The sequence below is a fragment of the Lupinus angustifolius genome, chromosome LG17, assembly GCF_001865875.1.
Source record: "Lupinus angustifolius cultivar Tanjil chromosome LG17, LupAngTanjil_v1.0, whole genome shotgun sequence".
Taxonomy (NCBI): domain Eukaryota; kingdom Viridiplantae; phylum Streptophyta; class Magnoliopsida; order Fabales; family Fabaceae; genus Lupinus; species Lupinus angustifolius.
Genome location: NC_032025.1, coordinates 11,588,090 through 11,655,914, shown reverse-complemented (window position 1 = coordinate 11,655,914; position 67,825 = coordinate 11,588,090). Strand labels below are relative to the sequence as shown.

Sequence of the window (67,825 nt, the reverse complement as noted above, 5' to 3'; positions counted from 1 at the left end):
GCATGGGTTTGGTCCATTGATCAAGTAGCTTAGTCACCTCCTTATGCTTGACTCATCAAAGCTAGTTGTGGGCTATGAAACCAGCTATTATGAGCTACTTCTAAAAAATCCTATGGTGGGCTACTTGAAGTGACGTCATGGGTGACTTCATGTTTTTTCCTGTTGGTTAAGTCAAGTCTGGGTGCACACCGCTCAGCGCCCCTGTTTCACCACTAAGCTGCTTCTTCAGCAGCTTTGACCGTGTTGACTGGGACGTGGCCTGGTGCTTGCTGATCTGGTCAAGAGTTTGGTTCTCCGCTAAGCTGCTTGGTTTGACCGCTAAGATGCTTATTCAGCAGCTTGGGCATGTGTCAAGCTTGTGTCTGGCCGTTTCAATTGGAGGTCTGACCGAGCCCGGACTAGGCTGGTCCTAGGCTGAGTGGCCAAGCAGGTCCACTCAGCTGCTTGCTTGAGCAGCTTGATCCAGGTCAAGCTGGTGTCCAGGTTAGCTCAGCGGGGCTTAGCCCATGCTTAGCTGCCTGGTTGAGCACCTTAATTTTCTTGACTTTTTTTATTTTTGATCATGAGTCTTTTTCTCTTCTTTTCTTCATTCTAAATCCTACAAAACACATAAAAAATACACATACAAATATACAAGATTGTGATATTTTATACAAAAAGTATTGTTTTAAGTTGGTTTTTCTCAATTATGCTTAAGATAAGTGCCATAAAAGTGTATGAAATTTAGGTATCATGTTTAGCACTTATCAGTCTCATCATAATCGATACCCTCTTCTTGGTTGTAGCCTTTGGCCACTAAGCGAGCCTTATTTCTAATGATCAAGCCAGATTCATCTAGCTTGTTACGAATGACCCATCTCGTATCAATCACTGGATGTTCTTTTGGTTTAGGGACCAAGTCGCACACATTATTACGCTCAAACTGGTTTAGCTCCTCTTGCATAGTATACCCCAGTGTACATCCTCGATGGCTTCAACGACGGTCTTTGGCTCAATTTGAGACACAAATGCAACAAAATTACAGAAATTACATAAAGAACTACGAGTTACCACCCTCGTAGATATGTGACCTATCACGTTGTCTAGTGGATGATCCTTTTTGGTCTTCCATGCAATCGGCATGTCCTATTGCTCATCTTGAACTATTTGTTCTGCTTCTTCTTCTTGGATTTGGTTCATGTCCCTTAAATATGCATCTTCTAGCGCACCTTAAACATCATCAAGAAAGACCTTTCTCTTCTCTTTTGGAGAAGATTCGTCCAAATGAACATGAATAGATTCTTCTACTTGCATGGAGTACTTATTAAACACATGGAAAGCCTTATTATGTGATGAATACCCTAGGAATATGCCATCATCAGCCTTCGAGTCAAATTTTCACATGAATGAGAGCGACCCGTATATCCCAAAGTCATATGTCATCTTCTTTTGAAATAAAACATTTTGAGAAAAGAGAAGTGACATCCTCCAGGTCAACCATATATATGTTATTAATACGATAGCCGACAAACTTTATATTATTAGATAAAATGTCACGGATTATTCAACATTCAGAATCAAATGACACACGATTACCTTTGTCGCAGAGTTGGCTAATACTCAAAAGATTATGTTCTAGACCTTCGATGTATAGAATATTTTTTATTACAATATGAGTTGAGTTGCCAATTGTTCTGGTGCCTATGATCTTCCCTTTTTGTTGTCTCCGTATGTGACGAAACCTTTTTCCTTTAATGATAGGTCTAGGAATTTAAACCTATCTCCTCTCATATGTCTCGAACACCCGCTGTCAAGATACCAATATTGTCCATGTGTTCATAGACATACCTGCAACATAGATCACTTGCTAGTTATAGGTACCCAAATTATATTGGGTCATTTTCTGTTAGTAACTAGGGAGTTATCTCTCTATTTGACCCAAGCGTAAACACCACTCGGTATTGCATATTTCCTGATGTAACATGATTAAGAGGTGTGGCTATGTGTGCACAATAGAAACATGTAGGAACTCTATTTTTATTATAAGACATTTTATTAGTACGAGTTACAGGTTTCCTATATGATCTATTTCTATGAAATGGGGGGATATACCCTAATCCAGTGTGGTCACCAACATTTCTTGTTTTACTTAACAAGGTATCTAATTGGTTTTGACTATCTGTAAGTTTTGCGAGTTTTTCATTTAGTTTTAAATTTTCATTTCTCAAGTCCTCGCAAGACTCACAGACAGTTGTTTGACATAATTTATCGTTAGAGAAGTCACATGAATTACAAGAAAAAATTAGATCTCAAGTTTCATTTTCTAATTTCAGCTCATCTAATTCTTTTTGTAGTTGTAATATTTTTTGATCATTTAGTAGGATTACCCGTTTTCTATTAGCACTGATCCTAGCTAATTTCTTTAGTTCTTCATGCATTTCGACATACGCAACATATAAAATCTCATACGAAAGAGAATTATCATAAGAGGATGATGTGTCAGAATATACCGCATTATCAGCATCCTTTGTACTACCTGATCCGCAAGCCTCATCTGTTGTAGTCATTAGGCATAATTTGGCGGTCTCCTCTTCATCTGAGGTGCTTGATGTCGTCTCCTCCTCCGGTACATCCCATACAATGTAAGCTTTCCTCGATTTGAAGTCCCGGGGAGTGCTCTTTTCTGAATCAACCTTATTTAGGTAAGTGGGACATTGAAATTTCATGTGTCCCGGCTTACCACATTCATGGCAAGTGAAACGCTCTTTATTCTTGCATTTTCTTGTTGATTCGCGCGCCTCTTTCTTTTGAAAGCGTTTAAAACCTCCTTTCTTCTTCAAGAATTTCCCAAACTTTCGTACGAGAAGGTATAACGTTTCTTCGTCAATGTTAGAGTCAGAGTCATCATTATCTATCTCATCAGTAGATTGTGATGTTGTTGCTTTAAGAGATATGCCTTTCTTTTTGCGGTTTGACTCTTCATGCGTGGTCAGACGTCCAAGCTCCATCTCGTGCTCTTGAAGCTTTCCGAATAATGTCACCAAAGGCATGGAAACAAGGTCCTTAGATTCCATGATAGCCGTTACTTTAGGTTGCCATCTCCTGTCAAGACAGCGTAAAACTTTATTAGTAAGTTCTCCTTTGGTAAAAAAATTATCAAAGGCAACACGATGATTTAAAATATGAGTGAATCGTTTTTGCATATCACTAATAGATTCACTTGGTAACATATGAAAATAATTTGTATTCATGTGTCAGCGCATTCAGCCTGGTGCACTTGACCTAGCTAGTGCCCTCATGAGTCACTTGTTAAGTGTCCCACATCTCCTTGGCACTTTGACACTGAGATACCCGAAAGAATTCGTCATATGATAGGGCCGATGTGATTATATTCTTAGTGCGTAGGTTGTACTGAACATTTTTGTGCTCCTCATCGGTCCACAAACTTTTAGGTTTTTCTTTCAGTTCGTCATCCACTAAGTGTAGTGGGACGAAGGGCCTGTTGATTACGAATTCCCACTAACTGAATACGGAAGGACGGTTAATGGATGCGCCATCACCGCCAAAGGAGTTGGTGGAACCCATTTAATTCTCTTAGGATCATGTGGATATGGTTGAGCTAGCACATCGTACTAGCTCTTATACCACTTGTTAGGTATCAATTACCGCTTCTCGCACCAAAACTCGGTTCTGGAAAACAGCCTAGGTAATCGACTAACCAGTGGGCTTAATCAATTAACACGTATCAAAAACAAAATTGGCAGATTGGCTAATTGCACAGTTATTTACCAACAAACAAGTAGAGATACAATAGATATTTTTATGCACAATTAACAAGTATATGGCACAGTAGCAGTATGCAAAATATCAGCTTAATACACAAATTAAAACAACTTGAATTATAAAATAAATTGAGAGAGAACAGCTTGCACAAAAGGATTTTTATCCTGGTTTGTTTGCGGGTCCACTTGCAAACTACATCCAGACCTCCCCTTCTTATCTTGGGAGATTTCTCTTCACTATATTGAAAACTTTGTATTGTTACATACACCAATTCAATTACAAGACTCTAGACGCTTCTTTCTTGAATTTCAAGAACCTCTAACCTTGGTTTGACTATCTCTATCGCCCAAGAAAACCTTTCTCGCGATCCAACCCCAGCCAAGATTCTCGCTCTAAATTCAAGACCTCCAAGCCTTGGTGAAGATTCACTAAATCTCAATGGTGGTAAAACACCAAGAGACAAAACCCAATGCACAAAACAATATACAAAAATAAAGTTTTACTAAGCACTAATATGCTCAAATTACAACAATGAAAACTCAAAAATTAACCCACACTCAAGTAACACAAGCCATCATGAATGTATGCGAGTTAATAAAAACATATAACGCATAATCTTTCTCTAAAATCTCTAATCAAAATGCACGAACATGCAAGAAAGAATGAATGAGATTAAGAACATGAAAACTACATGCAATACATCATGAACAATATGAACTAAGCATGTTAATCTCTCTTTCTCACACATGTCTCTTCTGCCTATACAATATAGTAAATCACGAATTCAACAAAATGATATGCAATGATGCATGTTTCTGCAAGTTAACAGAACTTATACAAAACAGATTTGGCTCTACAAATCGTTTTTCATTTACGCAGTTAAAACAGAAAACAGTTAAAACAGAAAACAGACACGTTAATTGATTAAGGCTCTTCAGTTACTAACTTTGCCACCACTTCCAATCTCATTATCTCAGTAAAACAAAATCCCTAACCCCCAATGGCGAAGAAGCAGAGATCAATTTCTCATCCTACTCCAACCCCATCACCTTCACCGGAAGAAGAAGTAAATAATGTTGAAGAAGATGTTACCCATGTTGATCAGGATCAAACACTTCCCAAAATCCTTTCCATTTCCATTTCCAATCATGAACCTTTATCCTCTGATTATAAATACACAAAGCGTCCAAATGAAAACAATGATCCTTCGAGTCCAAAACGGACCAAGATTGAAGGATCAGATTTAAAGCCTCCCTTTCTCCGTTTTTTGAGCTTTGATGATGAACTTATCATATTGAAAGGCATGCATGATTTCATTTCTGAAAATGGCCCTCATCTTCATAAGTCTAGCAATGATTTTCATTATTTCATTAAGAAATCACTGCATGTGGAAGCTTCAAGTACTCAGTTGAAGAAGAAGGTTTGCAAGTTGAAGTTGTAGAAGAATGGTGAGACTCCTTCTTTCTCTAATGCTCATGATTCTAAAGTATTTGAATTGTCAAAAAAAATTTGGGCAATAAAGAAGGTGGACACTCACATGGAACATTAGAAAAAGCGGAGTCTGATGAAACTAAAGAAAGAAAACATGTGAAAATAGTGGATGTAGGGAAGCGTTAATTATTATACTTTTAAAGGAATGAATAAGAAAGTTTTAATATTTTTTGAAGGATGTGATAAATATTTTGACACGTGTAAGCTTATTTTACTTACAAAAGGCAAAAGGCTCTTCAGTTACTTACTTTGCCACCACTTCCAATCTCATTCTCTCAGTAAAACAAAATCCCTAACCCTCAATGGCAAAGAAGCAGAGATAAATTTCTCATCCTACTCCAACCCCATCACCTTCACCGAAAGAAGAAGTAAACAATATTGAAGAAGATGTTATCCATGTTGATCAGGTTCAAACACTTTCCAAAACCCCTTCCATTTCCATTTCCAATCATGAACCCGTATTCTCTTATTCCAAATACACAAAGCGTCCAAATGAAAACGGTGATCCTTCGAGTCCAAAACGGACCAAGATTGAAGGATCAGATTCAAAGCCTCCCTTTCACCATTTTTAGAGCTTTGATGATGAACTTATCATATTGAATGGCATGCACGATTTCATTCTGAAATTGGCCCTCGTCCTCATAAGTCTAGTAATGATTTTCATAATTTCATTAAGAAATCGCTGCATGTGGAAGCTTCAAGTACTCAGTTGAAGGAGAAGGTTCGCAAGTTGAAGTTGAAGTTCTTGAAGAATGGTAAGACACCTTCTTTCTCTAATGCTCATGATTCTGAAATATTTGAATTGTCAAAAAAGATTTAGGGCAATACAGAAGGTGGACACTCACATGGAACATTAGAAAAAGCAGAGTCTGATGAAACTATAGAAGGAAAACATGTGAAAATAGTGGATGTGGGGAAAGATGTTGAGATTGAAAATGATGAAAAAGAGAACAAAGAAAGCGTTAAGTATTATACTTTTAAAGGAATGAATAACAAAGCTTTAATATTTTCTAGAAGGATGTGGTAAATATTTTGACACCCGTAAGCTTATTTTACTTACAAAGAGTCCAAAATGGACCAAGATTGAAGGATCAGATTCAAAGCCTGCATTTCACCGTTTTTTGGAGCTTTGATGGTGAACTTATCATATTAAAAGGCATGCACGATTTCATTTCTGAAAATGGCCCTCATCCTCATAAGTCTAGTAATGATTTTCATAATTTCATTAAGAAATCGTTGCATGTGGAAGCTTCAAGTACTCAGTTGAAGGAGAAGGTTCCCAAGTTGAAGTTGAAGTTCTTGAAGAATGGTGAGACACTTTCTTTCTCTAATGCTCATGATTCTGGAATATTTGAATTGTCAAAAAAGATTTGGGGCAATACAGAAGGTGGACACTCACATGAAACATTAGAAAAAGCAGAGTCTGGTGAAACTAAAGAAGGAAAACATGTGAAAATAGTGGATGTGGGGAAAAATGTTGAGATTGAAAATGATGAAAATGAGAACAAATCATCTTTGTATCTAATGGAAGTGTTTCAGTTGTATGGGTTTGACAAGGATGCTAAAAAGGAAGGGATAGAGCTACTCGGAGAATCGGAGAGGATAGAGTTTGAGAAGCTTTGGAAGGAGGTTCAAAATGTTGAGTTAGAGCTTTATGTGAGACGTGCAGAATTAGTTGCTAAATAGGCCCGGTTGATGCTTGAGGCAAGGAAGTCATCAAAGAATTAGGGCTTGTACCCTTTTTACTATTCTTGTGTATGTTTTGGTGCAATGTGATTAGAGCTACTTTAGCTCTATGTTTTGTGTAATCTTTTGGTAATCTTGGGCATGGTTTTTGTGATCTTTTGCTTTGTAAGTTTGTTCATTTGAAATAGTCTTTTGACTTCAAAATTGGCTAGTTTAAGTAATGATGTTATGATTATATTTAATGACTTCAAAATATTATTAATCATTTTTTAACTTTTTTTTGTGGACTCATTTTATTAACTTATGTACAAATGTTTAGTTAGTAAAAAATATATTTTTTTCCCAAAAGACAACTTTTTCACACACAAAAATATGTGAGACCATAGATTACATAAAGCCCACACAACAAAATAAATATCATTATCCAAATGAATATAAAGTATCATTATCCAAAATATATTCCAAAAAATCTCATTATCAAGATCAGTAGTCATGCATGGAATATAAAATATTTTCAGAATAATATCATTAAAACTAACATACATGTAATATAAAGTATCATTTTCATACTAATATAAAGAGTAAAGTACATAACAAATATGACTAAAATGACATTGAGACATAGCATGTAAGCTAAGTAACATGCCATGAGTAAGGTAACATTTGAAGAAAAAACGTTCACTCATGTTATTCGGTAAAAATAATGATACAAATTTATAAAGATCTAAATTTTTACTTATGTTAAAAAAAGTTATTTTTTCATATAACAGAAGATACAATTTAACTTGGCAAAAAATATACTTATTTTCACAAAAAGACAACTTTTTTCCATACAAAAAAAAACCTTCTTTTTTTCATATAACAAAAGTTACAACTTAACCCTAAACCCAAAAAAATATAGTTTTTGTCACAAAAAAGAAGAAGCTATATGAATGTTTTTTTCACACAGAAATAATAGCTTAACCCTAAACCCATAAAAATACAATTTTTTCACAAAAGGTAACTTTTTTCACACAAAAAATACCTTCTTTTTTCCATATGAATGTTTCTATGGTGAGAATAAATGATAACCATCGTTTCTAAAGAAGAAGATAAAAGTCAATTAAAAATGTCATTTTTGTGAGAAAAAACTCAAACGAAATGTTGGAAATCCATTGATTAAATAAAATGTTCAATGATCACTCAGCTAAGCAAAATGGGGGCAATGGTTTCACATCATTCATAAGTATTAGAAAAATGACATCTTTATGGTGGAAACCATGAGTATAACCAAATAAGAGTTTACATTGTGAAAATAAAATGTTCACCATGAGTTTACAATATGATTACCTTCAATGAAAATGAGTATCAAATATTTGTTTTAGAGTAAAAGAAAATAGAAAGACTATGAGAGAAGACTTGTGAATAGTATATATAGAAATGAGAAAAGATATGTGAATAGTATAGATAGAAATGAGAGAAGAGTGGATAAGAAGACAAACAGAGAACTTTTTTGAAGAGAGAAAGATGGAAAGTAAATTATTAATTAAGAGAGAAAGATGAAAAGTACATTATTAAGAGAGAAAGAGCACACTTCCACGTGCCATACATGCAACTAGAGGACAAAGTTTGTCCTTTCATTTCATCTTCGGTTAAAAGCAATTAGATACATTATTTTATTTTAGCTTCAAACAGTAAAAGTTTGTCTTTTCTATAAAATAACACAATATTTTTATGTTTTTTTTAAAACAAAAAAGTATTAGGATTACATATTTACCCATAAATATGTGTGTCAAGAAAGAGGAAACATATTAAAGGGATTACACAAGCCCCTTTAATTAATAGATATAGATAAAGTATCATATGACATGAAGATTACTTATCTCTTATCATTATTAAAATTATAACATGTGTCTTATTGAATTAGTTTTTATAAAAAAAAATATTTCTAAAATTAACAAAATAATATATATATATATATATATATATATATGATGTTTTTATTAGCCGAAAATAATTCGGAAAAAATTATTTATTCTCTCATTTTAAAACCAACAAAAACACAGTCCTCAGCTCTCTGTTTCTGCAACCACCACCTTCTCTCTGCAACTTCAACAATTTCCATATTCCATTCCACTGTTTCTCTCTCTAACTGTAACTCTCTCTCTATATATATATCTGTAACTGCTTCTCTCTCTATCTGTAACTGCTTCTCTCTCTATCTGTAACTGCTTCTCTCTCTATCTGTAACTGCTTCTCTCTCTATCTGTAACTGCTTCTCTCTCTATCTGTAACTGCTTCTCTCTCTATCTGTAACTGCTTCTCTCTCTATCTGTAACTGCTTCTCTCTCTATCTGTAACTGCTTCTCTCTCATGGCTTCACTTTCTCTCCAACACCACACCAACTACTTCCTCTCCCGGGCCCTCCCTACCCGTCTCAAGCCCAGGCCCACCTTCTCTGTCCGAATGTCCCTCCAAGAAACCGGACCCTCAATCGCCGTCGTGGGCATCACCGGCGCCGTCGGCCAGGAGTTCCTCTCCGTCCTCTCCGATCGCGACTTCCCCTACCGCTCCATCAAAATGCTCGCCTCCAAGCGCTCCGCCGGCCGCCGCCTCACCTTCGAGGACAACGAGTATGTCGTGGAGGAGCTCACGCCGGAGAGCTTCGCTGGCGTCGACATTGCCCTATTCAGCGCCGGAGGTTCAATCAGCAAGGAATTCGGCCCCATCGCTGTCCAACACGGTACTATCGTCGTTGATAACAGTTCGGCGTTTCGGATGGATGAGACGGTTCCGTTGGTGATTCCAGAGGTGAATCCTGAAGCCATGGAGAATATTAAGGTTGGAAACGGGAAAGGTGCTCTCATTGCTAACCCTAATTGCTCCACTATCATTTGTTTAATGGCTGCTACTCCTCTTCATAGACGTGCCAAGGTGAAACTTTTTTAAAATTTGGTTTGTTTTAGTTTTTTGCTTTTGATTTTTATGTGAATTGATTAATTGATTTTATATTTGGTATTTGAATCAGTAACACCATTGCTTGTGTAGCTAAATTTATTAATTTAATACTCGGGAGTTAATGCAACTCATTTTTGCCTATAGGGGCATTTGGAAGAACATATAGAGCTTAGTATAAGAGATTATGAAAATAGCTTGTAACCTTCCTAGAAGTTTCTTTTAGCATATTTTAACAAGCTTATTAGACAAAAGCTGTTTTGAGATTATTGCAAAAAAAACTTATTGAGTTAGCACTTGATTAAGCTGGTTACCTAAACGTGTAAAAATAGTGTTGTCTACTTCACCTTGAAATGTGAGATTCCTCAATATTCATACTAACATGAGTCTACTGTGTGTCATTTAGTTGTTACTTGTAACAAACAGAATTCCTTGAATCAATGCCAAATTGCTAAATTGATACTAACTTCATGCATTTTTGGCTATATAATTTACTTGTATTGGTTTTTTATTTTGGAGACTATTTGATTCAAGCATTACTCTTGGGGACCAGTGTTGCCATATATAATATATGGTACTCCCTACTCGCCTAGCATTTCATTGGCTGTCGTCTGTCGGTTACTTTTAAAAGAATTATAAATATTTATTATAACATCAATATTTAATACTTGACTACTCACTCTGGGAACTACACCCGTCTGACTATCATCACAATTGTTATAGCAATTCTTCTACTGTGGTAGAGTTTTGGTGTCATTGGTTTGGAGTTATGACTGGTTGTATGTTTTATTGTGTATCGGTTGCTTGATTTGTTTTTCAACTGTTGATGCATATTGCAGGTATTACGTATGGTTGTTAGTACATATCAGGCTGCCAGTGGTGCTGGTGCTGCTGCAATGGATGAGCTTGAGCTGCAAACTCGTGAGGTATGACCCCTCTACTTAGTTTTAATTCTACTAGTGGGGGTAAAAGAGGAGAAAGTTATTGTCAATTGCAAATTGACTTTATTTTATCTTTTTCTTTCTTGACTTTATAAGGTATTGGAAGGGAGACCACCAACTCGTAAAATATTCAAGCAACAGGTTTGCCCATTTCTGTATTCTTATATATGCCTCGTGATTAAAAGTTCAAGAACTACTTCCTGATTATATTGCTCTTTTGCAGTATGCTTTTAATATATTCTCACACAATGCATCTATTCTTCCAAATGGATATAACGAAGAAGAAATGAAAATGGTCAATGAGACAAGGAAAATCTGGGTAAGTTGAAATTGAATCTATTAATCTTGTTTTTAGTAGCTTATTTGTCTCACTGTCACATTATGGAATAACTTACTTATTTCACATCACTTATACAGAATGACAAGGATGTTAAAGTAACTGCCACATGCATACGGGTTCCTGTCATGCGAGCTCATGCTGAGAGTGTGAATCTTCAATTTGAGACACCCCTTGATGAGGTAGGACTTCATGTTATATGTTTCTGTGCCCTATGTTATAGCCTAAAGTGTGCATAGCTTTGCAGATTTTTCTAATATTTATATTTGATTCAATAAAAACTTTTCCCCCTCTATAAATTTAAGGAAATTAAATTTGCATTTTTTTGGTGTTCAATAGTTTATAATAAGATTCAATTTGGTAAAGCATTAATATTTTTGTAAAGCATTAATATAAAACAGACTCTGTGTTTACAAAACAAAACTGAATAACATTCCCATATACCATATTAAATCAATGCCAGTTTGCAGTACGTAGCTCACTAGCTCCTATCAGTGTTCTTTCTGAAATTCGAATCCTCATCTCATTCATTATCTAAGTTCCAATCTGCTCCACTGTGCATTTTTTTGTTGGAAAATTTGAATACTTCTTTCCCTCCATATAGAGTAGATACATGCAGCCTAATGTCAATGAAGTTTGCTTCTTGAGTTTACTATGTTTCCATGTGTTGATGACCATCCTTCTCCATCTTCTACATTCAGTGCCATATTTGTAGTTGCTAGAATTAATTTTAGAATGGTAACTTAATTGAGTTTTCACTTGTCATAATAAAATTGGTGCCAAATTGATAGGGCTTGATCCATTTTAAATACAGACTTATGTGTATGTATCAATGAATCTGCAAAGTCTGCATTTATTAACAAAAAGTGGCATGAAGGCAACCTTGATAACCAAGTCCCTATAAAGCTCAGAGGTCTTTACTGTGTTGGGTCATGCAATTTGTCTTATTTATGTAGGGTTTTGGGTTTAGGATTGATAAATTCATTATGTAGAGGCATACTTCAGGTGGGATTTGTGATGATTGAGAATTGTTATGTATTCACAAAGCAACAGTCAATTCTTGGACATCATTCCTTTTGTAGTGATGAAGCACGGCTTTGAAGTATTGGAAGGTGGAATGATTCTATGAAACAATGATTCTTCATTATTCTTCGTGTTTTCAATGTTGGAAGGTGGAATGACCCAATGCAATTTTAAGGGGGTCCTTCCCTGTAAGTCTATGGAGATGAAAAGGATTTTGGGTGAGAAAACCTGTCCTAGAGTTAGGATTTCACTTGTCTGAGTTTATTTATTTTTCATTACTTCAGGACACGGCAAGAGATATTCTGAAGAATGCTCCGGGTGTAGTGGTTATTGATGACCGTGAATCCAATCATTTTCCTACTCCATTGGAAGTGTCAAATAAGGATGATGTTGCCGTTGGCAGGATTCGTCAGGACTTGTCCTTGGATGGAAATCAAGGGTAATTATCTTCCATAGCATGTATTACTTTTTTTCCAATAACATTAAACATTATAACAAGCATTTTGCATAAATGTTTGATGTACACAGGTTGGACATATTTGTCTGTGGGGATCAAATTCGTAAGGGAGCTGCACTTAATGCAATCCAGATTGCTGAGAAGTTGCAATGAGTTCTGCTATTTCAAGGATGTGGTACTCAAATCAGTTTTGTATCTGTTAATTAGATGGGGTTATTGTTTTCTTTTGATATTTAAATAGTCTAAACCACTCATGATATTGTTTTATTTTGATGGGGTTATTGTTTTATTTTGAGCATAAAAATCATTAGCTTGAAATAATTTCCATATTTATTGTTTGTGCAATCTAGAGACGTGTTTTAGGGTAATGGTAAGGTTGTGACATTGTAAATTGGAGCGGTTCAAATCCAAAATGGTCGATTTGCTTCAGGTTATGGTTGCATAGCAAAATATCAATGTCTCCATTAAGTATCCATACACTTACCAATCCAATCCATACATTATATTAAATTGTAAATTCTCAGCCAATGATGTGTGATCTTTTGGTTGAGAATCTACAGACCAGGAATAGGTTTATAATATTGTGTATAAAAGAAATCAGAGAGAAATGCTAAAGACTTTTCACTTTTCTCTTTGATCAAGCCATTTAAAATCTTTACCTTCAAATTGTTTTCAGAAAAACCACGTGCATATCATTGTTTTGAACCAAAAGGCAATTGCCTTATGTTTTTTAAGAAAAGCCAAATCTTACCCAAACAAAAATGCAATGTAATCCCAACGAACAAGCCTAAAAAAACTAGTAAATATAACTTTTCACCTTTATGAAATTAATGAATTTCTTTAAATAATACATGTCATGTTTTCTGATTATGAGATTTTTATGTTTGCTGATTAAGGGATATGACATTATTTATTCCTAACCTATATAGCAATACAACACTCAAAATGGACAATAACAAAAAATGCATTGGGCCCCAACATAAATATATATACACGGAATTTAGAATAGTTTTATATAAATAATAATAAAAGAAATTACTTTCGGACATAAGTATTTAGTGTTTCTACAATACAAAGATATGGAACATCTTTTATATTTAATCTATCTAAAACGCTCCTCCCTTGCTTGATCGTCATCATTTAAAAAGATAACCTCCAGGTCAAGTTCGTCAAATGACGACTTATCAACTTCAAGAATTTCTCATTCACAAAGTGATCCCAACTCATCTCCTCAGAATACTATATTCTAGTTTCCTATTGATCCAAAAATTCTACACTTTTTAAGTTTTCATAAAAAAAATAAGAAAATGAGACATTTAGAAATTGTCCTTTCAGATTACTTTTACTTTTTTTATATTTAACTATAACAAGCCAAATTTTGAACTTCAAAGGAGAATAGTATCCCATGGTTAAATTATTTTACTAAATTTATAGCAAGGAAAAAAATTGTCTTGCAAGTTCTTAGAATATATTATGAAATCAATTTGTGTACTAATTGAAGAATTAAAATTATGATTTTGTTTGTTCACAAGAGTAATCTTAATATAGTTGTCAATTTATCTTCTAACTATTAAAGACAACAAGGTATAGAAAAGGTTGTTATATTGTAACTTTCAGTAGAAATCATACACAACGATATTTGATGTTATGAATAATGCAGAATTGATAGAGATCTTTACATGTTAAAACTATTTTCATACAATCAAAGGATTAGAATGTACATAACTGTGAAGGGTATGGTATTCTCTGAATTCTTTAAAACTGTTCACGAGGTCAACATGAAAATACCAACTACATCCTCTGCTAATATCTCAACATGGCAACAACTTTCAGATGGCATGAAAGTCTAGACAGACCAACAAGATAACAAAATGGCAAATACTACAAAACCAATTACATCCATATCAGATAGTGATGCTATATAAGCTCATTTGGGGTTTCTGAGAACAATGATAACAGAATCCCCACGGAGGAACATTTTGCTGATGAATCTGTCCTTGTTAACTGGCTGAGCCTTTTTCTTTCCCTTACCCGTCTTCGGCACCTGATTGTACACACAACACTTAGATCATTGGCTGATATAACAAGTGCATGGGAATTAAATCCAAAGGAACAAAGCATACCTCAGTCCACATCTCCCTGACATTTTCAAGGACCATGTTGCAGTGCCTATCAAAAGCCCGAACACGACCCAACAGCTTTTTGTTGTTACGACAATTAATCAGAACCTGCATAAATAAAAGATTTGAATAAATAAGCATATCAAATACCTTTGAGCCTGCCTCAATCCTCAGAACCCATAGTGCTATATAATTTTCAAGAACCCAGCAACCATACCTGAGTATTATTTTTAACACTCATCATAAGTACTGACAGTGGTCCTGTGTTGAATTCTTCTTCCTCATTCTTAGCCACCACCTGCAAATATCGAGTACGGTAACTCAGTAAGATATCAAAGCACTGTAAACACCAATTTAAAGCCCATACTATGTAAAACACAAGAACATGACAAATTTACAATACAAAATCAACTTGGCAGTGCACACAGAATAAAGATGGATAAAACTAAGTTCAAGCAATAGAGATATGTTCATTACGATGACAGATAACAGAATCATATGATTGAAAAATGGCTGTCACATTTCAAACCTAAGATTATTTTTTTGTTTGTTCACAACCTGCAATCCAACCTAAGATTAAGATACTGCTGAAAACTAGGGCAAATTATGCAAAAGATTGTTTTTGTATTAATAGACATCCAGCACAGTAGGTTGTGTACATTGAAGATACATAATAATCAATGAAGAAGCTAAGGATCATAATACCAATCTTCAATTAATAAATATGATTTAAAGAATAAAAGACTTACATCTTCCTCCATTGGCCGGCTTGGAAAGTGTGAAAAAGAAAATAAAAAAGTTATTACTTAAGGGAAGTATAAATATTCTAATAATCAGAAATTTTCATCAGGAGAACAGTAAGAGAATAAAAATACCTCATTTTGGACGATAATACAATTCAGTTCCAAAGTTGTTCAAATAAATCTGCAAGTTAACAACAGGGCACATATCAATGATAAATTCAGTGAAGAAAATAAGGAACCAATGACTAAAATTTTGAATACATTGCGATGAATATAAAACACAATGACAGAAGGAAAAAATAGAGAGAAATCAACAACAATGTAAAAACGAGAGCAGCACAATGGGAAAAGCAGGAAAAACATTCATAAGCCACTTCAGTTCAGGTCTCAAATAATTTTCCGCATGGACAACTCAGAAGAACGAAAGTTATTGTTCTGATCATCCTCAGAGGCTTTTTGTTTAAATTCTTTAGCAGATCTAATTCATTAGTAAAATAGCAAAAAAGAACAATGATGTAAGTTAAGGTGTATTTTGGGTAAACAACTTAATTAATTTCTTTTACAATAAGCCATTTTTTTTTAAAAAAAGTAAAAGGTCTTCTACATTAAGCTAACTGAATTAAGCTAAAAGAGCTTATAAAAAAGTCACGAGTTGTTCATAAGATATTTCTGCAAGCATCTTCTCATAATATATTCTCAAAAACCCAAATATGGTCAATGTAAGCTCTTCCAAAAGCTTACCTAAGCTGGCAATTAAATTCAAGTAAAACAAGTGAATAATGTAGTTAAGAAATTAAACAGAAGACTAATCAATCATTCTCAATTAGGGGAAGAGGAATTAGAAGCATAAATTAAAGTCTCTTCAGTTCAGGTCTCCATGTATCTTCCGCATGGACAACTCAGAAGAACGAAAGTTATTTGTTTCATCATCCTCAGAGACTCATTGCAAGGTTTTGAAATGTCATCACTTACTTAAACGCCAAAATTAAAATCTTTCAAATTCAAAAAACTCTAAACCATTCAAATGATTGAATATAAGAATAAAATGTTTGAGGAAAAAATTCAGCTGAAAAGACCTAAATTCTTGAATTTTGAATTTTGAATTTTTCAATAACACCAAAAAAATCGCATCTTAGAGCTGCAGAACTCACTGTTTCCTACTTTCCTTGATAACTCAGATCCTAGGGTTATAAAACGTAGTGGGAACAGAAAACATAGATTTTCGCCGATACATAAACAATGTTGAAAGGCGAAGCAAAAGCTATAAACGAATTAAGAAAAAAAAGCTATTAACCTATAGAGGAGCACAGAATTAAATTAAAAAAAATCAAATTCTACAAAGGAGCAAATTGTTGAAGAAAATGAGAAGCAAATAAACAAGTGAGAATAAACTAATCTTACTTTGGAAGAAGAGTGAGATCTGAGATTCGAACGCGATGGCAAAGCTAATAACTTCAGTATATATTTTATAGTGTGAAATCGACAAAACCCTAACTTTGTTCTCTTCATTTCGAGTGTTTTTTTTTTCAGATGAAAACCTCTAGCATTGTTGGTTGGGTAGGCCCATTTTAATTCGGCCCATGTGTCTGTTTGATTAGCCCAAAACTACTTATAATTAAATTGTATTTTTGTTTTTTATAGTACAAATGGGATGTAAATAGAGATAAGAATGTATGCACCATTAATATATTAGGTTTTTACACTATTGGTGTAGATTATTCATACACTATAAATATAGATTTTAATTTTTACACTGTCAGTGAATTATCCACAACTTATATCTAATGATAATTTACTTTTAAATAAATAATATAAATAAATAGTGAACTAATTATAGGTATGTTTTGTTAAGGGGGAGTTCAAATGAACCATCAATACTTGTAGGGGTCATGGTAATAAGTGGAAGGTTAATAAGCGATCATGGTGTATGATCAACATGGACCTTGAAAAACAAAAATGTGTTCATATATGAGTAACACCGTGCACGAAACTTTTTAGGCAATAGGAATGTGAAAGAAGGTTTCATATCAAAGTAAAACCATCTGAAACATAACGAAATTATAATATCTTAGTACAATGATGAGGTTTTGGCACAAATTAACAACAGAAAAAAATTGTATGCAGAAGAATATTTTACAATGTTACTGCATCCTTCTTACTTAATTGTTATTATTTCTTACCTAAAAGTACATAAATAAATGATGAATAATGTACTAACTATATATAAATCTCTCTATCTAAATCTCTATGCCTTCTCCTTCAACTATTCCCACATTAAGTAAAGATAGATGAGTTAAAGAGCATATAAGTGGATGGACTCATAGACCTAATGTCTTAAGGTTTTGGGTCAAGATGTGGTGTCAAACTCACTTATATGTTTCTTTCACTTAGCTCATGGAGGAATGTTGTAACTCATGGATGAAGATCTCACAACAAGTGGTATCAGAGCCGATGGTTCGACGGCTCAACGGAGTATTGAAGCGATAAGTGGTCGGTAGATCCATGTGGGATCCTTGTGTCAAAAGTCTTCATGATGAGAGGTCAAGGCGGCGTGTTCCGTTGATGAAAGGATAAGCCAATGGCGGTGCAAGTGGGTAGAGAGCTGAGCTCTAGTGTATCCCATACTCGAATGGGAATTCATACTCGAGGGGAAGATGTTAGGTATTCCAAGTGTGAATGAAGAAGTCCTACATTGAGCAAAAATAAATGAGTTAAAGAGCATATAAGTGGATGAACTCATAGACCTAATGTCTTAAGGTTTTGGGTCAAGATTTGGTGTCAAACTCACTTATATGCTTCTTTCACTTAGCTCATGGAGGAATGTTGTAACGCATGGATGAAGATCTCCCAGCAAGTGGTATCAGAGCTGATGGTTCGACGACTCAACGGAGTATTGAAGCGACAAGTGATCGGTAGATCCTTGTGTCGAAAGTCTTCCTGATGAGAGGTCAAGGCGGCGTGTTCCGTTGATGAAAGGATAAGTCAACGGCGGTGTAAGTAGATAGAGAGCTGAGCTCTGGTGTATATCCAATACTCGAAGGAGAACTCACACTTGAGGGGAAGATGTTGGGTATTCCAAGTGTGAATGAAGAAGTCTCACATTGGACAATAATGAATGAGTTAAAGAGCATATAAGTTGATGGACCCATAAACCTAATGCATTAAGGTTTTGGATCAAGATGTGGTGTCAAACCCACTTATATGCTTCTTTCACTTAGCCCATGAAGGAATGTTGTAACCCATGGATGAAGATCTCAACATATATAAGTATTACATTTAATTAACAATGATGGAATCAACAAAAATATGATATATTAATTATTTTGTTTCTCATATGTATCATTGCACTAGAGTTAATTCTGTTCAAACAAGGAACATCCATAAATATGTGGGGCTAACTCTCTCAGTGAATTTTTTTCCATCCATAAGACTCGAATCCAAGACCTTGCTTAATGAGAATCAAGCATGTACCACTTGAACCGACATTTGTTGGTATATATTAATTATTTTACCACTAATAAAAAACAATCATTTTATTTATAATTATGATAATTTATTTTTTATTGAGATAATTATTTTTTATTAATTAAAAATATAGTGAGATAGAATAATAGATGTATAGGATTTATGTTCTTGTGAAACATGCACAAAGAGAAAACTCGAACCGTTAATGAATGTAGGGGTGTAAGTGATTCTGATTTAAAGCGTGAAATTGATGGAACTGAATTGAAACGCAAAATGTTGTTTAATTCGATTTTGCGGTTCGGTTAAGTTATTTTTTTTAAGGAACCATTTATGTTCGGTTTGGTGTATGATTTTATAAATTTAGGAACCGTTAGAACCGAACTCAACTGCATATTAAAGAAATAGATAGTATTAAATGATGTTTTATTGTCATTTAAATCCTCCAACCAATTTTCTAGCTTAAATTATCAATTTTGTGTGAATTGTAGTATTAATGTTACTAAATTGTTATTATGTTAGTATTATATATTTTATTACTTACTAAATTGTTTCTTAGTGTCTTAATGATTTGGAACATATCTTACAACTTTTATGGTATTGAATTTGAAACTAACATATATCATATATTGTTTTATATATATTGTTACATGTGTTAATAATTGTGAACTGTAAGGTTATATATGTAACTATTATATACTATTTGATATATATGTTATTAATTGTGAATTGTATTGTTATATATATTTACTAATAGATATATATATTACTGATTGTTGATTGTATTATTATATGTGATAATTCAATTTTTCACAATAAATACATAATTGTTATATATATTACTAACAAACAATTATGAGTTTCAAATTTGTTACTCATCTATATATGATTCATATATTTTGATAATAATAATAGTAGTAGTGTTTTCTTTTATGAATAAACAATATTTCTTGTAATTGAACTTTCAATTGATGCAATAACGGTTCAGTTCGATTCGGTTGCTATAGTTAAATTTGTGGTTAATTGAATAGAACTGAATCATGTATTTGTGTTTAGTGCGGTCGCCAAAACGCACCAAAACTGAACCGAATAGAACTTTTTTAACCCTTAAATGAATGTAATAGAGAAGGTGGAACAAACTTTGAACAGTGCAAAACAATAAGGTTAGTTATTTATTGAGCGTCATGTTTATGTTTGCACAATCTAAATTAGGATGAATATGTACATGTATATTTGTAAAAAAACATGAAATACTATGTTGTGTCTACCCTAATTACGGGTATGAATTATGATAGGTTGTAGGCCATCTACTCTAAAAAAAATAGAAAATACATATTAAAACATATTACCTTTACTAGCAGCCCCAACAGATTATCTATAATATTAGACATTAAATTTTTTGTGTTGGACCATCTAATTAAGATACTAATGCCACTTCAAGGAGAAAAGTTTGTCAACTGCATTAGAGGAATTTCAATGGAACCTTCGTACCAGTACAAGTATTGTAGAATGACAAAAAGATGCAACGTAAAATACTGTTATAGTGTTATCTATCAGCTGACACACTACAATCAGGAGGAAAAAAAAAACCCTTTCACATGAATTAATCTTAAGACATCAAAAATCAAAATAATGCAAACTACAATTAGGAGAAGTTATTAGTAAACTAAAATAATGCACTAAGAAGAGAAAGGATCTAACAGCTTTTTAACATCTTCTCCATTCACTTCAGTTCTTTGTTTAATTTCGTAAAATTCATTTCAATTAATTTTTAACCATAATTTCAAGAAAAACATATAATTTAAAAGTAGTATAAAATTTAAAAATATTACCATATTAAAATTTTGATTACATAAAACTTTTAGCAAAATAGTATATATAACGTTTTAATATTGTTCTTTCTTATATAAATAAAAATTAAAAACCTATTCTATAATCTCATTATTGATTGATTACGAAGTGTAATCTAAAATTAATTGATGAACTAGCTTGGAGTATAGAACTTAGAAGCAATGAATAACATGGTAACTACAGTATACTCTCCTCATACTTTTGTGTCATCCTTCATATCTCAGTTAGGCCGAGCTTTATACAAGGATAAGTTAATAACTTAGATATAAGTTTTCTATAGTTAGTTGATATAATTAAACATACTTTTGATGTTACTCTTGTATCTCACATAGGTTAAATTTTATCTTATCATTTTCAACTAACACTACGGATAAAGAGAAGCGTATACATTATAAAAATTGTACTATTTGAAGATATCAAAAATAAGTCAATAATATATTATTAGTATTCATATTCTTTATAATTCAGTTTTATATGTTTCATCAAACCGGTTAGGGTACTGGTATAGTGGTATAACAGTTCAACCAGTGGTTTACTAATTAAACTGTATACCAGTAAAATTAGATATACATATATAATGTATTAACATTAATGTTGAAAAATCAATAAAAACCCAATATTTTTTATTTTCACTAAAAAATAATTTTAAATAAAAACCGGTCGGTATGAACTACATGGTTCAATTGAAAACCGACTGATATAACCGGTTTTAGTCAATTTTGATTGGTATAATTGCATGACTGATATAATTATTCTACTATACCAGAATTAGGACTGGTTCACTGATTTACCGGTTGAACCGGTAGCTATGAAACATTTTTAACAATGCTATTTTATATGATATTATAGTTCTGGCTTAACAACTCCATCCAACATAAAATTATGACTTCCAACCCTTCCCACCCTTCAACTCAAGAGGACGCCACATCCAGCACCACACCTTCGGTCAACAACATTAATGTTCCTCTAACAAATATGCATTTGCTCAGACTTTTGTGCTACTCTTTTATATCTTAGTTAGACTAAATTTTATCTTAAGCACTGGACAAATTAACAAGTAACAAATAAGTCTGTTAAAGTTAGTTTTGATAAATACAAGGCAAAGTTAGTTGTTAAGACTAAAAATTAAATTGTAAAATATTGTTTTAGTTATTTATCTTACTTTTAGGTTTTAATTTAATTTAGTTGATCCTCTAACAAAATTAAGTATGGATATAGTCCTTTATTTTTCTAATATTTGACAAATCAATCCTTTTATCATAACAATGTTAAATAGATATATTTAGATTTGGAAAATGTATACGTGATGAGATAGACATGTTTTGATGCAAAATAGAACTAACATTGTAATGATAAAAATGTGAAATTGACAAATATTAGAAAGATGGAGGACCCAGTTGATGCTTCATTCTATTTTATATAGGGCTAAATTAAAACTTAAAAATAAGATAAATGATTAAGTTCACACATTATTTTATTAGATGAGCTCAAATTGAAACAAAAAAATAAGTTAAATGATAGAAAAATAGTTTACCCAAAATAAAATAAGGTTAAACAATATGGGAAGCTTCTTATTTTGGAAATTGATATGGGTAAAAAGAAAAAAATTATGCATTCGTCACTTACAAAGATTAGTTCATGGAATGACAAATATGAAACTTTAAGGGCATCTGCTTATAAAATCTATGATATGTAGGTTCAAATTATAGTAATTTTCTCTACCTGAAGACATAAACAAAGACATAAGATATAAACTATTTATATTACAACTTAGTACCTGGTAGTTGCATCATGTTATTCTCATGTACTTTCATGTGCATCAAATATGTATCTAGATATTAAAATGAAATTACAATTCCTAAAATGCAGTTTAATAATTTAGGGTGACTACTCGACTCCTATAATTTCATTAACAAAATTCATGAAAATGGTTCCTTAAATTTTGATCATTCAATAATAATTTCTCAACCCACTTTTAATATTTTTATAGAATCTTCTAAAATTTATAAGAAGTTTTCATTTTTCACAGATTTGTCCCCATTTTTTTAGAAAATAGATAGAGTGCCATTGAAGTAAAACTATTTTATTAATCATCTAGACTTAAATAAATAATATATCCACTTTTAGTTTTTAATTAAAAACATTTTCATTGTGCCCTTGTGATTCACTATTATGAAAAAGTATATTACGAATGGAGTATACAACATTTAAATATTTACTTTTACATATTCTCTAAGACAACTTATCATGAATTTTTACGTACTAACAAGAGATATTTTTAAAATGTGAAATTTTTTCCAGGCAGGAGAGTTGGCTAGTGGAACCATCAGCAGCACTAGGTGTTGTTCTCTTTGGAAGAACTTTCCTGTTCAAGATAAAACGGGTAAAAAATATTGGGAGAAATTAGAAATACATTGTTGCTTATAAAGTGAATAATGATGATATACTAATAAAAGATTTTAAAGTTGTTTCATCTTGTATAGGATTGGTCAACACCAACATGTCACTAGGAGTGAGACTAATTATCTGGCAAACAAGATATAGTCTATATGACTATTGAACATGCTAGAAAGGCCGAACTAGTTAGGGAAAATGACAACGACAACAAGACATGTTTGAGTTAGTACTTTATATGTTGAAACACCTTCCTTTACAGCAATGACAATGTCATGTTGCCTGAGTAGTACATTTCACGTTACTCGTAACACGATAGAAAGTAATCAAAATGTATAATAATGTCAATATAATATGTTGTAAAAGGACAATGTCATACTATACACAATGATAAGAGGTCTACCCTTGGAGTATGTATCACTTCTCATAGTATAAATAAATGAAGTCACATATAAGGAGACTATATGAATTCTCACTCTCTTCTTCCTCTCTAAACATACACTTATAAATAGTAACTTCACCTTCAAAATCCTTTTCAAATAGTCACTCAAGGTGGTTCAAGACTAACAAGTGCTTGAATTCAACAACCAGAGTAAGAGGGAGACAATCACACCAACACAAAAGTACAAAAGCTAGTCTTCAACAATGTATTTACACTCGTTGTCATGGATGAAAAATACAGCACATTGTATTTATAAATACTATATCTCTAACACATTTTCAATGTGTACTTGTAGGATTATGAACAAAATAGAATGTCTCATATTATAGAACTTGCACAGACAATGCAAATGAAATTATAGACATTGTAAGGTTTTAAATTGGATCATCATACATTATGAAAACAAAACATTCCATGTCTATGATGTAAAAATAATATAATTTGCTAACAACATGACCCTCTTTCAAATGTGAGAAAAATAACATGGATTCAATGCACATGTAGAGGTCACCCATATCAACAGACAAACTGAAAAACTTCATGACAAATAATTTGGAAGGAGAAAACTTGACCACCAAATCTTGAAAGAGGACAATATTTATATATTGTTAGTGTAAAAATTTATATACAATTAATAGAATCTCCATCTTTCAATTGTATTACTTTTTTGAAGAATCAATGATAAAACATGAATGATGAATGATTCAGTGATCGTCTATAAATTTTTTAAGAAGATTTACAATACTCAGTCATATAAGACTTCCTAATCATTGAGGTCTGAGGAATTTTTATTTAAATAAATATTTAGCGGTCAAAATCTTGTTTTGAAGTTTGTTATTATAGATTTTGGTTGTTGTTAATAAATTCAATAAACATTCTATTTCTACACAAGATATGCTATTATATTGTTAATGAATTCAATAACATTATTTGATATACATTCCTCTTCAAATATGTCATTGTTAAAGAATCCAATAATAATTTGGGTTATTAAGTAATTGTAGTTCTATTTCAACTCAACAAAGAAATATGTTTTTTAATTAATTTAAATTTATAATAATCAGTTATAATAAAACCATTTGCATTACCCTCATAAACAAACCTAAGATTTACTATTTTTTGGAATGAACATGTGTGTAAGTGTTTTTTTGGCCAAATCTAATATGTGAATTGGATATTAGTTCGCTTGGAAACGAACTACTTTATAACCGTTAGATGAAAAATTTGGTTACTGGTTACCGTTTTGTGCACCTTTTAGAAATTATGGTAACTTTACACGTCTTTAGTATAGAAGTCGTGATGGTGTAATACAACTTTTGATCAGTATAGAAGTTGTGATGACACATAATAACTTCTGAATGGAAGTCGCGATGGTGTAATACAACTTCTGGTCAGAAGTCGTGATGACACATAACAACTTCTGAATGAAAATCGTGATAAGACTTATGGTCAGTATAGAAGTCGTTCTATGTTAACCTAACTTCCCACAGAAGTCGTATTTCGGTATCACGACTTCTGAAATGTGAAGAAATGCCTTATAGAAGTCGTAACGTGTTATCACGACTTCTAAACAATAACGGTAGTCGATCATGATTTTGACGAGTGAGATTATGGATCATTTAATCTAACGGCTAAAAAACAGTTCGCTTGAAAGCGAACTAGCTTGCAGTTTGCAAGCTAGTCGCCACTATATTTTTTTACCGTATAATCACTTTAAATTTTATAGTTATATTGCACATGTATTAAGTTATTTTGTAAAACAAAAGAAAAATGTATGCCCTAATAATGCAAAAGTTTTTTATACTATTGATATTCATATACATTCCTATTTAATTATTATTGACTTTTAAATATAAATTAAATTAATAGAAATAAATCATAAATGAGACAATAAAAATAAATAGAATCTTTACTAATACATTTTACACCCTTAAAACAATAGAAATGACATATGTGGATTCCTAGAATTTCGGTTAAATTAGCGGGAAGTGAGTGGGTTGCAGCTAGCGACTTTTATTGGCTTTCCAAATCTTTTCCCATTTCGTGGGTCCCACTGTACATTCAAACTCAAGCAACTACCACCGTTCGATCATCTTCCAATCCAACGACACCGACGCATTTCTCTTCCCGCCGTTGCAACGATGCTTCTAATCCTCTCTTGCAGATAAAAGAAAACGATCCATTTTCTTTTTCTTTTTTATCTTTTCATAATTTTTAAATGATATCATTTAGAACAATAATTATAATTATACCTTTTCTCTTTTTACTTCCCTAATTCCATTTCATTCTGTTTCTTCACTTTCTCTCTACACAAAGACGCCTCTGCTACTGTAAGCTCTATCTGAAAAGGAAAAAATGGTAAGGATTTAGTAAAGAATTACTTTTTTCTGGTTTTTGGTGTCTAATTTTTAATGGGGTTTTAAAAAGTTTCGTTTTTTATGTTTGGTTTCTTATATTTTGATTTCAAATGCATGATCATTGATAAATGATACCCTTTTATGCAATTTTTTTTATTTTTATTTGCAATTTGAGTACTTTTGATTCTTGCGTGTAGTATTTAGCATCAGTTCATTGTAATCATTGGATTAGTCTTCCATTTTTTTCACTTGCAAAGTTTAGTTTCATTGTACATGAAATTAGGAAAGCTGATTCTGTAGATTAAGTTGATTTTGTTTTGTATATTGAATGTTGGGTTTAGGTTTCTTGAAGACTGATAATGTTGTGTTAATTTGATGAGGAAAGATTAGTATTTTGATCCTTGATTGTTGAACTGGATTTTGTATTGTTAGGGTTCTTGAATTCATTTTATGATAATGGGTGGATTTTGCAGGTGGGGCCGAATCATTTACCAGAGGGAAGTGATAGATATTGGGTTAGGGCTCTTATGAATAGCAGCTTTGGGTATTGTGATGATCACCTTGATCTTAGGTCCAACGAGAAGAACGTGTTCTGTATAGATTGTGAAGTTAGAATGTGTAGGCACTGTAAGGAAGCTCATTCCCTTCATAGAACGTTTCAGATATACAAGTACTCTTATCAGGATGTGTTTCGCCATTCCGAGCTGCAGAAGTATTTTGACTGCTCTAAAATTCAGGTTCATTCTTCTGAGTCACTACTCACTAGATAGTGTTTAACTTGTTATTATAAATGAGATTGTTTTTTTACTTGAATTAGAACATTTCGTTTGCGTGATATTGATCTTATTCATATTTCTTGATTTGTCTTACTCTATAGGTGATAACAGATATTCGGAATTTTGGATAACCTGCCATTAATTTTCTAATGCAGTCATATGTGAAATGAGCTATGGTTAATTTTTTGGTTGTGATAGTTGTTGAAATATAACTGTACCTCATTACTTAATTGGTGTTATGGTATATATCTGAATCCAACTCACTAAACCTCCCAAACTCTAATCAAAAACTGATTTATGAGCATAATTTTCATCTTACAATGAGGCCATGAATTACATGATTTTGCAGACTTACATATCCAATAATGAAAGGATTGTGCATCTCAAACCCCGGCCTTCAATCAGTAAACCTAAATCTGCTGATTTAAGTCCCGAGTCTAAATCCAAAGAAAGCAACTTACCAATAAGACCAAAGGCAGGTGGTACTTGTAAAGAATGTGGAAAACACTTACAAGATGAGCGTAATCGCTTCTGTTCCATTACATGCAAGGTAAGTAGTTGCAGCCATACTTTGATTTACTATTAGCCTTTTGTTGTTTACTTATCATTTGTAATTCTAATCATGTGCAATTGTTAGGTCTCATTACATCCAGTGGAGCCTCAAAATCACTATTCACAAAGGAAGAGTTCAGAGTGCACCACAGCTCCAAAACCTGATCCTGCTGATTGTACTTTGAATGATAACCCTAATTCAGAACCAGAGTCATCTATATCTGAAGCTCAACCATGTGAATTGATTGAAGTTGTGAATTTCAGAAAGCGCCCAAGAAAAACAGCCCCTCTTCAAAGACCTTCTTTTGTTTTCACATCTTAGAATTTGCCTTTATTCTGTCATTTTTTCCCTATAATTCTTTTCTTGTCCTTTCCATTTTTGGAGAATAAGACCTTTTGAACATTTGAGGGAAACTCAACCTCACTATACTCCAAATTGGGACTTTAGTATAAGTTAGGAGTTCAGTTTCTTAAGAAAAGTAACTAGCTGTGCTTGTACAGCATAAGGGTACTAATGAAAAGAAGTAAAGGGTGCATTGTGATTACTCTCCCATTCCATTCTTTTCAATAGTTCTTGTAGTGGAAGTTAGTATCTCTTACTGTTGAACTTGAATGACTCTTATTAACAAAATTTTCATATGGTAATATAAAACTTTCAATTTTCTATATACCATAGTATAACATGCATTATTTTGTGGCCCTCATGTCCCTTGTGGACATAGCAAAATTATTCAGTTCTGTTAGCAACAGTACTTACTTTACCTTTTCTCTGTAGAATTTCTTATTTCTGACAAACTAGTGATGGGGTGTTGTTTCTATCTATGCAATGTTCATAATTTTTTTGGGCCTGTCACCATCACTGTAAAGGCAACAACTTGTTTCTTGTTCAGTTACATTACATGTTACTCTTCCAACATGGCAGACAAAAAGGTCATCAAACCTCATAAGGTTGTTGAATTAATGGGATGGCAAAGATTTTTTGTCCCTGTACCATAATCAATTAAAAAGCCAATTTTTTTTTGGTTTTTGACTAGTTGACCAACTATTTTCATAACATTGCAATCAAAGTAATTTTTTGGATTATGTTATAATTAGGAGCCCTGTCATCAGGAAAAAAAGCCAGATAATGAAAAGTTGAAATTTTGTTCAGCCAATAATATGATTTAAGCTCAACAGAAGAAAAATCTTGAAGTTTGATTTACATTGTCAGCTTTAAGTGAAAGTTTAGTTTTTTCCTCATTTTTCAACAGAAGTCAAATCTTGTGTCTGTTGAAGCACATGGATGATCATAATTATTTTCTGCCCCTACCATCACCGACCTTTGCCTCATTTTGTATTGTATGGGCAACGTTATTTATTTTGGTATTGGCCAGGGTATCTCCTCAATGTTCTAATGAATTAATTTTTTTAGGTCCAACAAGTATGGAGTTGAATATTTGACATTTTGGTTATACTAAGGATTTAATAGAGTCTTATACCACTAGATCAACATTTGTTATGTTATTTATATAGAAGCAAATGATTCATTCTATATAAATATATATCACTCTTAACTTTTAAAAGTTTATTATGTATAAATATATATAACTCTTAACTTTTAAAAGTTTAATATGTATATAAATAGTAGATGATGAGTTGATACTCTAAAAAAAAATCTTATACTTTCATTACATAAATATTAAATTCTTAATTTTACTCATTAAAATAGAGTATCCTATGAAGTGCCAAATCGGAATGAAAGAATTATATAATTGTTTGCATATTTGTTTCACATTGTTTGGTCAAAGGACAACCGTAGTTTGTTGAACAGAACTGTTGCTTTCAAGTATTAATTAAACTTGAATGCAGCTTCAAACTCAGTGAATGGGAAAAGAAAAAAGTGCTTATGACAACATCTGAATAATCAAATACAGCGGCACTAATTTCATTTCTGCTTTTGTTTTTATTTAAGATTGGTATATCTAGAGGTTTCAAAAGATATTTGGTCAACATTTAGGGTTGAGTTAGGAACAAACGTTATCCGTTCTATGCTTATCCCTAAACTGAACAATGATGTTTATCAAGTAAAATATATGCTTAGTACAAATCATAATAACAGATTAACAGTGAATGGTGTTTTAGGTGAGTTGAAAACTCACATTTGGTATTTTTTTTCTATGATATATTATACATTGTACATGTGTGTAAACTGTACAATGTAATAACAAGAGGTAACTCAATGAGTTTGAGATTGATTATAAAAAAAAGAGAAATGAAAATATTAAGGATTGTCTAGTAGAAATTTCCAAAATCAACTCATAATGATATAAGAAACATGTATTACTGTTTCACCGAAGAACAAGGTGGAGGAAATGTTAAAGTTTCTAATGTTCCTAATTCATTTTCTATATGTATGCGTAGATAATGAATTATTCATATTATAAGCTTCATTACTCTATTCAGTATACTTATAGAAAGTAAGTTAAGCATATTAAAAGCTTCAACATTTTATTCATATTCTTCTTTATCTAACTCTGACTTTGAGATGTATAAGTTCCTTGGTGAATCATTAACAACTTTTCTTCTATCATTAATGAACTGATTTCAAAAATGTATATGAGACTCCTTAAGAATTTAAGTTCTTACTTTGTTGGCTCCAACTAAGCGTTTGCCTATAGAAAATGAACTAGTTCAGAAGCTTCAGCATTCTTTACACTTCCTTTCTTTGAGTTTGACTCAGACTTGAATAAGTTCTCTATTGAAACATTTAAACTAGTTTCTTCTAATACTCATGGGTTCATTTAGAAAATATCTACAAAACACTACTTAATATTTTCATTTTTTTCTTTATATTTATAATTGTTAAGAATGAATAAGAACTAGGAATATGAATTTCAGTCATTGAAAGAGTTGAATGAATTACATGATATTGAATTGAGTTGGTTGAATAGAAAAACTACAATGAAGAGCTTATATAGAAAACTAATCAACTTGCTAACTAACCAACTAACAAAAGCTCAATATAAAACTAAGCTGAATAAAAAAGTATAATTCAAAATTGATAATCAATTAACCATATTGTTAATTGATTATCCATTATAGAATTACAACTATTTTAACAACCCCATAAGCTGGTGAGTGAATCTTCGTCTCCCAGTTTTGAAATCTGAATGTGAAGTAATACTGACGTTTAACCACCATAGGTAGAAACAATTTTATCAAAAGCTTAACCATCTATTTTGACAGAAGCTTAACCAACCATAATGGATGAAAGAGATAAAAAATGGATCTTAATCTTAATTATGATATATTGCTTTAATAAGGAAAAATTAAACACTATAAATTTTTTTTGTTTAATGAGAGATATGAGTAAAGAAAATAGAATAATAAAGAAAAAATATAATTGTGAGGTAAATGATAAAGGAATGTATATAGTGATCTTGTCATGCCATGCTATGATTCCTTGTGATTTTGACTGAGAGAAAGAGATTTTGAAATTTCAAAGCTAGGTAATCTGTAAGGGCAACAATAATAATGGAGCATTTCCAATTCCAACAAAATCACTACCATCCTCCGGAAGTGGAATGAGTTGAGTTGCTTTCTTTAGCATTCTTGCCCCTCCAAGAATATGTTGCTACATTGATGAAATTATTGATGCTAGATTTCTTGGACCATACACTTGGCAGAAACTTCTTGTGCATGGAGAAACTTGTTGTTGGCTATATGGAACAGACTTCTAGTTGAAACGAATGCCAACACTCTACTGGTTAGGTTCATTTGAAGTATTCAAGAATCAAACTTGAAAATCACCATTGGATGAAACCCATAAATCATTATCAACTATAGAATCATTTTGATGCACATTTTGATGCACATTTTCTTCGAAACATTTGTATCAATTCATTGAGTACAAAATCCTTAGATAATTATTCAAATACTAATTCCTTGGATATTTAACCAATTATCTAGCCTTAAATTTAATGTAAAAGCAATTCATACATCATTGTCCATTCCTAGAGCAATGATGTATTAAGAAAGATAAACCAGATTCGATACCAAGTTCAACTTCCCAGTTAAACTTGAATATAAGATCAAGAATTCAGTAGCAAAGTAAATCCAAGCATTAAACACGGGACAAACTTCCCAAAACCAGAATACATTAAAGAATTGAATCCATGAGTACAAAAGTTAGAAGATCACATTTTCAATCCCAACACTACAGAACTAGCCACTCATCCTTGCCATTAAAACACTCTTATCATGAGAAATTATAGATCTAAAGTCGTTCCCACGACTTCTATCCTCCTCTATAGTGTTTCTCTCTCTAAATTCGTGCGGAAAAAGCTTGGAAAATGATTTGATAACCTCTTTTGATTTTCGTAACTGCCTATATTTGTTCCCGACTTCTGGTGTCTCGCTCAAGCTAGAGATTCTCGCTTGAGCCAGAGAAATACCACTTTCAACCATGAACACCTCGCTTGAGTGAGGACCAGGCCGTTCAACATGTTCTTTTTTCTTCAACTATCGCTTAAGCGACAGTCCCTCGCTTGGGCGAGGGACAAGCATGGATCTGAGCATTTTTTCCTCCATTTGTCGCTTGAGCGACAGCCCCCTCGCTTGGGCGAGAGGTATTCTTCTGCTTGGGCGAGGCACAACTCAGGCGAGAGGTGCAATGTTCAAAAACCCCAAACTTCTCATTTTTCTCCTCTTTTTCATGTTTCTCATTTTGCAATAGACATAAACATATGTAATTTCCCAAACAAGACAAAACTAAACTAAGTTCTTGGAAATTGTACACAATTTGCATCATGACTACACACTAAGTGCCCCAAAATCATATACCTTTCATTCACAAAATGACACTTAACACGCAACTTCCACATGAGGAGCAAGAATCCATATTGAAGAACAAGAAGTTGATGACAGTGGAGAAAGAATGGATGATGGTTGGTGGTAAAGAATATATGCAACTGCTTGATTCATTTGTCTCTACTAACAGGGAAATTTCTCATGTTGGTTACAAGTGCAAACCATAACAACAAATAAGGAAGTGATTGAAGAGTGCCAATAATAGCAAGCCAAAGAATACCATAACTAACAAAATGAGCAAGAGAACCAATGAAAATAATAACCCAAGGTGGGAATTTAATATAAGCAAAACCAAGAAGAAGACCAAAATTTTCACCAATATCATTTGCAATACCAAGGAGAGTAACTTGAAAGATAGCAAAATTGCTGTTAAACTTAATTCATTCTCACAAGCCAATTTCTTGTAGGTTGATGCATGATGATCCAGTTGTAGTGATGCATGATGATCCAGTTGTTGCAGCCTTAGTTATGCCAATTGCAGACTCAAATGCAGACTTAGATTCAACTTCCTTGGTCAAGCCATTGCAACATAGGGCAGTAGCCTTGGTTGGAAGTTTGGCCATCTCAGCCAAGTCAGTGCAACATGATACAGACTTCTTAGTCAAGAGAACAACCTTAATGCATTAGGATGACTTGAACATGGTTTTTGTTCCTCAATACTGTTGAAAGCGTTTTTGATGCTAATATTTTTAGTAAGTTTCTGATTTTTATTTATTTACTTGGTTTATTCTTTGCTCGCCATCTCGGTTTTGTTGGAATAAATTCCAACACCGATATAATGGTTTCAAGAATATTCTATTTGATCAAAAACTTAACTTTATTAAATTATTAACAACTCCATACCATCTCGGCTTTGTTAGAATAAATTCCAATGACGGTTTAATGGTATGATTTTAGCAAATTAATACAAGTGATAATGAGTGATATTTATTTTCCGTTTTCCTTCATTAACCAAACTACTTCCTTATGGAAGGTTGGTAAAGAATAAATAAAGCAATAAATAGTTAGTTGCAAAATTTAAATGACAAAAAATAAATGTTAGTTGCGGAAATGTAAATGACTGAAAGTAAAAGTTAGTAATTAGATCACTCATTATGACTTTGTATTTTTCTTTCTTTGTCAACAAATAAAATTTATAGGTTAACACTTTACCATTTTACATTTGCATCTCTTTCAAGATTCAATTGCAGTATAATATAGAGTTATGTCGAACCAAATGGAATTGCTTAATAGAAGAAATTCATATAGACATATAGCAAAAATAATGATTAAACACTTTTTGAGGATATTGTGTTGTGTTGCATAAAAATTGGCAAGGAAGCATAAACTAATATTCACAAATTCTTGAGGACAAAATTGGTTTGAAATATGGAATTATTTCTAAACTCTAAATGATTTTGAAAAACATGAACAAGTTATGTGTTATACTTTTGGTTAATTCCACACATCATTTCTAAATCATTCATCTAGTGTCCTAGAATGATAAGATGATTTTCAAACCTTATGAAATACACTAAATGATAGTTAAGTGCCACTCGTCAGAGTAGGTTGTCACACCCTACTTCAGGCTTCATTAACATCATTTAGCCTTGAACATAAGTTTCTTAAAATAGATGCTTGATGTGGCAGGTGAACTAAGGTGTAGGTTATACTTTTTAGTTCACTTGTCAACACTTTAAGAATAAGCATTTTTGGATCTTTAAATCAAGTTTTATGTGATCAAGCTACAACCGCATTAAGAACTTCATAAAGAGTCAAAGCTTAACCAAAAAGTAATAACTTGCATGTATTGAATTCAAAAGATAATACATAAGAAGAGAAGAAATAATATTACACCATAAACCAAATCAATGTTTAGGAGCTTGAGCCATCTCTCCACGGATGAGATGCTTTTGGAACCAAATGAGATTAAAAAATTATATGTTTGTATCACATTTGCCATTTCCTTTCCCATCTTGAATTCTAAGTAAAATTTACAAGAACTTACCTAGAACAAGCTTAGAACCGAGGCTATAATGTCTAGAGAAAATAAGTGAAGAAGAAGAATGAAGAATAATGATTTTCAAGTGTATGTGATATTTTCAAATGGATGGAAATGGGCCTTATTTATAAGCAAACTAGGGCACCGCCTGACTCACCTGCTTGCCCACGCCAGGCGAACCAAACCCTTCAACATGGGTTTGGTCCATGACCAAGCAGCTTAGTTAGCTGCTTGGTGTTGACTCACCAAAGCTAGTAGTGAGCTACTTGACCATGCTATTATGTGATATTCTGAAAAGTGCTCAGGAGTCTTGTCAAGTGAGGTCATGCATGATGTCAAGGTTGCTTGGTGGCTAAGTCAAGTTGACCCATTGCTAGGTCTAGCCCGCCTGACTGCTTATGTGGCCATGCAGAGCTACCTGCTTGAGCAGATTGTCCTGCTCTGGCTAGGTGTGTGGTTCCAGCTGGGCAGTCCCAAGGTGCATACTGAGCTGCTTGCTTCAACAGTTTGGCTTGTGGCAGGCTTGAGTCTGACCGTGTAAAGCTTGTGCCTGACCGAGCCAAGTTGGTGCCAGGTCAGCTGGGTGGTGTTGAATGTCCACACCAGGCTGCTTATTGAGTAGCTTCATGTGTGCATCAAAATGGCCTATGTGGACACCTCCTTGCTTGACTATATTTTTTTTATTATATTTCTTCTTCTTCATTTTTCCTAGAATCTTTGCACAAAGATATGGAAACGAGGTGATAAAAAATATAAGATCAAAATGTGATAATTTATCTAAAAAGTATTGAATTTAGTTGGTTTTGCATGATTTGTGTAGGATAAGTGTCATGAAAAGTGTATGAAAATGAGGTATTTTTTACACTTATCAAATACAAAGGCACATAATTGGAGCACCATGGAGAATACATGCTAAATCACAAATATAAGCATATTGGCTAGTGTACAAAGTCACTTCCTGGACCAAGCATGAGCAACAATCAATAGCTCAAAGTCTTGTGGGAAATACCAAAGGTCAACATTTAAGTCAACTGTTTCTTCATTGTCAAGCAACCCGAGTTTATACATTAGGGATATCATTGCTTTGTATTTTTTTGTATATTCCCTTTTCACATTAGTTTGTTATAGTTAGTTAGAAGGTTGTTATGAGTCAGCCTATATAATTTGTTTTATCTTTGAGTTTTATGATTCAACATAATAAAATTTCAGTTTTCTCTTTGCATTACTTCAATATCTTCTTCTTTTCCTCTCTTGCATTCGTTAAGCAATATTGCATTCATTGAGTTTTATTTTCTAAGTTGGTATCAGAGCATCAATTGATGTTACGTTACACATTATTTTACTTTGATATTATGCCATCTTCTTCTTGCCTTTGTTCCTTTCTTTTTCAATAATGACAAACACTGTTGCCATAATCAATGTTCGATTGAGTCCTTTCTATATGAGTCCAAATGAGAATCCTGGAGTAGCATTGGTGTATCCTCCTTTAACAAGAATCAATTATCATTCCTGATCGAAAGCCATGCTCATGGCTCTAAAGACCCAAAACAAGCTACAATTCATAGATGTATCTCTTCCAAAACCCAATATAGCAGATCCTTCATTTGTAGCACGAGACATATGTAATACTCTGGTGCTTTCATGGATCAACAACTCAATAGACAAAGCAACCTTGCATAGCATTCTTTGGTTGGATACCTCACATAAAGTTTGGCAGGATCTGAAGGAGAGATATTATCAAGGTGATGTTTTTAGGATTTGTGATTTGCAAGAACGAATTTACAGTGCAAGGCAGGGAAATCTATCCATTGATGCTTATTACACACATTTGAAAGGGTTATGGCAATAATTAGACAATTTCAGACCCATACCTTCATGTCCAACATAATGTGACTCTAATCTTGTTGGGATTGTTAGATCCTATAGGGAAAATGACCATGTCATTATATTCTTAATAGGTCTTTATGATAATTATTCTGCTGTTAGATCACAAATCATGCTTATGGATCCTTTACCATCCATAGACAAAACATTTTCTCTCCTCAGTCAACAAGAAATACAATTTATGGATGTGAGTGATCAATTAGGTGATGTAAAGATTCTTGCTAATACCTCTAATGAGAATCCTAGTAGGCCAAAGTCTAAAGGAAGAGGATTTGGAACCTTTACTAAAACTAGCATAGGAAGAAGTTCTATGAGTAATGGAGGAAGAGGAAGAGGTAGCTCTAATGCAAAGGTATGTTCCTATTGTAACAAGGGTGACCACATCATGGGCACCTGTTACATGAAACATGGGTTTCCGCCTCACGATAAGAAGAACAACAACATCAACAACATTGTTGGTTGTAGAGAAGAAAGTGATAAAGACACAAGGAAAAGCATAAGAGTCTTCACTGCTGATCAACACAAAGTGAATCAAGTTACAAATCAAGTTACCAATATGGATTCTATATGTCAAGGTAATCCTCAACTGATGGCTTGTGGTATTTGATCAAAGGATTGAGTTCTTGATACAGGAACAACTGATCATGTTTGCTTCTGTTTATCAAAATTTCAACCGTTCAAGAAAATTGATCTTATTCACATTAGACTGCATAATGGAAATGAAGTTATTAGTAACATTGTAGGAACCATTTTCTTTTCTAGAGACTTATGTTTGAGCAATGTTCTCTATATTCCTATCTTCAGCTTTACTCTAATTTATGTTTCCAAATTAACATTTGCCCTTAACTGTAAGTTAAATTTTACCAACTCCAAATGTTTGATGCAGGAAGAGTTCACATTGAGGATGAGTGGTGCAATTGAGGTAAAAAGGGGTTATACATCATTAGTGCTAAAATTTTACATTACAATTTCAATAGTTTAGTTAATAATGTTGGGAAAACTGAAACTAGCAATTATGGAAGTTATGAGTTGTGGCATAAATAACATTACCCATGCCAGGCCAGGCGGCTACTTGACCATGCTATTATGGATTACTCTGAAAAGTGCTCAGGGGCCTTGTCAAGTGAGGTCGTGTATGATGTCAAGGTTGCTTGGTGGCTATCACTCTCTTGTGTTTAAGGGTCATAGTGTTTTGCTCAAAAAATTTCATGAAAGTAAATTACCATAGGCTTGATTATAGACCAATTCGCCATTGAGTGTATTTGAATGCATGCAAAAATCAAGAGGTCTTTAAATGGTTGTAATGGGGTCAAGGTGAATGATTTAAGGTTAGATAGTCAAAGAAAGGATAATTCAAAAGGCTTACAAATGTTTCACAAAATACTTAAACCTTTTAGATATCTGATTGAAACATTGAGATTATCTTGATAAGCCTTACTTTATCATATGACCTTTTTTTCAATCAACCTTTCTCCTTACAACATACTTTTTTTTCCAGTCCCTTCTCTTTTAGTATACTTTGTATTTCTTCCCTTTTTTTTTCTTTTTTTATTTTTTTCTTTTTTTATTTTTGTTGAGGTTTTCTAAAATAGAAGAGATGAAATTTATTTATTTATTTTCTTCTTCAACTTTTTATGGATCCTTTCATCACACATGACATTTTTACCTTTCTCATTGCTTCAACCAAACATCATAAATTACCCCAAACCCCAATTTCAGTAGCTATGAGAAATCATTAAAGTTCAGGCTCAAAAGTGGACAACTAATGAGTTTTCGATGTTTATAGCAAGCAATTGAAGGTCAAAAGAAAAAGTCCTATTTTCCTCTATCATTTTAATGCATACAGACATACTTCAATCTTGAAACGGTCACAAATCAAGTTCTAGAATATACAATCATAGAAAGTTATGCACACATGAAAGAAGAAAAAACGGTTTTTATGTAATTGTCAATTCAAATCAGAACCCTTATTGTGTTTGGCTCAAGATTCTCACATTTGGCACATTCAACAAAATTTGTGAAACAAAGATCTTTATTTAACCAAATTTAATTCACAATTATCAAATCTAATGTTTTTCATGTTATTATTCTATCAGCAATTGTTTTCTTCAATGAAGGTCATATATCAACAATCACCATTCATACATACTTTTTCATTTAAAGTAGATAGACAACACATAGAATAAACTAGGGGATAGATGATATATGAGACATATGATAATGCATGATAACATGGATATTCAACCTAAAAAAATTAAAATCTATATGGTATACATGAAATGAATGAACTATCTAAATGCAAAACCTCCTCAAGCTTAGAAATTTACATTGTCCCCAACGTAAAAATCTAAACAATAAGAGAAAGAAAAAGAAAACTCATGGGTTAGGTATAAAGTGTCCTTAACTCATGTTCCAACTATAAGTGGTTGGCTTCATTGGGTATAGTGGAAGTACCTGCAAAAGAAGAGAAAATTGTTCCAAATGATCATATGTCCTAGATGAACTAGATGTAAATATCCTGGGCAACAACACCATTTTTGTTGTGTGGCTGATACTATATACACCCCCTTACAAAGGCTCCGAACTTAGAGAGGCACTAAAGCCAACACTAAAACTAATGAATTTAAAAATGTACCTCTAGTGTGGGTTGCCTCACACGAAGCGCTTGTTTAACGTCATTAGCTTGACGGTTGATCTTCGTAGCTCATGTAGGATCCAAGAGGGCTATGTTTGTTTCTCCAGTCGCTCATCTACTAGATAATATTTCAAACGTTGACCATTCACCTTGAAATTTCCCCTTTCCTCATTCCATATCTCAACTGTTCTATAAGGGTAAACCTTGATGACTCTGAACAGACATGACCATCTAGACTTTAACTTCCTTGGAAAGAGCCTCAATTTGGAGTTGAATAAGAGAACTAGTTCCCCTACTTGGAATTCTCTGCGGAGTATGTGTTTGTCATGCCATCTTTTTGTTCTTTCTTTGTAAGTACGAGCATTATCATAAGCATCCAACCGCAGTTCTTCCAACTCTTGCAGTTGAAATTTCCTCTTTTCTCTAGCAACTTTCAGATCAAAGTTTAGCAATTTGACTGCCCAATACGCCTTATGCTCTAGTTCTACTGGAAGGTGGAAAGGCTTACTATAAATCAACTTGAATGGTGACATACCAATAGGTGTTTTATATGTAGTACGATAAGCTCATAAAGCATCATCAAGCTTTGAGGACGAATCTTTCCTGCTCCTAGACACTGTCTTCTCTAATATGCTCTTAATCTCAGGATTTGATATTTCCACTTGACCACTTGTTTGAGGGTGGTAAGGGGTACCAACTCGATGAGAAACATCATACTTCTTCAAGAGGATTTCAAAATGTCTTTCAATGAAGTGTGAGCCTCCATCACTAATAACCAGCCTCGGGACCCCAAACCTTGGAAATATAATCTTAGTAAACAGTTTGATGACCGTTTTAGCATCATTGTGTGGAGATGAAATTTCCTTCACCCACTTAGAAACATAATTGACTGCCAGCAAGATATATTTGTTGTTGTTTGAAGTACGAAAAGGTCTCATATAGTCAACTCCCCATACATCAAATATTTCCACCATTTGAAGTGATGTGTGATGTTAGTGACTATGTTGTGGGAGGAGTGTTGGGCCAAAAGAAGGACAATAAGATGCATGCAATCTACTATGCAAGCAAAACACTTGATGGAGCTCAAGTTAACTATGCCACCACAGAGAAGGAGCTACTAGCTGTTGTGTTTGCCTTCGAAAAATTTAGATCCAACCTAGTAGGTTCTAAAGTTATAGTTCATACTGATCACTCAACCCTGAGATACTTGATGAGTAAGAAAGAAGCCAAGCCACGTCTCATCCGATGGATTCTCCTTCTGCAAGAATTAGATCTGGAGATTGTTGATAGAAAGGGAACAAATAATCCAGTTATAGATCACTTATCTCGGCTTGAACATCCAAGTGGAGAGGAGGAAGACATATCTATTGATGATTCCTTTCCACTCCTTAATTTGACAACTTTACAATGTTCATTATTTGGATTTTTTTTCTGGCTATCCTGGAAACATCCATATTTGTCTATTAGCATTACTAGCTTGTTGGACATTTGTATGTCCAACATTTTACCATGGATGCTCAGGTTTTCTATTTTAGAATTCAAGTCATTGAGCATGTTTGAAAAACTTTCATTTATCATGACTTGATCTTCATGAAATTTATTTTGGCTAACAAGCAATTTTTCCTAACCTTCCATTAATGTTTTAAGAGTAGAATCAATAGGAGAAGATTGTACATGTGGAAACCTTGTTGGAGGTTTCATGTTACCTGGTCCATCCTGGTATTGATTATTCAGAGTGTTGTTGCTCCTCCAAGAAAGGTTGAGATTGTTCTGCCTGTATGGCGGGTTGAATTGTTGCCCGCTCCTCTCCTTGTAGTCATAGTAGTTGCATGATTCAGGTTGTTCATTAGTCAATGCTCCATGTTCAGGTTCAGTGAAGTGTTTGTATTTATACCACTCATGTCCTTTTGCTCCACACCCCTCAGATGTTGCAGTAGACCCAATAACATTAGCATGATACTTTTCTAGCTTTCCAAACCTTTGAGAAAGGTTCTCTAGCGTGGAAATTACCTTCTCCATCTGATTTCCTGAATATTATGCACCAAAGTCTCTTCTTGGATGGTGTCTCATCTCATTCGCCTATTGGTGATGATTAGAAACCACATTCTCTATGATCTTTGATGCAACATCAATTCCTTTCCACATAAAGGCACCACCCGCTGAAGAGTCCAATAGTTGTTGTGATGGAAAGTCTAACCCACTGTAGAAGTTCTGAGCCAGTATCCAAGGTAGAATACCATGATGAGGGCAAGCTTTAGTCAACTCATTTACTCTTTCCCAAGCTTCAGCAATTGACTCCCCATCATTTGGACTGAAGTTCTGGATGAGGTGCCTATAGTGCACAGTTTTGGAAGGAGGAAAGTATTTGTTGAGAAAAGCCTCCTCCAAAGTTCGCCATGTTGATTGAATTTCAACATTTTGATTCCTTAACCACGTCTTAGCTCTGTCTCTTAGGGAATATGGAAACATGCGGAGACGAATAACATCTTTAGAAACCCCATGAATCCTCACTGTCTCATAGAATTCCAAGAACTGATCAATATATGCATTAGGATCTTCATGAGCTCTACCTCCAAATTGGTTTTGCATCACCATTTGGATCAGAGCAGATGGCAAAAAAATTTCTCTACCTCAATAGCTGGGCGAATTATTCCAGGACGTGAACTACATGCATTAGGGGCTGCGTAGTCGCGGAGTGGTTTTTCATCTCGTTCAGCCATTGTTTGTACACGCACACATCTTTCTCTTGCTCTTTCTCTTTGTTGCCTTCTTCTTCTACGAAAAGTCCTTTTTGGCTCTGAATAGTAATTTGAACTTTGCATAAACCAAATGTGCAACCGACAGAGGTACCGAGAAAAAGGAAAACGCGTAATACACTAGAGTAAAATAATGAATTAATTGAGAATTAAAGAAATTTTGACACAGTCCCCGACAACGGTGCCAAAAACTGGATAGGGCAAATCACAAGTGCACGATTATATCGTCAAGTAATAAAATATCGATCTCACGAGGACTGAAAAACTCCTTTAATTATAACAATTAATTTATACTTAACTCAAATAAGGAATAAAATTGAATTTAGAACAATTGCCAAGAATAATTATGAAAATAATCAAAAGGGATTGAAATCTAATTTAGGAAGAGTTCCCAGGATAAGGGTTACCGCCTTTACACTCGTAAATCCTTGTTTTGCTCGTTTTCACGAACTTTAAGTTTTAAGGGTGAATTGCTCTTTGATATGTGCCATCCTTTCTCGAGCTCTGGCACATGTACTCAATTGAAGTCGCACCTACTCTCGTGGTACGTATATCAATCAAATCCTTTACTTGGATCTTTCTATCCAATCGCTTCGTAGCAACCCAAGGTGAATTCCAGAAACCCCCGAGAATCCTAATACTACTCTCTTGAATTAGGATTCTAGTTTGAATAACTGAATCGTCAGATAGTTGGGTTCACCTCTCGGTCCTTCCCTAATGTATCTAACGAATAAAACTCAATTTAATATTCAAATCACAACACTCAATGAAATAGAAGTAAGAACAAGTATTTATTGAATGTAAAAGGGCATAGCCCCAATCCTAAAAACAAAGGGAATTACTCACTCATGATGTAGAAGAGAATCTCAAATTCTAAATTAGAAAATTGTAATGTAAAAAAAAGTGTAAAATCCTTTAGGGAAAACCCTTATTTATCATAATTACAAAATATTGGGTCAAGCCCAACAAAAAAAATCTAAAAAATAGGAATATAATATAACATCTATGACTTCTTTTGGTCCTTCAATTGTTCTTCGCATAGCCTAAAATATTGAATTCAATCTTATTGCACCCAATCTCTACTCTTTTTTGCTTTAATCCATCCAAACTGTACAACATAGCTAAAAACACCCGCTCAACCCGAACAAAGAGAAATAAAAACTAAAAACAATCCTAAAGTCCTAATTATGTCATAAAATGAAAGTTAAATGCAATACAAATGTAGTATAATTTCACACTTATCAAGGTCATGCATGATGTCATGGTTGCTTGGTGGCTAAGTCAAGTTGACCCTTTGCTGGATCCAGCCCGCCTGGCTGCTTATGTGGCCACGCTGAGTTGCCTACTTGAGCAGCTTGTCCTGCTCTGGCTAGGTGTGTGATTCCAGTTGGGCGGTCCCAAGGTGCACGCTGAGCTGCCTGCTTCAGCAGGTTGGCTTGTGTCAGGCTTGAGTCTGATCGTGTAATTCTTGTGCCTGTCCGAGCCAAGTTGGTGTCAGGTTAGCTGGGTGGTGTTGAATATCCACGCCAGGCTGTTAGTAAGCAGCTTCATGTGTGCATCAAAATGGCCTATGTGGATACTTCTTTGCTTGACTATATTTTTTTTTCTTCTTTTTCATTTTTTCTAGAAAATTTGCACAAAGATTTGGAAACGAGATGATAAAAAATATAAGATCAAAATGTGACAATTTATCTAAAAATTACTGAATTAAGTTGGTTTTTCATGATTTGCATAGGATAAGTGCCATGTAAAGTGTATGAAAATTAGATATTTTTGGCACTTATCAAATCCCCCAACTTAAGACGTTGTTTGTCTTCAAACAAATGGTAAAACACATCTGAATTACATTGGATAATGTTCGTGATTAGATTGACATGATTTAAAAATTTGCTTAAGCATGCTCAAATTTTTTTAATGAGATTTTTCAGGTTTTGTGAAATTCACACATAATGCTTCAAACATTAATTTTTTTATGCTTATGTTCATAAAAAAAATGTTTAACAAAATCAAAGAAAATAAATTTCAATCCAAAAAGTGTTTTGTTGTGCACATAAGTTCAAAGATAGAACTTTTCAAGGGATGTAAGTGTTTCACTCAATAGTCAAACATTTGCATGTAGTAATTTGAACTTGGTTTTCGTCTTACCTATTCTCTTAAATTGCATATTCAATCAAGAATAACTAATGACTTGTTTTCGGTTGTAATGACGCTTGGCTTGAAAAAAAATCATTATTTTTCTTGGATAAACAAATTTATTTCAAGAGACCAAAAATTTAAAAACAATTTCTATGAATCACTTTTACTCCCCTTTTTTCCAGAATTTATTTTTCCAACCTCTTAACTTTTTGAACCTTGGCTCTTTTGGCTTTTCTTTATGTGTATTTTTCATTCTCTTTTTGTTTTCTATTTTTGACAACTTTGGTTGCTTTTGTAAAGAGATTGAAAAATCCTTTTCACTTTTTCATTTCAAGAAGACGAGTCTACCAATTTCCCCTCAACTTATTATTTTTCAAACACTTTAAAAAATTTATGCTCTCTTTGTTCATGGGTTTGTTTGAAAAAAAATTCATTCACTTTGTTTGGCTAAAAGGGGCTTATCAAAGGATAATCCTATTTTTGGTTAGACTTTTTGGCCATTTTGGTTTAACTAAAGAATAAACATGTCTTGATCATTTCCTATCAATCTTATGCAATTAAGAGAACTAAAGACTAAAACAAGTTTAATTAGACAAAAAAAATGTTGATTTCACTCTTTTTCCCATGTGTTTGGCTCACTTCCTCACTTGGATTTATAATTTTGTTTTGAAAAATTGTTTGCAACAACCATGTTACATGAATTTTGAAGTCCATTTTAAAAAAAAAAAATCTTGTTATGACATTATGTGATTTTTCACAAAAATATTTAAGGCTTTTATCTCATTTTGCTCAATGAAAGCTTTAAAATATGCCTTAGCAATTCTTCTAATCATGCAATCTTAGTCAATTTATTTTATTTAGCCAATTTGATTCGGTTTTTTTGAAATTCTGTTGAGTTTTTTATGGACAAACAAATTACTTCTTAAATAAATATACATTCTAGCAAAAAATTATAATTTTCACATATTCATCAACCATGTTCCCCCTCTTTAAATGATGACTTGTCCTCAAGCCAATGAAAATTTTGGTTTTTTGAGAGGAGATGTTTGATGAATATGGAAAATTATTAACAAACATAACTATACTAACAAAGAAAAGTTGCAAATAAATTAAATCACACAACATAATTCAAACTAAAAATAAAACAAGGAAGCAAATAATCAAGTTCAAAGTATGAAAACAAGGAAACAATTTTTCAAAATATCAAATGCATAAAAATAAAGTAAATAGAAAACCGATTTGTTGCTTTGTTCATTCCTCTTCATCTTCATCAAGGCCTTGTGATCTCCCTTCCGGCCATTTAGTGTTAGCTACAAACTCTTTGTAGATTCCACCTTGGAAGGTAGGATGAGAGCCATAAATGCTTTGAAAACATCTATACATGCTTGTAATCCCATGAAAGCAAGCAATTTGTTGTTGGTTTTGGAAATGTTGTTCTTCAGCAATTGCCTCCAAAGTGGTGTTACTTGCCCTCCTACATGGTGGTTGAGAAGAGGAACCCACTTCTCCAAATTTCTTCCTCAAATCGGCCCTAGCTTAGGTCAAGCTTCTTTATTTGCAATGTGATTGGACATAATATATGTTGACCTCGGTTTTGAGTGCCATGACTTCTTCATAAGGTACGAACACTTCTTGATACCTACATAAGTGATGGTAAAATCAAAGAATTTATACCCCTGGTTATGCAGTCATTGATTGCATCCAAGATGATAGACGCTAAGTCAATGGAGTCTTCCTCATAGATAGAGTTGATGAGCTTTTCTTTTCCTAGAGGTAGGTTCGAGACATGTGAAGCTAGCCATATGTTGGACAACACAAAGATAGTCCAAAGATGTGCTACTTGAGTCATGCAAAATCGGAACACAGGGCCACTTAAGTTGACCTCCAATCCTTGCACACACAAGCTTCTCCTAACTTGAGCATCATCATGGAATTCTCCTTCCCCCGAAGAAGATGCCCTTATCTTGAGTTTAAATGTGCAAATGTCATGGTCATAATTTGGGCTTGGAGACCATGGGTTTTCTAAGTAATCGTTGATCATGTACTTATCATAGTACACTCTTTTACTGTTGACCCAAGTATACCGATTAGCTCTTGCTTCCCCCGACACAATTGAGTTGGTGTAGAATTGTTTCACAGCATCCAAAGAGAACATCTTGTTGGGTGATGTGAGCTTGTTCCATCCGAACTTGGCCACCTTGAACATGAACCCATCATATTACTCTTCTTACAAGTTGAACATTTTTTCAAGAATCGGGGCACTTTTGAGCGTGATATCCTTGAACATACGCTTTGCATCCTTGTTGAAGAATTTGATACTTTTCTTTGCTTCTTTCTCAATATCCTTGCCTTTCCTTGAGAAAAATCTTTCACTCATACAAAACATTTTACAATGCTATTTTCCATATCATAGGAGTTAGAAATAAAAATTCTAAGGCATGTTGTAAAGGTAAGCACACAATTTTTCTAAGGCCTATAATTCTCATACTTTTTGGCTCATTTTAATGTTCAAGTTGTGACTATGGTTTACTAAATTTATGATGTTTTTATCATTATCAAAATAGTCACAACATCATTCTTTTTTTAATCAACCAAGCAAAAATCACATGTTCACAAAAAGTGTCGAAGTAAACATTTTCAATTATTTTTTGTGGCATCGTATTTTCCAAAGCAGCCCCAAAACTTAATTAACACATCAAAATAGATTTCTCAAGTGTTTTTGAGGTGTTTGGTACATGAAAAAGTGAGGACATAACACAAAATTCATACAACTTGCAAGATTTCAAATTTTTGTGCATGGATGGATTTTTCTCCATTAAGAAATATTTGAGGTAAGTATGTAAGCCATTTCATAAAGTTTCCAGCCACAAAACATATATTAGTGTGGTTAGAGTTTGTTTTTAAACACAAAAATTTTGGCCCAAAAATTTAGTGAAATGTTCTACATGTGTTTTTCACTTGGTTGAGTCATTTTTTCAAACACTTTGTGAGCAAACTAATGTCTTAAAAAATTTTCCTTCCAAAATCATGAATGAGTCATGTTTAGGCATACTTGTTCATAAAGTGCATGAATCAACCGAATTCATGTTGGAGAAATGTCTAAAAAAATTCAAAATTCAAAATTTTTTTAGACAAGATTTTCACATGCACAATATTCTATTCAAATCCAGCACACATTCAACACAAATATCATTAAAAAGTTAAAGAGAATCATCAGTTAAATGTGTTCTTCAAAAATATTTCAAGAATGAAGATTTTTGAAACTTTTTGATTTGGGGGTTATCTGATGTAAACCAAGGGGGGCAACCTATGATTTTTGGAGGCCATGTTCTTGCAAAGAATTTATAGCATAGTTTGGTTTATTTTATTTGCATTATTCAAATAAATGAGATTGCATTCTCATGTAGTCTTAGGTTTAATTTCCTTCAAGTATTTTTAGTATTTAATTCATGTAATATGGGTTGGGACTTATTTGTAACATGGTCCATATTTCGTGACCAAGTAGTTCACTTAGGTTCAAGGGTAAGCCTTTCACGTGGCTAGGGCAAATGGAAGTCAATGCATGATCATTTCAAGGAAGGAGGCACGTAAGGAACTCTATCTATAAGGACAAACAAGGAGATAAGGCAATTCAGCTAACACTTTATCTCTAAGGCAAACAAGGAGATAAGGCATGGAGGGAAAACGAATTTAAAAGAAGATAGATTTGAATTTGAATTCAAGGGTATATGGCACACGTTTTCAAACTTGGAGATAAAGAGAAGATTATATGAAGATTAAAGAGAGATTAATCAATCTCCCAAAGATGCACACGGCTAGAAACAAGGAAAGAAGATAGGAAGCTCAATCTTTTAAGGTGCACAAGGCTATAAAATAGGGAATCCTAATCTCATCTCCAACCAACAACAAATCAGATTGGATTCAAATTAAATATGATTAGTTCCTCAAGATGAAGTCAAATTGATCAAGTCTCTTCCTTCTCCTCAACAAATTCGGCCAACCATCCACCAAAACCGAATTACACTCAAGACTAAGTCAAACAAGCAATTCAGCTCAACCAATTGATATTACTTAGGATTTTATTTTTATGTTTATTAGAAGATAATTTGATTTCTATCTTCTATTTTATCTATTCAGCCAAGGCAACTTTGCCTATTTATAGTTTGATCAAATCATTAATAAAGGTTAAGTTGAATTTTGAGTAAATTTGAATTGTTTTAGTTGAGAGCACTTCTCCTAAACCTAGGTTGGCCGTGGCCACCACCATACTTGTTCTTATCAAGCATCCTTGCTTGTGGCGAACCCCATAGCTTATCAAGCAGCATTGCTTGTGGCGCTCCTCACCTTCCATTCTTTTCCACCTTCACCTTCATCCTACAAACCATACACAAACCCTAGCCTAATTATACATCCCAAACCGAAGCCACATCTACCCCAAAATTACCCTAATTCCCCAAAACCGAATTCACACATTCACAAATCTAAGTTCAAGCTAAAACGATCCTTTAATTCAAAGGCAGCCCCAAGAGGTTGTCATCAAGTGGTCATCAGAGCTAGTTTTGGCTTGAAACCCAAGTCATGGCCAATGAGGCCAACCAAAGGACAAACATCTTCCTTTCTAGGTGTTTGGTCCAAGGAAACATCTGCCTATTAAGTATTGATGGTGGTTGTACCAACATGGCTAGTTCAAGGTTAGTTTCAAAACTAAACCTTGAGACTAAACCACATCCCACTCCTTACCAACTACAATGGTTAAGTGAGATTGGGGGGATTATTGTGAACCAGCATATCTTTGAATCCTTTTGAAATTTTTTAACTTTGATGCTTAAAAATTTCTTAAATAAAAAAAGTTTTAAGAAAAAAATAAAATAAAAGCTTAAAAAGAGATGATTACTTACATGATGTTGAAGCTTTCGAAACTTTGAAGAAGAGAGAGTTTTTTAGGAGAGTTTGTGAGAGAAAATTATTTTGGCTTTTCAAAATGAGGATGGGAGTAGATTTTCGGTCAAAGGGTTTTTTAATGGGATTTGATTCCAAAAAGGATAAGAGGATGAGAGAAATCCTCTTTTGGAGATTTTCTCCCATGTGGCACCAGTAGGTGTGTTGGGTGCCCTGTTAGCCCCGCCATGCGCAACGGTCAGCTTTGACTGGTTTTGGTTTGGCCCATGTTGGGTCGTGTTGGCTCACAAGTTTGGCCTATTTTGACCCCAAAAAATGTTTTACTCAATTTTCTCTTTCAAAAATTTGTTTTTAAGGACCAAAATAATTTTTCTCAAATTTCTCTTTGAAAATTTGAAATTAAAGAATATGATAAAAGAAATTTAATAAGAAAAAACACACACACACACACACACACACATCGTTTAACGTCAATAGTTTGACGCATGTTACCTAAATATCCATAATTTACCATCTTCTTTCTACTACTCAGCCAAGCTTGGTTCACCCTGTAGGACAACATTACAGTGCTCTCTCGGATTGACTTCTGTATTTGCTGAAAATGTTGATTTCTGATTTTCAGTTAGTTATTTGGGCAGTTGCTCGATTTGAATTTCCATATTCCTGATAGATGCATGAGTGTTCTTCTGGTTTGACATTGTCATTTGCATGAACTAATTTAATGTGTCTTCCAGTTTAACACTTTTGTCCTGTGTTGGGTGTTGGTTCTGATTATTCCTTGCATATAATTGAGATGGTGATTTTTGAGGATTATCTTGTCTTCAAGGCTGATTCCTCTGAAACCAATTATTACCCCTCTGAGGATAATTATATTGAAAGTTCTGCCTTGGTAAATCATTAAGCTTTTGGTTCACTTCATCAAGATGTTGTTGAAGCAGTTTATGTTGAGCTAACATTGCATCAGTTGAGCTTAATTCAAGAATTCCGCCTCTCCTCGGTGGTGGTCCTCTTTGGTGCTGACTCTTCTGTTCATTCAATGTCATGGATTCAATTATATCTATGACTTCTTGTGGTGGTTTAGTCAAAATTTGTTTGCCAACCGTAGCGTTCAGAATCCATTTGTGTTGTTTTTGCAATCCATTGACGAAGATATGGATTTGAGTTTGCACATCAAATCCATGATTTGGGCACTTTCTCAGCATAGATTTGAATCTATCCCAAGATTCGCAAAGACTTTCCCCAACAGATTGAACAAATGTGGATATTATTGTTTTCATATCCATAAACTTTCCTTGCTAAAAGTATATGCTCCTAAATTTCTCCTCCACCAGGTTCCATCTATTCTGAATGTGTGGAGGCAGATCTAGAAATCATTCCTTAGTTTTCCCTTTCAGAGTTAAAGGGAAACCCCTCAGAAAAGTGGTTCCCTCTATTGTTTCTGAGATACCACCAATACCAACCAACTCATAAAATTTTGTGAGATGGTTGTATGGATCTTCATGTTCTAGACTGGCAAATGGATTGGTGTACATTAGCTGTACCAATCCATATTTCATTTCCGGAGTCCTTTGGGCACCAGATGGTCTCCCAATTCTTATCATGTTCCTCGGTGTAAAACTAACAAACCCACCAGTATTCAGCTAGTTTTCTACCCTTGATCCTTTAGTGGTTTGCTGATTATTGGCCATTGTCTCTGATTTCTTTTTAGTTTCCTCTAGGCTTTCTTTTTCTTTCGGAGTGTTTTTTCGAGTTTCGGATTGAAATAAAATTCAACCTGTTTTTTCCTGCAATGCATGCACCAAAGGAAATATTTCTACTTTTTTTTTCACAAGAAAGTTAATGATTAAGAATAGACAATATTTATAATTTACATTGTTTATACAAATTCAAATAAATTTGTACAAAAATTAAAAAGAAATTTTATGCACAATTATTAATCATATAACATGTTATATAAAAAAAATCTATTAAAACAATTCCCCGACAGCGGCGCCAATTTGTTGATAGCATTTTTTATGCTAGTATTTTTAGTCAACTTTCTGATATTTATTTATTTACTTGGTTTATTCTTTGCTCGCCATCTCGGCTTTGTTGGAATAAATATCAATGCTGGTATAATGGTTTCAAGAATATTCCATTTGATCAAATACATTTCATTCACAAAATGACACTTAACATGTTACTTCCACATGAGGAGCAAGAATCCATATTGAAGAGTAAGAAGTTGATGATAGTGGAGAAAGAATGGATGATGGTTGGCAGTAAAGAATCCATGCAACTGCTTGATCCATTTGTCTCTACTAACATGGAAATTTCTCATGTTGGTTACAAGTGCAAACCATAGCAACAAATAAGGAAGTGATTGAAGAGCGCCACTAATAGCAAGCCAAAGAATACCATAACCAACAAAAGGAGCAAGAGAACCAATGAAAAGAATAACCCAAGGTGGGAATTTATTACAAGCAAGACCACGAAGAAGACCAAAATTTTCACCAATATCATTTGCAATACCAAGGAGAGTAACTTGAAAGATAGCAAAATTGTTGTTAAACTTAATTCATTCTCACAAGCCAATTTCTAGTAGGTTGATGCATGATGATCCAGTTGTAGTGATGCATGATGATCCAATTGTTGCAGCCTTAGTCAAGCCAATTTCAGACTCAAATGCAGACTCATTCAACTTCCTTGGTCTAGCCATTGCAACATAGGGTAGCAGTCTTGGTTGGAAGTTTGGTCATCTCAGCCAAGTCAATGCAACATGATATAGATTTAACTTGAACATGGTTTTTAATCAAGTTTCTGATTTTTATTTATTTACTTGGTTTATTCTTTGCTCGTCATCTCAGCTTTGTTGGAATAAATTCCAACGCCGATATAATGGTTTCAAGAATATTCCATTTGATCAAAAACTTAACTTTATTAAATTATTAACAACTTCATATCATCTCAGCTTTGTTAGAATAAATTCCAATGTCGGTTTAATGGTATGAATTTAACAAATTAATACAAGTGATAATGAGTGATATTTATGAAAGTGTGCATGTCAAGAGGAACACTTTGGAAAGCTCTCCTTGAATGTCATGGTTTTGATGAGGACAACTTGTGCCTATAAGAGCTTGAAGATCATCAACAAATCAGCGTGCTTAAGTCTTTATTTGGTACTAGGCTTAGACTAGATTCTAGTTTAAGTTGAGTCAAGGCTTAGGGCACCTAATACATGTCTCATATGCATATATCTTTTAAATCATTCCATCCATGAGATATGTCATTCATAATATGTTCATGCATTACATAAATACATGTATATGTGCATTCCAGGCATAAACTAAGTGTTAAACATGTATCATCTAAGTGCATAACGTATTTTATGTTTTGTATTTAAAAATACACATTTTAATTGCTGTTAATCGATTAACCAATCCTTTAATCGATTAACCCAACTGCTATGTAAAGTGGTTGCTACTGGAACACGTTTTTAAATGCTGTTAATCGATTAAGGCATTACGTTAATCGATTAACCTAACTGATTGTTAAGTTGTTAGAACTGAAAAACTGAAAAACAGAACCAGTTACAATTTTGAATCACGTTAATCGATTAAGATGACATTTAATCGATTATCTGGGGTTCTGGACTGATTCTTTATAAACTGCGTTTTCAGAATTAATCTCATAAGTTGCATGTTGCATTCATTAGAGAGTTAGAGCATTTTACGTGTTAATTGGTGCATCTATTTGTTAAGTGCATTTGTGAGTTTAGAAATGAGAGATTCTATGCTTTAGGATTGAGTGCATTTCATGTTATAATTTCTCATGTTTTCCCTCACATGTTCATGCATATTTTTGATGCTTTTTCATGAAGTTTTATGATTCTGTAACTTCTGTTTTCATAACTAATACTTGTCATTTCACATGAGTTTGTGTTAGATGTGCATTAGAGTAAAGCCTTCTTGTTATATTTGAGCTTAGAAATAGCTTTATTTTACTCTTGTAATTGTTGTATAATTGTTGTAAAGGGAATCTCGTGGTGTCTTATCACCGTTAGAGATTGAGTGTTTCTTCATTGCTTAGAGTGTAAGAAAAGGAAAGAACAAAGATTCTTGGCTGGGGCTACGCCGAAAGAAACGTTTTCTTTGTCGGTAGGAAGGGAGTCAAACCATTGAATGGTTTCTTTGTTTTCTTGTAATTTGCTAAGTGTTGTAATTGAATAATGTGTATGTAATTACATTGATTCGGTTATAGTGAAGGAAATCTCCCAAGTCAGCCGGGAGGCCTGGATGTAGTTTGCAGTGGACAGCAAACGAACCAGGATAAAAATTCGCGTTGCAGGATTTGTTTTCTCTCTCTCTCTTTACTGTTTTCAATCGATTAATTTGTATATTTGATTCAACTAATACATTCTGTTCATTTGTTGTACTGCAAGCTATTCTGATATACAAATTTGTAAGCTCTGTATTCGTTCTGTTATCGGTTAACTGTTCTGCAATTAATCATTTTCTATAATAGCTTACTGTTTCTGTTTAATCGATTAAAACTGTTGCGTTAATCGATTATCCTGTTTCTGTTAATCAATTAAAATTGTTTCTACCACTGATACCTAACAATTTACATTATGTTTTCCTTTATTAACCGAACTACTTCCTTATGGAAGATTGATAAAGAATAAATAAATAAAGCAATAAATAGTTAGTTGCAGAATTTAATTGACAGAAAATAAATGTTAGTTGCGGAAATGTAAATGACTGAAAATAAAAGTTGGTAGTTAGATCACTCATTATGACTTTGTATTTTTCTTTCTTTGTCAACAAATAAAATTTATAAGTTAACACTTTACTATTTTACATTTGCATCTCTTTCAAGATTCAATTATAGTATAGTATAAGGTTATATCGAACCAAAGATAATTGCTTAATACAAGAAAATCATATACACATATTATAGCAAAAATAGTGATTAAACACTTTTTGAGGATTTTGTGTTGTGTTGCAAAAAAATTAACAAGGAAACATAAACTAATATTCACAAATTCTTGTGGAGAAAATTGGTTTGAAAAATGGAATTATTTTTAAACTCCAAATGGTTTTGAAAAACATTAACAAATTATGTGTTATACTTTTGGTTAATTCCACACATCATTTCTAAATCCTTCATCTAGTGTCCTAGAATGATAAGATGATTTTCAAACCTTATGAAATACACTAAATGATAGTTAAGTGTCACTCGTCGGAGTAGGTTGTCACACCCTACTTCAGGCTCCATTAACATCATTTAGCCATGAACATAAGTTGCTTAAAATATATGTTTGATGTGGCAGGTGAACTAAGGTGTAGGTTGTACTTTTTAGTTCAATTGTCAACACTTTAAGAAGAAGCATTTTTGGATCTTTAAATCAAGTTTCAGATGATCAAGCTAAAACTGCATTAAGAACTTCATAAATACTCAAAGCGTAACCAAAAAGTAATAACTTGCATGTATTGATTTCAAAAGATAATACAAAAGAAGAGAAGAAATAACATTACACCATAATCCAAATTAATGTTTAGGAGTTTGAGCCATCTCTCCATGGATGAGATGCTTTTAGAACCAAATGAGATTACAAAATTATATTTTTGTATCACATTTGTCATCTTCTATCTCCTCTTGAATTCTAAGTAAAATTTACAAGAACTTACCTAGAACAAGCTTAGAACCGCGGCTATAATGTCTAGAGAGAAGAAGTGAAGAAGAAGAATGAAGAATGGAGTGATTTTCAAGTGTATGTGATATTTTCAACTGGATGGAAAGGGCCCTTATTTATAGGCAAACCAGGGGACCGTCGGGCTCACCTTCTTGCCCACATCAAGCGCACCAAACCCTTCAGCATGGGTTTGGTCCATGACCAAGCAACTTAGTCAGTTGCTTGGTGTTGACTCACCAAATCTAGTTGTGAGCTACTTGACCAGGCTATTATGGGCTACTCTGAAAAGTGCTTATGGGCCTTGTCAATGAGGTCATGTATGATGTCAAGGTTGCTTGGTGGCTAAGTCAAGTTGACCCCTTCCTGGGTCCAGCCTACTTGGCTGCTTATGTGGCCACGCTGATCTTTCTGCTTGAGCAGATTGTCCTGCTCTGGCTAGGTGTGTGGTTCTAGTTGGGCGGTCCCAAGGTGCACACTGAGCTGCCTGCATCAGCAGGTTGGCTTGTGTCAGGCTTGAGTCTGACCGTGTAAAGCTTATGTCTGACCGAGCCAAGTTGGTACCAGGTCAGCTGAGCGATGTTTAATGTTCACGTCAGGCTGCTGAGTGAGCAGCTTCATGTGTGCATCAAAATGGCCTATGTGGACACCTCTTTGCTTCACTATATTTTTTTCCTTCTTCTTCTTCATTTTCCCTAGAAACTTTGCCCAAAGATTTGGAAACGAGGTGATCAAAAATATAAGATCAAAATGTGACAATTTATCTAAAAAGTATTGAATTAATTTTGGTTTTGCATGATTTGCGTAGGATAAGTGCCATAAAAAGTGAATGAAAATTAGGTATTTTTTGCACTTATCAAATACAAAGGCACATAATTAGAGCATTATGGAGAAGACATGCTCAATCACATATATAAGCATATTAGCAAGTGTAACAAAGTCACTTCCTGGACCAAGCATGAGCAGCATTCAATAGCTCAAATTCTTGAGGGAAATACCAAAGGTCAACATTTAAGTCAATTGTTTCTTCATTGTCAAGCAACCCGAGTTTATACATTACAGATATCATTGCTTTGTATTTTTTGTATATTCCCTTTTCACATTAGTTTGTTATAGTTAGTTAGAAGGTTGTTATGAGTCAGCCTATATAATCAGTTTTATCTTTGAGTTTTATGATTCAACATAATAAAATTTGAGTTTTCTCTTTGCATATCTTCAATATCTTCTTCTTTTCCTCTCTTGCATTCGTTAAGAAATATTGCATTCATTGAGTTTTATTTTCTAAGTTGGTATCATAGCATCAAGTGATGTTTTTAGGATTTGTGATTTGTAAGAACGAATTTACAGTGCAAGGCAGGGAAACCTATCCATTAATACTTATTACACTTATTTGGAAGGGTTATGGCAAGAATTAGACAATTTCAGACTCATACCTTCATGTCCAGCACAATGTGACTCTAATCTTTTTGGGATTGTTAGATCCTATAGGGAAAATGACTATGTCATTATATTCTTAAGAGGTCTTTATGAGAACTATTTTGCTGTTAGATCACAAATCATGCTTATGGATCATTTACCATCCATAAACAAAACTTTTTCTCTCCTCAATCAACAAGAAAGACAATTTATGGATGTGAGTGATCAATTAGGTGATGTAAAGATTCTTGCTAATACCTCTAATGAGAATCCTAGTAGGCCAAAGTCTAAAGGAAGAGGATTTGGAACCTTTACTAACATTAGCATATGAAGAAGTTCTATGAGTAATGGAGGAAGAGGAATAGGTAGCTCTAATGTCAAGGTATATTCCTATTGCAACAAGGTTGACCACATCATGGGCACCTGTTACATGAAACATGGGTTCCCCCACTATAAGAAGAACAAAAACATCAACAACATTGTTGGTTGTAGAGAAGAAATTGATCAAGACACCAGGAAAATCATAGGAGTCTTCACTGCTGATCAACACAAAGTGAATCAAGTTACAAATCAAGTTACCAATGTGGATTCTATATGTCAAGGTAACCCTCAACTGATGGCTTGTGGTATTGGATCAAAGGATTGAGTTCTTGATACAGGAACAACTGATCATGTTTGCTTCTGTTTATCAGAATTCCAATCGTTCAAGAAAATTGATCTTATTCACATTAGACTGATAATGGAAATGAAGTTTGAGTAACATTGTAGGAACCATTTTATTTTCCAAAGACTTATGTTTGAGCAATGTTCTCTATATTCCTATCTTCACCTTTACTCTAATTTATGTTTCCATATTAACATTTGCCCTTAAATGTAAGTTAACTTTTACCAACTCCAAATGTTTGATGTAGAAAGAGTCCATGTTGAGGATGATTTGTGTAGTTGAGGTAAAAGGGGGTTATACATCATTAGTGCTAAAATTTTACATGACAATTTCAATAGTTTAGTTAATAATGTTGGGAAAACTGAAACTAGCAATTATGGCAGTTATGAGTTGTCACATAAAAGGCTTGGTCATCCCTTCAATGCCAAACTTGCCATCTTGAATAAGATATTTTCTTTCATAGATACTAAAGTCAGTACTGAGCCATGTGATATCTGTCATTATGCTAAGCAAAGAAATTTATCTTTCCATGACAGTAATAATAAATATGCTCATATATTTGATCTCATTCACATGGACATATGCGGTCCTATTTCTATCCCATCTATCCTAGGACATTGATATTTCCTTACGATAATGGATGATAAATCTAGGCATACTTGGTTATTCTTTATGAAAGCTAAATCTGAGATATCTATGCGTGTTCAATCTTTTGTTAATATGGCTGAATACCAATTTGACATTAGAATAAAAGCCATAAGGTCTTATAATGAACCTGAATTTAGATTGGAGAATTTCTAAAGTTCCAAAAGGGTTATTCATCAAAAAAGTTGTGTTGAGACCCCTCAACAAAATGGAATTGTTTAGAGGAAGCATCAACACATACTAGGAGTGACTAGAGCTCTTATGTATCAATCCTCACTACCTAAATGTTTTTGGAATTATGGTGTTGCTTATGTTGTCTATTTGATCAATAGACAATCATCCTTTTTTTTCTTAACAAGAAATCTCCTTATGAAATCCTTTATAATCTTGAGCAAAACATTTTCAATCTTTAAGTATTTGGATTTTATGTTTTGCCTATACTTTGACTAACAACAAAAAGAAGCTTGATCCTAAAGCTAGAAAGTGTGTTTTTCTTGGCTTTAAGCATGGTATAAAGGATATATAATGTTTGATTACATGAATAAAGTAACTTTCTTATCTAGAAATGTTAGTTTTTATGAAACTGTTTTTCCTTTTGATGGCAATAAGAATTTAGTTAGAGAAGACAATGATATGTCTCTACCTACATCCTCTTTTAGCATCAAAGATCACTATCTAGATCATAATATAAGTCATGAGTCTAGTTGTCCTGATGAAGTACCTAGGATAGAAGGTGATGATCATCCTGATTTCGATACTGAAAGTTACCACCTGAATCAGCATGATGAATCTTTTGATTATAACAACAATACCTAAGACAACAACCTTGATGCATCACGATAATTTGAACATGATTTCTATTTCTCAATACAAAGGCACATCATTGGAGCATCATGGAGAAGACATGATCAATCACGAATCTAAGCATATTAGCAAGCGTAACAAAGTCACTTCCTTGACTAAGCATGATCAACAATCAATAGCTCAAAGTCTTGAGGGAAATACCAAAAGTCAACATTTAAGTCAATTATTTCTTCATTGTCAAGCAACTCGAGTTTATACATTAGTGATATCATTGCTTTGTATTTTTTGTATATTTCGTTTTCACAGTAGTTTGTTATAGTTAGTTAGAAGGTTGTTATGAGTCAGCCTATATAATTTGTTGTATCTTTGAGTTTTATGATTCAACATAATAAAATTTCAGCTTTCTCTTTACATATCTTCAATCTATTCATGGAGTTTTATTTTCGGAGAATTGCATTTGATGCACAAATTTCTTGCTTGTTGTTGCATGGCGGTAGAAGCGGTCCACACCAAATGCAGCATCAAACTTCTTTACATTAAGAACCTCAAAAGATGGTTATTTATTTATTCCTGGAAAGAAAGAATGATAAGCGGAAGTGATCAAGAGAAATAAATATGCTTTGATATCATGTTAAGAATCAAGAGCAATAGAAGAATATGAATTTCATTCATTAAAAGAATTGAATGAATTACATGATATTGAATTGAGTTGGTTGAATAGAAACACTAGAATGAAGAGCTTATATAGGAAACTAATCAACCTACCAACTAAAAAATTAATTAACCAACTAACAAAAACCCAATATAAAACTAACTCAAATAAAAATATATATTTCAATACTGATAATCGATTAACCATATTATTAATCAATTATCCATTACAGAATTACAACTATTTTACCAATAATCTTCAACTGAACTCTAAACTACCAAAATGGAGATATGAAGGCCACATTTGGTTCCCACATTGTACAAAGCATGTATACTATGATATGAAATTAATATGAATCATTTGAATCATATTTGAACAGTTAAGATTAAGAGATACATACACATGATTATTGTTCTTATATGAAAACTATTCTCACTTGAGTCAACTCTTATATATATAAGAGAGATCGGTTTGCACTTGAGTTAAATTACACTTATTATTAACCATTGATCTAAGATAAATCTAAGGGTGCATATCAGGTGAGATATTTTTTGTTTCTCTTTCCTACGTTTAACAATTAATGTTTCACTTTCCTCCAACAAACCATTAATGTTTCATATTATTTATTCTTTAACAAAATCATGTTATCTTATTTTTATATTTATCTTTCCTCCAATAATATTAGAGGTGACAAAATTATCCATAATACATAATTCATCCAAATTAAATTCATCCATATAATGGATTTAAATGGATATAATTCAATGGATATTATTGATAATGGATGGATTCAAATTCATCCATTTGGATGGATATCCAATCCATCCAAAATACCAAAATTCAAAACTGAATTTCTTTCCTTTGGAATTTCATTTAATATTTAAGAAAACTAAATTCAAACAAATTCATCCATGATTCTCACTCTCACTTTTATTATTTTATTAAATTGATGTCAATTATATGAGATGTGTATGTACTATGTAGTTAATATTAAAATTTTATTCTTAAGTACATAACATATATAAGTATGAGAAAATATATGCACTAAGAATGCATGAGTTTTATGAAATATCACTGCACCATCTACCATTTATATTTAATTATAATTGGACTCTTCAAAAAAAGTAATCCAAATGAATGGTGAATGATTTAGTGATATGTATAAATCTTTACATTCATAGGTATAGATATTACACTCTATAAGTATTTTTTAAAAACTTTACACGTAGAACCTTAAACATCACATGCGTGTAGAATATCAAAAAAATATTTTTCTATAAAAGTTCAAAAAATTGTTTTTTAAAAAAATTGATTTTTAAAAGTGTTTTATAAATAATTTTAGATGTGTTTTTCTAAAAGGGGTTTTAAAAAATATTTAGTTGAGATAGTAATTTTTAAAATAGCGATTTTATTCAATAGTATTTTTAGTTCCAATAATAAAAATCAAATGAATTAAATATTCATCCATCCAAATCCATGAAAATAGAGTCATGGATGAATTGGATCGTTTGAAATCAATTGGATATGGATGGATTGAATAACTTAAAATATAGTTTAAATGAATTTATATGGATTGATGGATAGTTTTGCATCAATTAACATCCAAATACAAATTCATCCAAATTCATTTATTTCCCCCTCTTAAATAACATGTTGCATCCTACAAATCTACAATATGTGTTCTATGAGTTATTCATCTCTCCCCACCTTTGCATCTATGCTTATCAATTTGTTTAAAACTTAATGTTGGTAGTAAAAAACTAATCCTTCTAAGCCAAAAACCACCCACTTTGAATCAAACTCTTTTCAAAATACAAAATCCATCCATATATGTTTTACCTTTATAAACTTTTCCTTTATAGCACTAATTAGCAAGACATAATACACTTGAGTTATATATGTGTATAATTTGTATAATTGTAAATTTAAAAGAGAAAACACTTTTGCACAAGCATTGCGTGTGATTGATCGGCAATCAGGTTTTAACATTTCATTACTAGAACCAATACAAAAAGATGTAGAAACGTCAAAATTTTCTAAAAAAGATTATTATGATTTTGTTAAATATTTATTAATATGAAACATTAATTGCTGGTCGGAGGAAAGAGAAATATTAATTGCTGGTTGAAGGAATGAGAAATTAAAAAACATCCCACATGATGATATGTACTGTTAGATTTAGGAGTAAATTACACTAACATCCCCTGAGTTTTAGTGAAATTACATAAACCACCCATCACTTTTCTAAACTTACACAAACCTCCCCTAGTTTTGTACTTTCATTACACTGACGACCCCTGTATAAGAAATAAGTGTAATCTTTTAAACAAAAAATGTGATAAATGCAATTAAGTTAAACAAAACATGATATATTGTGTAGACAAGTCTAAATAATATACAAATCAATGTATCTTTATTATTTTTTGTTACAAAATGCATCAACAATTCTAAAGAAATATTGTTTAAATCGCTCTTATAATATAGTGTAACGAACCAAAAATAATAAAGAAATATTGACTCATATATTATTTGGACGTGTCTCCACAATATATCATGTTTTGTTTAGCTTAATTGCATTTATCACATTTTTTTGTTTAAAAGATTACACTATCAGTATAATTTACTCTTAGATTTATGTTAAATCAATAGTTAATAATATGTTTAACTGGTGTAATTTAACTCAAATGTAAACTCACTCCTCATCATATATATTATTGCTATTCTAATTTGAATTAAGAATATAGGGTTTAATAATATTTTTGTTCATGGTTAACACTGGAAATGTACGACGGATTATTTGGTTTTTGTTCCAATTAACAAGTTGGTTGATTGAAGCATTCCAGAATATATTCAATTAAACTTGCTATCTTCACAAAACGAGAGACAATTATGTTCCAAATCAGTAGCATTTTCATCTACTGTATTGTGAGAATATGATAAGATAACCTTTTTATCAAATAGATACCAACAAAACATTAATCTAATAGTATAAGGTCTTAGTAGATCCTAAAAGACCAAAATATGAAATATTTGAAGAGAGTAGCACTTGTTACAAAAGGCAACCATAAACCCCAAAAATAATTAGTTTCTTACCCATAAAGTAAGAAGATACCCTTAGTAGTTAGTAGTACAAAAAATATAGATATCATTCTATTTCCCATACAGAAATTGGAAAAGTAAAGTTTGACAATCACATTATGAAATTGTAAATTAAAAACGAAATTATATGATATCTACTTTTTGGTTGTTATTTCTACTTGAGACAAAAATAGCTAAGCAATTGCTACTCTTGTTTCAATAATAACAAGATTTAAAACTATATGAAAAGGTACATTTTGCAAAAATGATTTTGTTTCTATTTATGATCTTCCTCAAGTACAAAATGCAAATTCTAAATTTTCATCAATTTCAATGTATATGTTCATCACTAGACCTAATGATCCTGAAAACTTTTAAGCCGCTTGTAATTAATTCCAACAGAAGAGGCAGCAACAAAAAAAATGTTAATTATGATGTATAGGGGCTCATGGTTCAAAAAGGGAATGAATGGATATAACACAGCACAAAAAACATTATTGAAAAATAATCTCATAATCTGCATTTATCTCATACCACTCTACATTCCTCCTCAAGGGAAAACATGGCAAGTTTTCAAAACAAAATGGTGGTTTTTTTGGGCACAAGTTCCAAAACAAATTGATAACCAGTGAAATTTCTGCAGAAAGTTGTTGCTTATAATGTTTCCCGACACAAATGATAGTTCCTCCTTTGTTCTCTCTTTTCAGAAAGAAAAATCTCCTACAATAAAATATAAGAAAGAAATCTTGCTAAGTTGGCTGCAGCAATAGAAACATAGCTCAAGTTCTGCTAATCTATTCTCCAACAGTCAAACCAAACCCAAATTTGTAATCCTTTTTCCTGTGATCAAGCTGCAATAAACAAATATGAAAACCATGTTAAGGCAAAAAAGAGTTTATTTTTTATGCATTGTTGGTGTGAAGTTTGTTATGCAATCAATCAACCATACATTGCTCCATGTATGATTTGTTGGCGCTTGATAGTGTAAAAAAAACTCTTCATGATGTCGATGCACTGGAATTAGATCCTTTAAAAATCACCAAACTAGATTTGCAGGCATTCTATACACACCGAAGAAAGCAGAAAAAAGAAGGGAAGGGTTCTGACCTCTGCAGAAAGAATAAAATTTAGACCCATGTTTAATCGCTCCTCCAAATATGCACCAACACAGCCATTTGAATCAATCTTCCCCCTCAGGCGACACTACAAAAATCATAACAAGATGTGAAAAGAAAAGTAGGTAAGATCACTTCGAAACTGAACAATTTTAGTTTCAAATTCTTCATTAAATAATATAGAAGTTCAAAAGCAGAACTTTAGAATAGCTGTCATGCAATGAACTCGCTAACCTAAAATCAACCCCAGCCGGGTAATAAACTCAGTAATCCAAAATCAACCACAGTTATCGTCATCGTAATCCAAAATCAAAACTGTAGCTAATTGTCAATTTTCATCCAATTACAGCAAACTATAAAAAATGTAACTCCATCTTACTAGAGTAATTTTGAAGGAATGAGAAAACAAATAAAAAAAATCGGTGTCATTTCTATATGCATATTTAAAGATGCAAAAATTAAGGTGCTCATTCAGTACACTACCTACTGGTCATGTCTTCCAAAGATCTTGTCTGACACACAATCATTGGATAATTTCGTGCAACACATACATCTAATATGTGGGAAAATTCAGAAGTTTGCAAAACCGATCGTGTCATTTTTTCTTTAGTCAATTTGTGAAGAACAGCAAGGTGGGAGTGAAACTTGAATTGAAAATGTGTGTTGATGTGATGCACAGATTAATAAATTGACAATCTTCACTCTGTTGACACCCATGTCAGCTAGTTTCACTCCAACGCTCCAAATTGATGAACAAAAACTCAATCATAACCAATATAGGAAAGTATAATGTCAACTGGCGTGCATGCTCACACGCATGTTGTGACTGAATTCATGAAAGAAAATTGTTACCTGTCGAAGGATGTAATCATAGCCAAAGCTAGCCGTGACATCTCTTGACAAATAGTTACACATCACATCAGATGCCAGAGAAACCTGAAAGGCACATTTTGAATAAGAAACAAAAAAGGATGATGAAGACAACATAAACTCTACCATGTCATGAATGACTCACCTTCTCTGATACCTTCTGGACATAGCTTAGAAGAACCATTCCAGTGCTAGCAACTTGCCCTGTAGCAACCTGGATGTGCATGAACAAGTTGAAATGTTATGCACCATTTTTATTAAAATCAGTGATGGATCTAGGATCCAAGGGGGGTACGGTATGCAACAACAGTTAAAAATTAAAATAAAAAATATCAATTCGTTGATTGATCAATTCGTTGCCAATGTTGTTGAACAATTCTCGCTAAATATAAGTTGGTAGACAATCATTCATCCATGCATTTCCTATTCGATTACGCAACCTATTTTTTTCACAATTTTCATAGCTAATAAAAACTTTCTACAGTTATATTAGTAATGTCAAAAGAAGATAAACTAACGGGTAAACAATTTGTCTTCCAATTTTAATCAACTTATCTTAAAGATTATTGATTCTTTTCAATGAAGCAAATTCAACACCAAAATTATGTGGATAAAATTTTGCAAATTCAATCAGTTTTGCCATATCAAAACTAGAGAAGAAATCGCCTAAACTTATACAAGACATACAAAAAATGTAGTTGAGTATTTGTCTTAGAAAAACGATTATAAGTTCCTTAAGTTGCATATCCATAATATTATTAAGTAATTCAACACAATAATAATTATTTGTTTTTCATGAAGCATATATGTTATTTCCAGAAAAAATTAAGCTTGTAGAGTTATAATATACAATTTTTTCAAAAAATTGGGGTGTGCATTGAAAGCTCAATTCAAAAGCTGGTGAGAGACAAATAGGCTACTTGAAGTCAATATAGTATATTTTGTATCCTCCCGAAGGGACTGTTCGTTTAATGCATCTTAGTAAAAGATCTAAACCACTAATAACAAAAGTTTAATATCATGGGGTATAATAAATGCACATTGTTAACACCTAATTCTATCCAGGTTAAGTTTACAATTTCTGAAGAGTTTTAGGTCTTAGTACAATTAGGTGCATTTCTACGACTAAAGTATAATTAACTTAAACTACATCCTAACCCAAAACATTAAGGGGCTATAAAAAGTCTCACTTAGAACTAACCTAACAATACAATAAAAAATAAATAAAAAAAGAGGCAGCCAAAAAGAAATCAGATAACATGGAAATAGTGAGTTCATCTTCTCTTTCTGTAACTTTTTCCATCATTTAAGTAACATCACGAGGTCCACTTCTTTCCTTAGTTCATTATGTTCTCTTTTTCTTGTTAGAACTTAGTACCATATTTTCATTTCATCTTTGGTTAACATTATGTTTGTCAATCTTCATTCCATATACCCATTATCCAGATGGCATGAACCACAAATTAAACTTAAGTAAGGTGGGGATCTTAAACAGAGGCAATGACTTCCATACTCATGGGAAAGCATACATGTTAAGACCGCTTCCAGGCATGGTAGAGATGCCAGTGGAAACTGCCTTTGCACAACAGAGCGCCACTGCGGCGCTCACGCAAGCCACTATGTGGCTCAGCAAGCTCCTGGCCATTGGTTCACGACTGGGCCAAAGGGGTAGACCCCTTTCAGCCCCCAGTACTGCACACGGTTTTCCTATTGCAGCACCATTTCGGCCATTGGGTTCTGCTTCTACAATGACATGCTGGTCATGCTTTGTCATCTCTGCCAGTTCCGGCCGTATCACGGTGATGGTTTGGCCACCTCGACCCATTGAGGTGTTGCCATCAACCCCAGGCCATGGGGGTTATCCCCTCCATTCTGTTTCATTTTTTTATTTTACTTCCTTTTTTTATCAATTGCTCCATGCTCCATTTAGTGCCTTGTATGGTCTTATTCTGCTTTAGGATTGTAACACTCTTGTTTGGCATTATATACCTTTTATGTTAAATGTTTAGCATTAGAATTAGTTCTATTCATATTCCAGTTTAAGAGTGTCAATGCCACTATTTGGTACTAGGCACATCCCTCTGTGTTTGATGTTTGGTTTTATTTTTTTGTAATTGTTTATATTTCTATAATAAATCACAATATAAAAAGTTAATAAAAAACTATCTTTTTTGCTTTAGGTAACTACTAATTCATTCTATTTTTATCTGCGCATAAAAATAGAATTTAAACAGCAAAAGTTTGGAGGATCGGTGAACGCCTCGAACCATATCTTCCTTTCCCTTCGAATAGTAAAATGGTGAGGGATTATAGTATTGCCTCTTTTGTCTATCAGAATAAGACTGATAGTTGATGGTCAATGTAACCATTATCCTTCAAAACTCTTAGCCTAGTTTTCTAATATTAAATTTCAATTTGTAAATTTCAAAAATAATCCATTGGTTATTAATGTTGTTTTTTATAAATATCAAAAAGTCCTTATAATAATTAATAGGCATCGTGTTTATTTGAACCATCAATAAATAAGATTCTTTTTTTGTTGTTGAAATGACATCAAATATGATAATCAAGAGTCATAACAACAACTATTTATGGGAGAAGTCCCTTAATAGTAAATTTTTCTAATAAAATTAATTGCATAAAAATCCTTTCAAGTTTTAGGACTATAGAAGTGGTGTTAACTCGAGTCTTATCTTCTTATCTTATTAGTAGAAAGGTGGTGAGGGGTTATCGTATTATCTTTTCTTTCTCTCTAGCATGGATAAAGCGAGATATGCCAATTTTATATATTTTCTATCATGTTAATAGAGAAGTAGTGAACAAATGTGATATTGCCTCATCTTTCTCTCAAATATAGATACAATGGTGTAAGCCAACATTGTTCCCCTTCTCTCAACCATAGTTTAAAACTTGCATAAAAAAACCCTTTAAAATTCAAGGGTTAGGAAAGCATCAGTTCGAGTCTTATCTTCATATCCCCTTAGTAGAAAAGTGGTTGTCATACTGCATCTTCTTTCTCTCAATATGACTCAGGTGGTGTAGGCAAATGTTGTATATTTTTCTTAACACAATTCACAACATTTTTCTGTCAAAGAACTACATGGTTTTGATTTCCCTATTATACATAGGGGTAAGACAAACTCTTATCAGACACAAAAGTAAAATATATCATTTTTTTTGTTTGAATAAATATTCATTTAACTTAGTAAGCTTATGGGTATACTTTTTATTGCGAATATTGTTTATAACTGTTGATGGAAGCATATTTATTGATATGCTAATCTATTTTTCTTTTCCACATATGCTCAGTTCATAAAACATAGTTTGTGCTCCTCTTCCGATCATAATATATTTTTCTACCTTTGGACTGAAGGAGGTAGTAAAATTCCCATATTTCTTACTAAATTTTCGTAACTCAGAAAAGTAATCATCACATTTTTTCTTAATTGTTTTACATCGTTAGCATAGTCAGTGAAGGATGCACCAAATTTGCTCAAACATATGGTATCAGCCTTCTCATCGTCATGATATTGTTGATGAAATTGAAACATTTTTCTCAATTCAAAGTGTTCCTTAAAGAAAAAGACTCCTATGGTTTCACCCATAAGTGTCTTGTTTCTTTGAAAAACACTTTGAACTGAGAAAGATGATTCAATCTCAGCAACAACAACAACAACAACATGAGGTTGACAAGGCTGATGCCATATGGTTGAGCAAGTTTGGTATATCTTTCATTGAATATGTCAACAATGTAAAGTAATTAGAAAACACGATAATTACTTCAATGAGCTAAGAAAATTTAGTAAGAAATACAACAATTTTACTAAGCAATATGAGTTGATCACGGCAACAATGCTACCACCACCTCTTTTGGTTCAAAGGCAGAAAATGATATTATGGTCGGAAGAGAAGCACAAACTATTTATTCATGGACAGGGCATATATGGAAGAGGAAAATGGAAGAACATATCAATAAATATGCTTTCATCAGAGAGCATATCAGTATCTTTCTTGATCCATAATCGACTCCCGAATTCAGAAATATAGTTCAAAGACCAGTCTTTCCGATATTTGGGATCAAATGGATTTTCTATGTTTTGACTGCAAAAATGTGGTGGATACTCCAATCAATCACATAGTTGATGTTTGACTGAAGATCGGGGCATGACAACTAGCCACTCCACTGGGATTTCCTAAAAGAATCAAACATGAAGTAGCTAATTGCATGGCTTCATGTGTATTTTTTTTGGGTTGTTGACGGGAGGTAGGGGTGAGCATGGGCTGGGTTGGGAAAGGTTAAGGCTTGTCCTTACCCGGCCGTAAATATTGGTCGGATCACTTTTTTGAACCCGGACCCGACCCTAAACCTGAAGCTAACCTGACCCTAAATAGCAACTGGGTCAGCCTTTAAACCCGGCCCGACCCTAGACCCGATTAATATAA

The 67,825-nt window shown here is 33.2% G+C and overlaps 4 protein-coding genes across 4 annotated transcripts in view; 2 read left to right on the top strand and 2 right to left on the bottom strand.

Moving 5' to 3' along the window:
- LOC109330580 (aspartate-semialdehyde dehydrogenase-like) lies at positions 9,218 to 12,999 on the top strand. Its single transcript, XM_019564816.1, has 7 exons — positions 9,218 to 9,852; positions 10,713 to 10,799; positions 10,911 to 10,955; positions 11,038 to 11,133; positions 11,232 to 11,333; positions 12,459 to 12,613; positions 12,703 to 12,999. Exons 1-7 carry the CDS (start codon positions 9,292 to 9,294, stop codon positions 12,782 to 12,784), a joined length of 1,128 nt encoding a protein of 375 aa, XP_019420361.1. The 5' UTR covers positions 9,218 to 9,291; the 3' UTR covers positions 12,785 to 12,999.
- On the bottom strand, positions 14,306 to 16,986 carry LOC109330534 (small nuclear ribonucleoprotein Sm D2-like). The gene is made up of 6 exons (XM_019564751.1): positions 16,896 to 16,986; positions 15,627 to 15,675; positions 15,501 to 15,519; positions 14,969 to 15,049; positions 14,755 to 14,859; positions 14,306 to 14,675 (listed from the first exon to the last, which is right to left on the bottom strand). The coding sequence occupies exons 2-6, from the start codon at positions 15,629 to 15,631 to the stop codon at positions 14,559 to 14,561; spliced, it is 327 nt and encodes a 108-aa protein (XP_019420296.1). The 5' UTR covers positions 15,632 to 15,675; positions 16,896 to 16,986; the 3' UTR covers positions 14,306 to 14,558.
- LOC109330722 lies at positions 25,828 to 27,970 on the top strand. The gene is made up of 4 exons (XM_019565004.1): positions 25,828 to 26,001; positions 26,474 to 26,737; positions 27,126 to 27,326; positions 27,414 to 27,970. The coding sequence occupies exons 1-4, from the start codon at positions 25,999 to 26,001 to the stop codon at positions 27,648 to 27,650; spliced, it is 705 nt and encodes a 234-aa protein (XP_019420549.1). The 5' UTR covers positions 25,828 to 25,998; the 3' UTR covers positions 27,651 to 27,970.
- LOC109331885 (mitochondrial import receptor subunit TOM40-1-like) overlaps positions 61,872 to 67,825 on the bottom strand; it is a 12,183-nt gene continuing 6,229 nt past the window's right edge. The window contains exons 8-11 of the mRNA XM_019566653.1: positions 63,528 to 63,596; positions 63,365 to 63,448; positions 62,505 to 62,600; positions 61,872 to 62,248 (exon numbers count right to left, since the gene is read on the bottom strand). Of these exons, the coding sequence (XP_019422198.1) occupies positions 62,192 to 62,248; positions 62,505 to 62,600; positions 63,365 to 63,448; positions 63,528 to 63,596 (306 nt within the window). The 3' untranslated portion in view covers positions 61,872 to 62,191. The remainder of the gene's footprint in view (positions 62,249 to 62,504; positions 62,601 to 63,364; positions 63,449 to 63,527; positions 63,597 to 67,825) is intronic.

Excerpts from the sequence above, each read along its gene's own strand:
- LOC109330580 (XM_019564816.1), top strand. The coding sequence starts at position 9,292 with ATGGCTTCACTTTCTCTCCAACACCACACCAACTACTTCCTCTCCCGG. Across the intron at positions 10,956-11,037 it reads GTAAAATATTCAAGCAACAG|TATGCTTTTAATATATTCTC; the intron begins GTTTGCCCATTT and ends GCTCTTTTGCAG. Across the intron at positions 12,614-12,702 it reads TCCTTGGATGGAAATCAAGG|GTTGGACATATTTGTCTGTG; the intron begins GTAATTATCTTC and ends TGATGTACACAG.
- LOC109330534 (XM_019564751.1), bottom strand. Across the intron at positions 14,860-14,968 it reads GTGTTAAAAATAATACTCAG|GTTCTGATTAATTGTCGTAA; the intron begins GTATGGTTGCTG and ends TTATTTATGCAG. Across the intron at positions 14,676-14,754 it reads TCAGGGAGATGTGGACTGAG|GTGCCGAAGACGGGTAAGGG; the intron begins GTATGCTTTGTT and ends GTGTACAATCAG.
- LOC109330722 (XM_019565004.1), top strand. Across the intron at positions 26,738-27,125 it reads TTGACTGCTCTAAAATTCAG|ACTTACATATCCAATAATGA; the intron begins GTTCATTCTTCT and ends ATGATTTTGCAG. Across the intron at positions 27,327-27,413 it reads TCTGTTCCATTACATGCAAG|GTCTCATTACATCCAGTGGA; the intron begins GTAAGTAGTTGC and ends TGCAATTGTTAG.